Source organism: Durio zibethinus, chromosome 7, assembly GCF_047325235.1.
Source record: "Durio zibethinus cultivar Kanyao isolate XHJ-2024 chromosome 7, ASM4732523v1, whole genome shotgun sequence".
NCBI lineage: Eukaryota > Viridiplantae > Streptophyta > Magnoliopsida > Malvales > Malvaceae > Durio > Durio zibethinus.
Window position 1 is genome coordinate 16694072 of NC_143168.1, and position 72089 is coordinate 16766160.

Below are 72089 nucleotides of genomic sequence, written 5' to 3' on the forward strand. Positions count from 1 at the left end.
ATTTAATTAGAAATAACAACAACAACAACAATAATAATACATAAAAAAAATTAACAAAATTAAAATTAAAATCAAAATAAAAGCTGACAATGAAAAGAAAATGGAAAAAGGAAAACATGCAAATCGGGCAGGTTTCAATCAGATTACACGTGGATCTCCATGTGGGTCATTGGGTGCATACAGATCTTGCCTCCACGAAATGGCATCGTTTTATCGTGGGTATAAAAGGTTCAATCTTAGCTTCTTTTTTTTTTTTTTTCAGTTTTTCAGTTTCTTCTCTCTCTAGCCTTTATTCCTCTAACTTCTCTCTTTAAGGCATTAACTGAAATCTTCAAACCCTTTTCGGATCATGGCAAAAAACCTAGAATCTGACACTGAAAAATTCAACCGACTGTAAAAAAATTTAAGTTTTTTTAGAAAGCCCAAGAACCCAGAAAACGGCCATCATAGTTCTTCCATGGCCACTGTGTACTTGGCTAGAAATTTTAAATATTGAACCAAAAAATTTAAAGAAACCTAGAAATTGCCCAGAAAACCCAAAAAATCTCATAAAAACTCAGATTTCAAATTGGATTCCCTGAAAACAACCTAAACCCAAATATTCAATTCCAACCCATAAAAAAAAACAAAACTTCCTAGTAGATTTCCAAACATAAATTCCAAGAACCTAAAAAGTTTTGAAACCCAAAAATTAAAACCAAATCTAAATCTATATTCCCAAATCAAAACAATCCACAAATAAAAAAAATAAAACCTCAAAGGAGCCTTAATTTCAAAATTCCAAGAAAATTTCAAGAAATCTAAAAAACTTATGACCTAGAAAAATTCCCACGTTCTAATTGCTTAATCTTCCTCCTCCTTCGTATGGTGTCTCCTTCTATCTATGTGGTTGATTGTTGGTTTATAAAGGACTTAATTCTAGAAAAAAAAACTCAATTGAGTCCCTAAATTGGGGATGATTTGATATTCTGTAATTTGGGTTTGATTTCTGACCTTTCAAAACTGTTTAATGATTTGATTCATTTCACTCGATTAGGATAAATTCTTAAGAAAATTTGATTTTGTTTCAAAAATTACGCACATGATTTTTGAACTGATTTTCAAGCAAATTCCTAATTTCATTTCCTTTTTTTTTCACGAAACTTTGGACTTTGTTTTCTTTTTTTTTTTTTTACTTTTAAAATAAGTAAAATTAAATGAAAAATCAATTTAAAGTTAAAAGTAAAATTAAAATTTTTCTTATTAGGCTTGAAACTTTCCAATAGGGCCTAATTTTCAACCGAAATCCATTTTCGTCTCAAAAAACTTTTTGACAAAATAAGATGCCTACAATATAATATATATATATATATATATATTACAAATGAATATCCTCAAAAAAATTCAAAATTCATCACTGATTATGATTCTTTAATTTTTTTAAAATATCCATATTTGAGACATATTCGATGAATATGAATATGAATATATATATATATATAAAGAGTAAACAACATCAATAGTACTTAAATTTTGGTTTAAAATTTATTTTGCTTCTTAAATTTCAAAAAATTCTAATTGAATTTTAAATTTCTTAAAAGTGTACTAATGTGGTCTTTTTGTCAGTAAAATCATCTAATTTGATTAATAATACTTAAGTAGAATTTCAAAAATTTTAAATATATGGAATTAAAAAAATAAAATATGTGAAATTAAAAAAATACTATTTTTCTTTTTCTCTTCTTTTACTATTTCTTTCTCTCTTTTTTTTCCTTTTTTTCCTTCTTCTTTCTTCCTCCATTATCTCTATATCTCTCTAACTAAGACCTCATTTTTTACTACAAAAAAAAAAAACCCTCTATTCTCTAAAAGGCAACCAATCAAAACTTTAAAAATAAGTGATCGATTATTATCTTTCACCGTCGACCACCATCGGTTTGCTTCCAAAATTCATCCAAAGATTTTTCTTTTTCTCTTCTTACTATTTATCCGAATGATTTTCTCAAAATAGCCCTTAATTGCCTAGTTTTAAAAGCAAAAATCATGGCTTCAACCTAAAAAAATTCATCTTCCACTATTATACATGACCTAAAATTTTGGTATATTATTATCCTATCTTTGCTCTTTCTTTTCTCCAAATTTTAAACAAAAAAATCTCCTCTAAATTATGAAAACCTAAAATCCTTTTTCTTAAGCTTTTTTGTGGCTTTTTGTGGCTTTTGTAATTGTTTTATTACTTAGAAAATTGTGGCTAGGTTTTTTTTATGCTACTAATTATGTTGTTTTCTTTTTTTTTACTAAGAGGGGTTAGTCTCGATTAGGTAGGTGAAAAGCCTATTTGGTGGGGTTTTGATGGTGTCTATGTTTCAAGTAGGCTGTAGTAAGGCCAATAGGTGGTGGTGATCAGTGGTGGCTTAAAGAGGTCAAGGTTGGTGTGATAGACAGTGGTGGCAATAAAGATAAAGTTATTAGTGGGCTATTTCTATAAAGGGTAGCAGAGCATAGGTTTCTTAATGGTTTTGCTAGTTTCTTTCTTGCTATGTTTGTGTTTTCAATGGTGTTTGAATTGGTGGTTGGCTAGGTTAAGTTGGTAGAGGTATTAGGTTTGGCGATGGTTTGAATTTTGTAATGGTGGTGGGCAGTGATATCGGCAGTGGAGTGTGTGCTGGGAATAGGTGCCTCAAGTTAGGTTTAAAAGTTCTGGTGATGGCTTTTGAAGGGCTCCAGTTTATAGATTACTCATTTTTTTTTTTAACTTGACTTATTTAAATTTCTTTTTTTTAAAAAAAAATCTGCTTATGATGTTACCTGTCATTTTTCGTTAAATTAAACGGTTTACTAATAGATGGACTAAAGATTTTTTTGCTCAACTAATAATGAAATTTCATTAATAGAGAAAATTTGTTACAATAAGTTCATCCCTATCATAATAGGGTCCAAAGTATCTAAATTTCAGGTTATAACACATCTTAATACACCATAATAAACATCAAAGTTTTTCATGTCAGACATAAGTCTACACAATCCATTCTTATTTTTACAATGCATAGCATCTTCTTCCATTCTTTGTATCCTTTTAATCACCTTTTCTTCATCACCCGTTAGAGTAATCTTAAGTTACTTACCCACTTCCCATATGGCTACTGCTTCCTTTAATAGGTTTTTTTCTTCATCTCTCCTTTATAGCACTTAAAAGCAATTTCGAAAATCCACATCAGAAATTGATTCATTAGCAATTCATTCTTCACCTTTTGATCTTTTGTTTATAACAACCCTTTTTTCTACCTTTTTGTGAAATCATTTTACCTTTCTTGTTTATTCTGCTCATCAATTTCTCCTCTATCTCATCATAGAAATGCCATTTGGTAACCCTATTTCAAGCTTCACCTGGAATAGTTTTTTGTTTATTAATGAAAGAGGAGTATTGATTTTTATCTTGTGTGGGCCCATAAATATCTTCTTTATTAGGGCCCAAGTTTACTTCTGCAATATGGGTCGAATCTTCTTCAATATTCTTGTTGTTTACACCTTTTAGGTTTCTATTATCTTCTAAAAAAGGCCTAATGTCATTACTACTCACTAGCCCCTTTTTTTCATTTTTCTTAAAAGCTATTCCCAATGTCATTCACTTCTTCAATACGAGCAATTGAGGATTTGATTGAAAATTTCAAAGTTTAGGAATTACAATAAAATTTAGTTTGAAGCTTAAGGACCATTGGTACTATTTACTCATATATAAAATTCAACTTTTCAAATACATGAAAAAAATAAAAAAAAAAACACAATTGTGGTAAAAATATACCAGAATCTAATTAATGTAGCAAAAAAATCAATTTACAAATATCCATATTCAAAGACAACTTTAATCCCCTTAAAAAAATTTTATTAAGTTCAAAATATTAAAAATCACGTACAGCAAATAAATACCTTAAAAAAGAAAAAGAAAAACAATTCAATATGTAATAATAAATACATATATCAAAATGAACTTAAAAACATTGAATAATTAAATTGCTGAATTAAGGTCAAGTTGTACGAATGATCCTTATATTTAAGTGAAATGATGGAATTAGTCCATCAACTATAATTTGTTTAAATTGAATCTCTTTGTATAAATTAGTTGTAGGATTTAGTAAAATTTTCAATGACGTATACTATTTCTATTATTATGGTCGATGTGGCAGCTAACTTTTTCAGTGTTACAATTGACTTTGCATGTGTGGTAATTTTTTGTTTATTTAATCATTAAATTTTGACATGGTTTTTTTGTCCAAATTGTAAAAATGCTAACGTGACACCTTTTGTTTGCATTATAAAAAATGATGATAGAAATTTTTTGTTTAGATTATAAAACTTTTTTGCCACGTTGGATTTTTTTTCTTTTTCTTTTTTCCATGGTGGCTTTTTCCTTGTTTTTTATTCATTTTCTTTCCTTTTAATTGTGGAGACCTTATTTAGTTCAGGGTCCAAACCTGTTAAGCTCAGACTCGATTTAAGCTCAATTTTTTAATTTTAGTTTTTTTTATATATATATTTTATTTTTATTTTATCTTTTTATTTTCACTATATTTATCCGTATATATATATATTTTAAATTTTATTTTATTTTTATTTATTTTATTTTATTTCTACTTGTTGGTTATCCTTAGTTATATCTATTCGTTCAATCTCATTCTGCTTATCTCATTTTTTTGGCATTCGAATTATCTTATTATTTCGAAAAGAAAAAGGAGAAGCTGAAAGATTTAAGGTTTGAAAGTTTGTTCGGTGATGATTCCATTAGAAACAGTTTGAGATTAGGTTATAATCTTTAGCCTTTTAAAAGAATTTCTAATCCCAATTAAACTAAAACTCTCTTAGTTTTTTTCTTATAAATAGTGTTGCAATTGACTCGTAAGGACATACGGAGACAAAGAGGAAGAACAATACTAAAAAATTAAAAAAGAAAAAAAGGTTGGTAGTAAAAATGAAGTTTCAATTTTGATCCAAGTTTTGCTTTAAAGGTTATTTTGGAATATTTAAAGTTTTTTTTCTAATTTAATTTAAAGGAAATAGAGTGAGAAATCATTCAAGGAGATCGAATTTTGGCGAAAAAGATTTTTTTCCTAATTTTTCTAAAATATTTTTGGAAAAATTTCTAGATTCTGTTGGGGTTTTTGGCCAGATTCAAATTTTCCAATAAGATTTTCACTAGTTGTCTAGTTTTTGACAATATTCTAGTGACTTCTCTAGTTTCTGATGACCATTCCTTGAATCTAACAACCAAACCTAGATTTCGGCAAGATTTTAATGATATTTTGACGATCAATGAATTTTTTGATAGACGTTTGTAGAATTCAACGGTTGGATTTCATTTATAAAGAGAGAGCAAAAAAGAGAGAAAGAACAAAAGAATTTCTTATAAAAAAAAAAGTTGGCTTTATATACTAAAAGCTAAATGGTGACGTTTTGATAATTAAAATCCATTCAAGATCCTTGTGTTTTGACACTTACTCTACCAAATCTATGAGCCTAGTTCCCTTTAACCATTGGCGAACTGAGCTGAATGCCAATCCAAGTTGTTTAGCAAGCCAAAAGCCGAGTTGAGTCATTGCCAAGCCAAGCCGAGCCGTTATCATTTTTGAGGTTTTTCTTTCATTTTATTTATTTGATTTAAATTTTATTTATCTTAATTGATTTTTTTAGAAAAAAAAGAATATTTTTAAAACAAATTCATGAGTCCTACCAAATTGTTGGAGGATTTTCATGAATTTAAAGATATATTTTATATTATGAATCTTACCAAACTAAGAAAAATTTCATAATAAAAAAATAAAATAAAATTTTCAGCCCTACCAAATTATTGGAGGATTTCAATCTCTTAATTAAATATTACCAGACTATTGGAAGATTTAATGAGTTTTTATGAAAAATAAAATTTTCAATCCTACCAAACTATTAGAAGATTTAAATATCGAATTAAATCTTATCAAATTATTAGAAGATTTAATTATTCTTTTTAAAAATTTTCATAAATAAAATTTTTAATAAAAATCTCACTAAACTATTGAGAGATATATATCAAAATAAAATATTGCCAAACTATTGGAGGATTCTATTGATTGTTTTTAAAAAATATTTAACTTATAAAAAATACATTAATGAATTCGATGAATGTACTTTTTCAAAATAGGATACTAGTATTTATGAATATTCCTAAGGTGAAAATTTTCTTTTAAATTACTACCAAACTATTGGAGTAATTTTAAAATTAATTTTTATTATTAAATTTACTCGATAAAATTACAAATATGTTCAAAGGCTTGGATAACACGAAATTAACTAATACCATTATTTAGATGGGCATTATAAAGGTATTATAACTTCTTCATGGATAACTGTGCTCTTGGATCTAATTATGATTTTGTGGACTAAAATCTACCTAAAAGATATCTTAGTCAAACTTGAAACATCTCTTTAAAATGGGATAAGTGACCAAAGTTAGGTTACCAATCGCATCTAAACAAAAAGGGACTCCTAAAGTTATGTCTAATGATAGGTTCACCTATATGTTATGATAGTTTGGCAACTCCACTGAAAAGAGTCGAGAGTCAGGCCAGTAAATTAATTCGTGTTATCCAAGCCTAACTTAATAAGTTTAAGAGTTCTTTCTTTAAATGTTATCTTTTACGTTTTATTGATTTTTAATCATATCATGTTTTATCATCCACTTACATAAGTATAACATGAGCTCTACATTCAAGCTTCATACCTTAAGAAGAAGTAAAGTACTTACGCTTTCGTGAGATTTTATGTCTTCAATGGGTTAGCGAAATACTCCCATTCATTTATAGCCTATGACGAGTAAGAATTGAGGTCTTTTACTAGTTTATAATAGATAATGATATAAGTAATAATTTGGAAACATTTAGATTTAACGCAAACTACATATATTCAACCTTTCCTACATCAACCCAGAGCAGAAGAGATTCAGCAGAAAAACCTATCATAAGCATAGGCAATGCAGAACCCATTGGCAACAAAAATAATCCATACTCACAAGCCAACAACAACCCAAAAAAATAAAACTCTATAATCGACCCATCAACAGTAAAGCATTAAAACAGAGACAGTAATCAACAATACAATGATTCATTAGCAAAAATTGCATGGAAATTTGAAAGTCCCCTTTTGGTTTGGGGTTTCTGCTCGGACTTGTCTCTATGATTTTTTGGGTTTCTGAATTAGAGGTTGGCTAGAGGAAAGCAAGAAGGCTGCCAGCAGCGAGTGGTGATCTTCCACCGAGTTTTGGGTATAAACGTTGATGCACAGGTGACAATCACGACGAGATTCCATCGATATCTAGGTTGCTTGGTGATCGGCCAATCATGGGAGATTTGTTCTAAAAATCCTGGGTTGGCCACACTGAAGAAGAGAGTGAAGAATAAGAAATAGAAAAATTTTTGGTTACAAGTGACGAAAAGAGGAAGCAACCATTGGGTTTTTGGCATCAGTGCTTAGGTAAAGAATAGAAGAGGGAAGGAATTGGTGGCTGGTTTCTAGGTTAAGATAGTGGCTATTCTTGGTTGAGATTCGAACAGAAAATAGGAAAGGAAGGGAAGAGACGCTGCTGGCAGAGTAAGGTTTCAGGCACAGGCACGGTAATCGGCAGTGGAGGTGATAAACGAGACCAACGATGAGCTCGGTGATTGATTAGAATCTGGAATTTTAGAGGCCTGTTCTTGGGGGAGACGCTTTAGGGAGAAGAAGTAGAGCTTGATAGCTAAAGGGGGAAAGCTGAAAAAGAAAAAGAACAAAAGAAAATTTTCCAGAAGTCAAAGTCCTGCCATTTTGGGTAAAGAAAGATGCTGATCCTTCTTGGCTCTCACCCATGCAACCCTCGTGATGCCCATAGCGACCCGACCTGGTTTGTATTTTTAAATTTATGTTCTATTTTTTTTTATCTAATTTCTGTTATTTTTTATTTTTATGCTATTTTTTTTTGCATGTATTATAATATTACGTAATTATTAATATATTTATTTGCATGATTATTAATATATTTATTTGTGTGATTAAATGATTATTAATATATTTATTATTACATGATATGATTTGATATTTATTTTATGATATTATTGCACGATTATTTGTGCATAATAATTTTTGCATGATGTGATTTAATATTTATTACATGATTGCATAATTATTTGATATTTTGATAGAATTTTTGTATCATCATGGTATGTAAATAAATAAAAAAATTAGAATTTATTGGTTTACATGATTAAAATCATCTTTGATTAAAATTTAGGTAAGATAACACATAATTAAATTGGTACCAATTTTGGGCATAATTAGGTGCTAATACCTTCCCTGCATATAACCAACTCTCGAATTTAGTTCTGTTAATGTAGACCAAAACTTATTCTTTTTAGGAATCTTTAACTTAGGTTTAGGATAACCTTAGAAAAGATAAATTCATATTGGTTGCCAATCACACCTAGATAAAAAAATTGATGGCGATTCCATGATTTTTTATGTCTAATAGATAGGTTTTCCCAACTTAAACATTATGATAGTTTAGCGACCACATTGGGGACATCAAAAAGTCAAGCCATTAGTTAGTTATATATTTTTTAAAACTTTGCTTTGATGGTTTTTATTATGTAATTATTTATGATTTTCATGTAAACTAACCTATTTGTTTTATGATTTTTATTTTGCAGATTTTAATTTTATGTGCTCCAATTTAATTGATTATTTGGCATGTTTATTTACACACGCAATTCCTGCATTCATGCATAAACTCTAAACTCGAGCTTTGTCTTTTATTAGGAATAAGCAAGTACCTACACTTTCATAAGGTGATAACTTTCGTACGAATTAATGAAAACTTTCACTCAAATTGAACCATTTTCCTGCATTCATGCATAAACTCTAAACTCGAGCTTTGTCTTTTATTAGGAATAAGCATAAGGTGATAACTTTCGTACGAGTTAATGAAAACTCCCACTCAAATGGAACTATTTTCGTTTGAGCCTATAATAGTAGGCGATGATTAAGTTGCCTTAATAATTTATAATAGATGATAAGGTAAGGAATAATTTGGAAACCTTTAGAGTGTTAAACTTTTGAACTTAGCATGTAAATAAACCCTAAGGATTTGAACCTTAGTTAGAGCCCTACCCTACCCTTTGTTAAAAAATCCAAAATAGGACACATGATGGGACATTTATTAATTTATTTCTAAATTTTTATATTATTTATTGTATATAGTACATACATACTAACCCTTTTATATTATTCCTTATATATATATATTATGATTACTAACCATTTTCTTTTATTGTATATACATGTATTTACATCATTAAATTCATGCATGCATGCATTCATTCTTATGCAAGATAAGGATGGTTTCATAAACATCTTTCTAAATATACACCCTAATTATGGTAAATTAAGGTTCAAAGATAGCTCAAACTTCAAATAATATGAAGTGCTATAACACTAGATACCAAGTAAAGATCATGGAAAAAAAAACACTCTCCACTTTTAAAAGCTAGAAAAGGCACAAGAAGAGCTAAAAGGGCAGTTAGAGGTTATTACTAAGTTGCTAAAAAACATGAACCATGTAAAGAAAGTAGTGGTGATACAAAATGAGACTGATCCATTATATCCCCTTAGCTTTGGCCCATATTCAACACATGCATTTTAAATGGCCTAACATCAAATGTCATTTATTGTAAGCTACCCCTATATGCATACTGACATGCTGTTAATTGCTACTTCTACTCTCATTACCCATGTTTTTGACATTAAGACTTTTGATCCTACATAAGTTTCAAATATTGATGATCCCAAAAAGTAAAAAAAGCTAAAGATAGGTCTTATAAAAACCAAATAGACACTAGTTCTTAAAAGATAGATCTCTTAAAAGTGATGCTTAAAACCATTAAAGAGATAGATTTTGTGGGTTAATGGATGCTACTAGATTATGCTTGGTTCCTAATGTTGTGATTCCACCAAAATTCAAGGTGTCTAAGTTTAAAAGGTATGATGGGACCAAGTGCCTCGTTATACATGTGACTGTGTTATCGTAAAATAGTTGTATATGAACATAATGATAAATTGTCATCCATGTCTTCCAAGACAATCTCACTAGTTCAATCGCTAGATGGTATGTGCAATTCAATTAGACTCACGTCTGTGGTTAGAGAGAGCTATCAAGGGCCTTTATTGCACAATACAAACACATTATAGATTTGGTACCAGATCGTATGTCTCTACAGAGTATGAAAAAGAACGATACTAAAAGTTTCAAAAAATATGCCTAGAAATGAAATGATATTGATGCCTAAATCCAACCATCACTCACTAAAAAGGAAACCACAATATTGTTTGTCAGTATTCTTATGACTGCTTGCTATGAAAGGATATGGGAAATGTTGCTAAAACTTTCACTAATATGGTTATTTCTAAAGAGTTAATGAAAATGTCATTAAGAATGGAAAATTGAAAGGGGATAAATCATCTAATGCAAAGAATGGGGTTGTAACAGTAAAAAAAGAATGAAATTCTCAAGTAGTAATTCATAAGGGGCAAAAAATGGAAGGCTTCAACCTATATTATCCTTATCTGATGTGCCAGCCCTATTACTCAACCTAAACAATATCTCTCCAAATCTTTATGCTTATTAACCAATCATGCAACCACCCAAATTTGCACCTACAAACAAGCTAACTACTCAACCTAAGAATCGAGTGAAAAGAAAAAAGTTCATATAGATTCAATTCCTATAACATACATTGAGCTATTCCTTATGCTCATTGAGAACAATTAAGTCACACCAATTTACTCAAAACCTGTAAAACCTCTCTACCCTGAGTGATATGATACTAATGTTACTTGTGACTATCATTTTAGGATTATTGGCTATTCTATAAAAAATTACACAACATTGAAACATAAAGTAAAAGGTTTGGTCAAAACTAAATTAGCAAAATTTTGTTCAAGAAGCAGGGACATATGAAGTTAAGAACCTTTTGCTTAACTCCACTGGGGCATAATCTTAAGAAGTTTTTAAAAATACCTATCACCTTAGGAATTTTAAGAAATAATGCAAGTCTTGAACATTTGAGAGTATTTTATATTAGTTTTTGGTTTATCTTTCATCATTTCAATAAAGTGATATAAACATTTTCATTATTCTTCTTTCTTTATTGCATTGTCTTTATATACATGCCTCACATATTTCACCCACTTTCATGTTCTAAATAATGAATGTTTAGATAATCATGATAATAATTTAGGATTTGATTTTGAAAGCATCATTCATATTGGTGAAATTAATAAATTAAGACTTTTAAGCTGTTAGGATTACTACAGTAAAAGAGGACAGATTTCATAAAATAAAACAAGCATAGGATTTCATTCATTCATAAACGTAAGTGATGCAATGTGTGGTTTGTTGTGATGGTTCTTTCATAAATTTTCTCTTAGTTAATAAATGCTCTTCATTGAGAGTATTCATGTTTGAAATGAGAAATGGCCATCTTGTTTCTACCTTTCACACAAAGAGTAAAATTATCTATTTGCTACCCCATTAAGCCTATTGAATTTTCTTTAGAATAAACTCTAAGCAATGATCACCTTCCATGCTAGGGAGCAAAGTTTGAAAAAGACTTGATCATAAAAAAAAAAAAAAGAGAAAGTGAAGGTCTCTAATGACTTTAGGGGTAAAAAAACTCTTTTGAACTCAAATCTTTCCTAAAAAAAGATGAAAAGTGCAAATCAAAAAAATGTGAAGAAAAAAAAGAAAAAAAAATTGATGAAAATGAGGCAAAAAATCAAGGTGCTCCATATGATGATAAATGATCCTTTGGTTTGTAACACTTCGAATGAATTTTATTCATTTCTTTCATAAGCCTTCACTTTAGCCTATATTATGTCCCTTAAAAGTTCATTTTGATTGAATGCAAATGCTCGAAATAGATAATTATAAATTAAACTAAAACAAACTTGTAATAAGATTGCTAAGAATTTTGATCTAAATGTTACCGATGGATCAAGTGAAAAAAAAAGAAATGAAAAGAAAAAGATATGGAAGAGATGTGCAAAAGAAAAAACTAAAAATCAAATAAGAAAAAAGAAAACTTAAACTGAAAACTCAAAATGACAATGTAAGTAACAAAAAGGAAATTTGGAAAAAATAGCCTTGATAAAAATTTCCAAGAAATAAGGATAATGCCTAGATTAATGAAAGATCAAGAATATCAATGGAATGAGCGTTTAAAAAAAATTCAAAATTAATTTGTCTAGAATTGCCTGAATATTCATTAACTTGGACGTTACGAATCCTTCATAGCATTTATCTCAATGATTCATCCTAAAATAGTTTCTTTGTCTATTTATTCTTTACTAAACTTGATCTTACAATGAATATCCTTTTTTTGTTTTTTCTTATTCTTCATCATTTATTCTTTCTCATGATGAATTAAAAAAGTGTGATGAATTACATTTGGCATTGAAATGAAATGATGATGAATGAATAAATGACTATTATGAAAGATTTTTGCATTACTTCAAAAAATTTGAAAGTATCTGGGGCAGATTGAAAATGAAATGTGAAAGATGAAAAAAGTTTAAAATGATGTTAATCCTTATGGTTTACAAATGAAAAGAAACATTCCAAATGTTAAGATCAGATGATGAAGCTAATTAAGAGAAATTTTGGGTCATAAATTAGTCGATATATTTGTTGGCCAGTTCTAAAGAAGCTAAAGAAAAACATGATGAGAAGTTGGAAAAAAGACATGAAAAAAAGTCTTGAGATCTCATTGAAAGAAGGAAACTTTGGATTTGTATGATATAATGGATGACACTACTTGATAGTGCATGATAACTCATTTTGAAGACCACAAGTGTTGATAAGTTAAAAAAAGTGAGAAGATAAATCAAGAGTTTTGAGAATTCTCTTATTTACCACAATTGAAAAGATAAATGAATTGCATAGTATACATTGAATCACATGCATTACATATATGCATTATACTGAGAATATTACATTAATTCATGACATTCATTATGTATATTTGAAAAAGAAAAGAAAGTTTAAAGTTTGAAATTAGGTTGAAATTTTGCATTCCCTACATTCATGCGTTGTATTCATTGTGTTCATTATATGTTACATATATCATCGTATCTATTGTACTCATACACTGCATGTTTGGAAAAGAAATATCAAATTTTGAATTGTAAAATTAGGATGAAATTTTGAAAAATCTTTTGCTTATGTATTCATATACATACATTGTCTTCATCATATTCATTCCATGCATCATGCATGTTTAAAAGGAAGAAAAATTAAAGATTAAATCTTGTAATTGAATTTGAGAATTCTAGAGAATCTTTTCTTTCATTGTATGCATTCATTGCATATACATAGAAATGAGGAAAGAAAAACTAGATGATGAAATAATTTTATGAAGAGACATTGGAAGACATCAATGGTGATCCAAATGAGATACAAAGAATCACTTAAGGTAAGATTTTTTTAAAGTTTTAATGCCTCTATCAATGAGGAGCTTTTTCAAAGGTAAGAATGATCTATAAGTTCTTAGGGCATGATCTTGAAATTTTTATATGTTTATTTATTTTAAAGTTTCAAGCTTTTGTTGATAATGAACTTTCTTGGATGAGAATTTTAAAGTTTCAAGCCTTTCTTAAGAAAAAGCTTTCTTGGTCATTACTTTTATTTAAAGTTTCAACCCTCAATTGTGGGGGAACATTTATTTGAAATTAAAGCCTTGGTAAAGGAGTTCTTTGTTTTTCAAAATTTGAAGTCTCAGTAAAGTGGTACTTTATTTTTTCAAAGTTAAAGCCTAGATAAAAGAGTACTTTATTTTTCAAAGTTAAAGCCTCAGTAGAGGATTACTTTATTTTTCAAAAGTTAAAGCATCGATGGCTGAGTCATTTATATCTTAAAAGTTGAAGCCTTGACGTAAAAGTTATTTATTTTTCAAAAGTGAAAGCCTTGGTAGAGGAATTCTTCATTTTTCAAAAGTTAAAGTCTCGGCAGAGTAAGTATTTTATTTTATTTAAAGTTTCAAGTATCAACTGTATGAGAGCAATTTATTCAAAATTTCAAGCCATTATGGAGGAACATTTTTATTTTTCAAAAATTTCAAAGCCTCTGTTGAAATAGAGCTTTTGCGATTTTATTTTTTTGGTTTTTTTTAAACCTAAACAAAATAAATGTATTTTATCTTTGTACAACTTCTATTTTATAGAAAATGCATAAAGTGGGATTATTATAAACAACCCATTTTATCCAAAGATTTTTTTGAAATTCATTGGGTTTCAAATTTTGATTTGATTGTACAATTGAACTTTAATTGAAAAAGTTAATTTTAAGCCCAAAGATTAAGCTCTAAATTTTATTTGTATTTTAATTTTTTTTAGTTTAATTTTTTGTTTAATTTTTGTTCTTTTAGTCAAAAGAGTCCAAGTCAATTAGTAAAAAAATTTTTTTTTAAATCAACAAAAAAAAATGTGGGATTTGGAAATTAGTAGAAAATCTTGGATTTGGTTTTAGATTTAGTCTTGAATTCAATTTTGGATTCTGAAATTTATTGATTAATCAAACATGAAAATTCTTGAACTTCAATCCATGGAAAATCACAAAAAAAATGTCTTGGAGATTGGGTGAAGTTAAATTTTGTCCAAATTCAATTAAGAATTCATCCCTATAAGAAAGAGCTCTCGATCTGTGAATAGAGAGGCCTTATAGCAAAATTCATAATCACAGGCCATTGAAAACAAGAACAATTAGCAATCAAAGCAATTCAAAGTCAACAAGCAATTCAACAGGGCAAGAAACAATCAACAGTAATTTCGAGCAAAGTCCTAGAATCAATAAAAACAGACCAGATAGAGCAGAGGGTCATCAGTAACTAGTAGCAGAGATAGAAATAATCAAGCAGTTATCCAAGCAGAATCAAGAAGCAATTCTCAACATTGAAGTACAAGCACACAGAGAACAATGATCTCCTAAATTTTGCATAGAAACACAGTCCTACATCAACCCAAAATAAAAGAGATTCAACAAAAAAACCCACCACAAGCACAAGCAACAAAAATCTTCCATACATACAAGCCAACAATAACCCAAAAAAATAAATTCTATAATCGACCCATCAACAGTAAAGCATCAAAATAGAAACAGCGATCAGCAATATAATGATTCATTAGCAAAAATTGTAAGGAAATTTGAAAGTTCCTTTTTGGTTTGGGGTTTCTGCTTGGACTTGTTTTTGGGATTTTTTGGGCCTTTGAATTAGAGTTTGGCTAGAGGAAAGGAAGAAGGCTGTAAGTAGCAAATGACTGTCTTCCACCAAATTTTGGGTATTAGTGGTGGTGGTGCATAGGCAACGGTCACGGCGAGATTCCATCGTTTTTTAGGTTGCTTGGTGATCGGCCAATCTTGGGAGATTTGTTCTAAAAAATCTAGGCTAGCCACACTAAAGAAGAGGGTAGAGGATAAGAAATAGAAACATTTTTGGTTACAGGTGACAAAAAGAAGAAGCAGACAGTGGGCTTTAGGCTTAAGTGTTTCGGTACAGAATAAAAAAGGGAAGTAATTAGAGGCTGGTTTTAGGGTTAAGATAGTGGCTGTTATTGGCTGAGATTCAAGCAGAAAATAGGAAAGAGAGGAAGGAGGCGCTGCTAGCAGAGTAAGGTTTGTGGCCTTGGCATGGCGACCAAGGATGACGTGATAGATGAGACCAACGACAAGCTCGGTGATTGGTTAAAGTCTGGAATTTTGGAGGTCTGCTTTTAGGGGAGAAACTCTAGGGAGAAGAAGGAGAGCTTGAAAGATAAAGGGAGAAAGCTGAAGAAGAAAAAGAACAAAAAACTATTTTTTGAATGTCAAAGTGCTACCATTTGGGGTGAAGAAAGAAGCTAATCCTTCTTGGCTCTCACCTATGCGACCCGCGTGATGCCCATAGTGACCCGGCTCTATTTGAATTTTTAAATTTATGTTCTATTTTTTTTTTATCTAATTGCTGTTATTTTTTGTTTGTATGTTTTTTTTGCATACTTTTTTGGTTTTTTTTTTGCATTATTTATTTTTGCATTTATTATAGTATTGCATGACTATTAATATATTTATTTGTGTGATTGCATAATTATTAATATATTTATTATTGTATGATATGATTTTATATTTATTGTAGTGTATGATTTTATATTATTGCATGATTTATTGTATGATATGATTTTTTATTTATTGTATGATTATTTTTGCATGGTATGATTTAATATTTATTACGTGATTGTATGATTGCTTGATAGTTTGACAAAATTTTTATATCACTATGGTGTGTAAATAAATAAAAGATTGGAATTGATTGATTTACATGATTGAAACCATCTTTGATTAAGGCTTAGGTAAGATAACACATAATTAATTTGGTATCAATTTTGGACGTAATAGGGTGCAAATAACTTTATTGCATGTAACCAACTCCCGAATTTAATTAACTTATTCTTTTTAAGGACCTTTAGCTTAGGCTTATGATAACTTTAAAAGGGATAAATTCATATAAGTGGTTAATCACACATAGATAAAAAAGATTGGTAGTGACTCCATGATTTTTAGTGTCTAATAAATAGGTTTTCCTAACTAAACGTCATGACATTGTCTTCTAGCCTTTTATTTTTCTTCTTTTGTCCATTTCAAGGTCTTGATGTTTCAACGCTACTTGCTTATTTATTTAAAATGACATGTTTTAATCAGTTCAAACCACATTTAAACTGAACAATTATATGACATCTTAAAATGTCTAAGAAAAAAATCATGAGTATAAATCTTACAAATTTAGATCTCATTGGATAACTTTGCTTGTTATGGCCTTTTTCATGGCAAAAACCACATGTCATAAGTTTTCCAACCCTTGAAAGTTTGGTTTTATTCTTTCTTTCATGTGCTTCCCTCTTTCTTTTGTTAGCAGGTCTATCTAGCTTTCTTTTATCCGATGATCGCATGATTGGGCCCTTTGTACCTTTTAGCCAAAATAATCGACCTTTAACAAGATTCAACATAAAATGGAAGGTAGCCAAATTGTTTTCCTTGTTGAACTATGAAGATAAATAATGCATAGGATCTAGCCCTTGATACATAATGGCAAACATTGCATGTTGACAAGGAACCCCAAAAATGTCTCATTTCCTACTACTATAAGAATGTTGTTGCAACATCATAGTGTAACTCTCTCTTACCAAGTTTTGTAAATCATCCTGGAAAACTTCTTGTCTAGTACCTTCATTTCGTTTTACCTCCAACTTACCACAGTCTTTTCAAGTTTTTCAAGTATCCTAGGTCTATAATTAGTCTTCCATTTATTTACATATTCCCTTTTTTGAACCATTCTCTTCATTAGATACATCCTAATGTCCTCAAGCATATTAATTATAGGCTTATACCTAGCTTCTAAGATGGCCCCATTAAATGTTTCACAAATATTATTATTAATCATATCACTTTAATTATTTCAAAAAAAAAAAAAAAGAAAAAAACTTGACTCCAATCTTAGACAGGCCATTTTTCTAATAAATCATTATTTGCTTTTATCCCTCCCTTAATGCTTGCCATGATATCCAATTGTTTTCAACTCTGTCTAATTTGGGGACCTAGCACAAATCCAAAACTATATTTGTAAGTCTTTAACTTTATTCTACTTTCTCCATCTAACATAGATATGCCTAGCGCACATTTTTTTTCAACTAATGGAAGCTACTTTCTAATAGATCTTACAAAACCTAGCACATGAACAAATAAACATATATTAATTTGAATCCTAAACAAAAATTTTATAAAACCATTAAAATATTTAAATAAAAAAAATATAACTTTTGCATATCACTTATGATTAACCAGCAAGCCCATCACCAATATTCAAATATTGACATAATTGGTCTACAACCCAAGACCAAGTTTCAATATTATCTTTTTCCACCACAGCCTATGCAATTAGAAACATTTGATCATTCACATCTTTCCTAATAGCCACAAACAACTGTCTTTTGACCAACCCTTTCAAAAAACATCCATCTAGTCCAATAATGCATCTATGTCCATATAGAAAACCTTATTTCAAGGCTCTAAAATAGACATACATCTTTTCAAAGATAAGGTTTGATTCAAATGTTACCCTATAGGTTGTTACACATACAATGCTTCTAAGATTTGTTGCTTTTGGTTCCTCAACATAATCATTCAAGGCTTTAAATTCCTTTTTATATTTTTCTTCCATTTGTCTAATAACCTCGCCTTTAGTTGCCCTACACATAGTTGATGACACAATGACACCTAAATCATTTCTCACTAATGCTCTTAAATGTTTAGGCTTAATGAAAAACATAGTAGTAATATCATTACCATACCTTATTGCAATCACAACTACTGTCACCTTTTTATTTTTTAAGGTAGGTAGGCATGAGTGCTCCTTCTCATATGTTTTGACCACAAATGTCTTGTAAGTGCTACACAAAGATCAAAGGATAGTCCACTTGTAACCATTAGCAATATATACAACTCTAACCCTGATTTTATCATTTTTCATGTACTTAAACTCAAACATTTCTCTTTGTTGAAAAGTCTGCCAGCATATTTTTGAAAATCTTTAGATTTTCGAACCTAAGTGCAAGCACAAAATCAATGAATGGCATTTTTGGATTATAGTGCTTATTGCTAGACTGTACTCTCTGTGCATTATCATCTGAAGATCCATTAGTGTTTTTAAAACTATCAAGTTTGATGAATTGAAATACTCACTTCATACCTTTTAACCTTGTTAGAATATAGGTTATGCATAGAACATTGACCACCACATCTTGTATTTTGAATAGGGATATTAATAAGATTATTATCATTATCCCTTTCACCATTTGAAGTTTTAGGGCATATCTTTTTTTTTTTCTTTCAACATACTCTTTTGACTTTTGCCTTGCAACTTTAAACTCATCATCTAAATCTGAATCAACAGTCACATCGACCAACTTCTCTTCTTCAAATTCACTTGAATCATATTTTTTCTCATGTACATGCCCCTTAGTGTCATCCCCTATATCTTGCCCTTCATCCTTTGCTTGATCCCTTAGAGCTTCAATAGCATTAACCCTTTATCCCCTTTATATACCATTTCATCCATTACTTATCCCTCTATATCTTTATTACCAATTTGTCCTTTATCCCCCTGCTTGTCCCTCTGTATATTTACTATCAATTTGTCACTCATCTCTTGCATGTTCCCTCTCAACCTCTGCATCTTCCCTTGTATCTCCACTAAGAATTGGTCTTTCATCCCTTATATGTTCCTTTTTAACCCCTGTATGACCATCTGCTTCTCCATTAACAATCATCCCCTGATCCACTGCATGTTCCTTTACATCTCTAGTAAAAGTCAGCCTATGATCCATTGCATGTTCCTTTGCATCTGAAGTCAAAATTAACCCATGATCAATTACATGTTTCTTTGCATCTCTAATCAAAATCAACTCTTTATCCATTACATTTACCTTTTGATGTTTAGTCACATTACATTTTTGATCATTTGCATTATCTACTTTTATGTCACAGTAAAAATCATTTAACCTAGATGAGGAGGTCTATGAGGTATATGGCATGTGCCATCATTAATTTCACCACCAGTCAAAACCACAACTTCATTACTTGATTCACCAACCCCAACAACTTCAATTGGTTCAATTAGTACATCTAGCATTTCTTTATCCTTAATGTTTTCATTTAATTGTCTACATATATATCCATAATCTAATTTTTTCTTAATTAGTCAACCAGCTGTCTAGTACACTCCTATCACCATATAGCAACTTCAACCTATTATCTAATGTCTTGCCATCCTTAACATAACAAACTCTCATCGAATTTGACAAGTCATAACCTGGGAACTTGATTGTACCTAATATATTCCAATAACACATAAGGTCATAATTTTCATCATATTCTGTTACTAACCTATTTACAAATTGGACTCTTCTTCGGGTTCTTGTAAATTTCCCCCCGTGATGGTATCTTGTTTTATACCCATCAAATGTCATGCTATCAAATAAAATTTGACAACAAATCAAACCAATTAAACACATTAACTTGACCTTGTGACCACATATTGTATTGTGTCTAACCATAAATAAAAATAGACACCATTAGGTGATAATGTGTTTTCTAACCACATATTGAAAATAATTTGACCTTGCTTTTATGGTACAGGGATTAATAACATAATTTGACTGTAACATTATAAAAATAATCATGCACATGTTTAAACTTTTCTGACCAAAATAAATCATCTAAACAGTGTAAGCAATAGATAGACGCATGTATACTGTGTCTTATTCTTTACACAAGTTTTTTGGTCAAATTATCATCAGTAATGGCAGACAAAATAAAATAGCACATTGGATCCTAAAGAGGATAACACATGCTTTCTAAACACAAAACCAATATAATAATCTAAGAAAACCATAAATCTAGATAATACTCACATTTCGATGCCTTCGAATAGTCACTTTTCTCATTTTTTTTTGTACTTTTTGTCACTTTATTCGACTTTTTCTTTTCTACACAACTTCTTCTGTTATCTTTTCTCCTTCGACTCTTTAGGGTAAAAAATCTTTCATAGATTTTTCAATTAAAGTTTAAACAAATTATTAGGTTTTTCCAAATCATTCGAAGCTTTAGGAAATTTTGTTGCCTTAAGATATTTTAGTCAAATGGATTTTGATTTTCAAAAAAAAAATTTAAGGTTCGATGAAAGAAGGTGTTTTTTTTTGGATAAAAAGGATTCGAGAATTTTAAGTAAATAGCAAAAAGGAAAAAGGTTAGAAAAATTTAAGGATTTCTAAAAGTGTTTGATGCTATTGGGGACTAGATTGGCACATGGAAAATCTATGTCATAAAAAAAGCCCTAATCACCTAGCATTTTTATCCATGTCATTAGGTTAATGACACGACACGTAGTCAAGGTGCCACATCATTGATTTAATGGACTAAATAACTAACCATCATAGATTGGACGATAATTTCAAATAACGATAAATATAGATACTTTCAATATTACAATTATTGTGCAGGGATTAAAATCAAAATTTATATATAGTACAAGAATTAATAGCATAATTTGATCAATTATTTATTGTGATTGGATAATTGTAAGATAGTATTAAAAACAATTATTGTTAACATACTCTCAAGTATAGATTGTGAAACACAAAGATTTGCTAAAATCTACCAAATTTAATGTGGATAAGTACAAAATTTGTGCCATAAAATTCGAAATTTAGGTTAGGATTGATTGTACTTGTGGGAAAGAAATTTCATTTGTCTTTTGGCCACAAACTCCCCCACCCTTCTCGAGAATTTATGGCAGTTCCTTTGGATAAGATTTTTATCCAATTATTTGAAATTTGTAAAATTTTTTATTAAAAATAAGTATTGATAAAGTTTAATGAAAAATCAATAACATATAAAAATAGTATTAAAAATATCATTTATAATTTAAATTTGATTAATAATTATTTAAAAATAAAATATTGTCAAAAGTTTTATTAAAATTATCCATCTAAAAATTTATCAAATTTTTTAAAAAAATTTTCAAAATTTACGTACTTGATCTAATAATAATACCTTTCAATTTATAAATTTAAATTTAAATTTTTTTAAAATTTTATTTAAATATATTTAATAAAAAATTTCACTTATTTTATCTAAAAATTTTATCTAAGTCTTATCTTTTCTCTTGGGGTTTGCCAAACACAATCATAGGTGGAAACGAGGGTGTGACACACCAAATGTCACCTTCCCAACTTTTTTTTTTTTATATGAAAATAACCCATCACATATTTATTTTTAGGTAAATTCTAAAACATAAGGTAATCTCCCACTAATGCATTTTGATAATCATGTTGTTGGTATCCGTCATCCCGTAACATGAAATTTGACGATGAATCGTACATGTGAAGGATTGACGGATGAATCAGATTGTTTACTTTAAAATTTTAAATGGAAGCGAACTTTTTTTTTTTTTTTTTTTTTATTATTATTATTATAAGAGTTAAAGAGTTCACTTTTATTAGTTTTGAATTGAATCAAAATTTAAAGGTGTGTTTGGATGAGTAAATTTTAAAATTTTAAAAAATTTTAAATTTTAAATATTTTGAAATACATCACTTCAAATTATTATTATTTGACATTATATTATTTGGGTAAATATTTTTAGAAACAAATTTTGAATATTGAAACTTATGAGATAAAAATAATTATAATAGAGGAATAATAACATTAGAGATAGAATAAGAAAATTATCAAAAAAATATATAATATGAGTATCATTAGATTTGTAAAAATATTTAGATATTACCAATAGCATGAAAAAATTTAAAAAAATTTGAAATGAGTTTTTTTATAATTATAGTTGAAGAAAGTAAAAATCATGCAAAAAACTGTTGATATCTTATTAAAAAAAATTAAGAACTTACACAAATTTCACTTCTTGAAAATTGAGATGGAATTTGAAAAAAAAAAAATTAAGCCTTCTAAAATCTTTTTTCAAATTTTAAAATTTTCACAATTTTAGATTTTATTTTATTAAAAAAAGCTAATTTATTTTCTAATTTTAACAATATCTGTACAAATGAATTTTTTCTTAAAATCTTTGTCCAAACATATCCTATTAGAATTAACAAAGAGCAACGAACAAAATAGGTTTAACATGCAACAGAAGGGATTCGACAGCATATATTTATGTATGAACTACGCTGTCCTTTTCATTGTGCTTTTGTTTGGTTCAAAGAAATTGAAATAAAAAAAAGTAATATATATATATATATATAAAGTGGAAAAACTATAGATAAAAAATGATAAGTAATAAAAAATTCATCAAAATTTAAAATTTAAAATACAAAAATATTCTTTAGTTCTTTAATTCTTTAATATCATGTTAGATAAATTTGCTGTCAATATGAAATAAAAAAGGAAAAAAATTTCATGGAAATTTATTTTTGGTTTTCAATTTTAATATGGTAATAATAATATTTTTTTGATAAATTACTTTCATAATCTCTAAAATTTGCAATGCACATTGTTTTGATCTTCAAACTTTAGAAAAAAAAAAACATATTGATTTTTATATTTTTATAATCATAACAACACAATCATGCCATTAATCAAACCATTAATGCAAACTTTAAAAGGGATGACATTTAATGATATGAAATCATAAGTCAAAAGATGAAATTACAAAAAGGAGTGATGATAAAAACTTTTTACTAATTACAATTATGATAATGAGTATTTATTAAAAAGAAAATACCAGTAATTTTAGTAATTATAAGAAAAAAATTACTTTTTATCCTCAATTTTTTTAGTAAATATTTTTGTGGATTTACTTTTAGGATAAAAGAAAAGAAGTCTATATCTTCAAAATAAAAATGACCATTTTTTTCCAAATTTATTTGTTATTTACATAAAACATTGTAAAAGAATGAATAAAAGTTAATAAAAAGAGACACAATTTTTGCAACTTGTGTAAGGGTTATTATAATTTTCAACTTGAAACTAAATTTAGAATGATGATTAAATTTTTAAGTTTAAAGGATAAGTCGATAGAGAGGATAATGGAAATCCAAACATTTCAAAATATTATAATCCACTTTTAAAATTAGTATAATTTTTTTTTTTGTTTTTTAAAACTTAATTTGATTACAATTAATAATCATAACATAAAATATTAGGCTTTGAATAACTTAAAAAGGTAATAAAAGTATAGAATATTATTTCTGTACTTTTAATTTTTGCATTTTATATAATTTGTACAAATAATTTTTTATTATGTAATTAAATTATTTTTACAATTAAACAATACATCATAAAATATTTCATTATATATTTGCCATTTTATTTTAAAATATTTAAGTGAATTATCTTAAAAGTCAAGTTTTTTAGTTATCCATTATTTGTAGAAAATTTTCAATGAAATATTATAATTTTCAAACTATCACTTTATTAACAAAAAAAATGATAAATTTAATTATTTAGATTGCAATTAAAGGTGTCTATAAACCAAGCCAAACTTGAATGACACTTTTAAAATTTTGTTTCAGGTTTAGTTTGACCCATTTATTACAAACCCAAATAAGCACATTTTATCATTCAAAATTTTTAAAAATTAAAAAATATTTTTGTATTAATATTTTTATATGTTAAATATATTTTAAAATATTAATTAAATAAAATATTTATTTATAAAATAACAATTAGAATCGAATTGAGCTTAACCTTTAAAAATCATATTCAAGATTCAATTTAAGGTGAGCCTGACCTATGACTTTTATTAATAGCCCAATTTAAAGGTAAATTTAATTGCAACTCAATAAATATTCTCTTGAAAAATACAAAAATATTAAGCTTCATTTGTTTTGTAAAAAATGATTACCAAAAATTATTTCTTCATTTTTAGTGTTTGTTTGATAAAAAATTGATTAGTCAACAGAAAATAACTTATTGGTTGATGAAAAATAAGATAAATTTTTTAAAAATTATAATTTTCTTTTCAAAAGGGAAAGATAATTTTTAGAAAAGAGATGTATATGAATAGAACTATTTATCAATGCATTTGAGTATAATTTTACTCAGGTCGAACTTTGTACATGATTTTTTTAAGCTTAAAATTAATTTGATCAGATCAAAAATATTATTATATTAATAAATAATATTGTTTATTTAATTTTACTTTAAAATTAAAATATTAATATTAATATTTTAGCATTTTAATTTAAAATATTTTTATAGTTCTACACAAGTAAGACTTTGAATATAGTATTTTAAACTTAAACTTGATTTGATTCAATTTAAAATATTATTATATTAATAAAAAAATTTATTTAATTTTAATTTAAAATTAAAATATCAATATTAAAAGTCTTTTGAGATTTCAATTTTAAATATTTTTATTTTGCATATTATTAAACATAAATAATTTTAATATTTCAATAATAAATAGTATTAAATTATTATTTTAATAATAAATAGTAACATATATAATAATATTTTTATTATTTAAATAATTAATGTTAAATAATATAATATTATTATTTTCTTTATATGAATATTTTTAATAATTTCTTATTATTTTTTTAGTTTAAAATATGTAATTTTATATTTTTATTTATTAAGGTATTTAGTTTAATAATTTAATAGTAAATATAAATAAAAAAGATTTTTGTTATGATTTAATAATAGATACTTTCAATATAAAATATAAATATTTTGATAGTATAAATATTTTAATAATAAATATTACTATTTTAATATTAATAAAAATAATATTTTAAGAATAGTAATACTATTTTAAATATTTTAAAATATTAAAATAAAGAATAAGAAATAGTTTTATTTTAAGTATTTTTATATTAATATAATATTTTAATATTATATATTATTATTAAAATATAATTATTTTTGAATATTAATAAATTTAATAATAAATAATTTTAATATATTTTAATAATAAATAATTTTTAATATTTTAATAGTTATATTAATATTGTTTTAAAAAAGAAACAGATTTTTCAAAAAAATAATTAAATAACAAAAAATATTTTCATTAACTTATCTAAATAATAAAAATTTTCTATTTTTTCAAAAAAAAAAAAACATTTTTCCAAAAATGTAATCAATTTTTTTTCAAAAAATATTTTTTAAAATTTAATTTTTATGAAATAAATAGAGTTATAATTCATTTAAAAGTTAGGATTACAAAAGTAATAACTAAGATACAAAAAAATTAATATCCCTAAAAATAAATTAAAAACTTTAAATTTGATCAACCTTTTATATTCTTTATAATCATTATTTTTTTCTCTTAATCATAAACTTATAAAATTATCAATTCATTATCCTAATTTATAATTTTTTTTATTTTTTATCTTTTGGAATCACATAAAAAAAGGCACCTAGTGCTATCTCCAAATGTTATCTGCACTCGAGGCATTAAACGTTGTATTAACAGTTTTGCTGAGGAAAGGATAGTTTCTTTACAATAAAAATATAAAAATTAATATATTATTTTTTAAAATTCAAAGATTAATACCATATAGTCCTCAAAATTTAAGGAGCATGAAAGTCATTTAGTCTTTTTTTTTTTTTTTTTAATAAAAGCAATATAATAATTAAATTTTTTAATATGGTAAAAATATATATATGGTAAGACAAACAACAATCGAACAAACGAACTGTACCTTCGCCAACCGGACCAAAAAACTTTAAAAACGCTTTCTCCTTCCTTTCTTCTAAAATGTTCTGTTTCAAAACTTGAAAAGCTTCTGAAAATCATTCTCTCAAAATTTCAGCTCCAACCAATCACTGGAGCTAAACCCACTCCGAATCAAAAAACAAACCTAATTCCTAAATCACAGCTGCGTGACTTTAACACTCTCTTTCCCTTTTCCTTTTCCATGGACCACAATGTAACCGTTTTCACCAACCGCCAAGAATCCGTTACCGCTAATGACGATGATGATGCATCCAAAACCATTGGTCACGGTGGCGGAGGTGGCGGTTGTGGTAGGATAGGCGGCAGCATTGCGGAGAGGAGGGCGGCAAAGTGCGGGTTCAAAGCGGAGAGGATAAGTACGGCGAGGTTTCGGGCTTCCACTAGCCCATTGGGCTCCCCATCGGTCCCGTCGCCTTGCCTTACTATTCCTCCTGGGATTAGCCCCACTGCTTTGTTGGATTCTCCTATTATGTTGCCCAACGCTCAGGTACCAGTTTTTTTTTTACTAATTATGTATATTTTTCTCAATTAATAATTTTTTCCATGATTAAAGTTTTGAATGTTATGAAAACAGTTTTACAGAAAAAAATGAAGTATTTTATTATAATTGTCACAAAACCATCTTTAATGCTTCTTTTTTAGTGACAAAGCTCATCTTTTAGGCTTTGTTTGGTTGTTTATTTTTTGCTTTTTTTTTTTTTTTACCTTCACTATAGCAAAAAAGTCGATTAGATTATGAATTAAATTGTAATCTTTTTCAAGTATTAAAAGCTAAAGTTGTACTAATTAATTTGGGAATAATATATACTACTTAACAGCAATATAGAGTGTAATCATACTAAAAGTGGTATTCTAATGGAATGTGATTTTACAATTTTACTACTGTTTGGTTTAACTTTCTAGCACATCTGTAAGAAGCAGAAAGTAAATTAAAAGAAAAACAAACCTCAAAATATACTTATAACGCAAGGTCATGGTGTATGGATGTATAGATATCAGGCGTGTTTTGAGGTTTGCATCAGCATATAATTATTTCAATTACTTCTGTCATTGGCAGCCTCGAAAGGAAATATTTTAGTTGTCTCAATTGAATGCTAATAAAGGGTTCTTAATGTCTGGTGTTGTTGACTATAGTCTTACTTGATTCGTAATATTAGATCTGAACTCTGAACAACTTATACAAGTATATCTAAGGAGAGTTTTTTTTTTTGGCAATAATGAAGCTCAGTTAAATTAAGTGAAGCATTTTAGAAATTTTTATAAGTATTGATTTCTGAATGAATTGGATCATATTCTGTTCTATCAATCATATTTAAAAGGGAAAAAAAAACTCCACTAGTAAACAATGTTATTTAAATTTCTTATCTAAACTGTTTAAAGAAAATCATCATATACAAACCAAAGAAAGTTTTATCATTTTTAACTGATAGGAGAATTAATATCTCAAAGTTCTCGTTTCATGTTTAGCTCCAGATTTTTTCACTTGCATGTTCTCTAATGACTTCTGTTTCCGACATAGGCATCTCCCACTACTGGAACATTTCTGGTACCCCTTCTCAATCAGGATGGTCAAGTGCTGAATATTAGCAATGGGGATGGAGGCAGCAACATAGGTCCTTCCTTTACATTTAAGCCACAGAATATGGATTCTCAGCCAAGCTTTTCTAGTGTAGACGATCAGGTGATTTCCTTCTATTCTAGTTGTACTTTGTCATAAAGTTTAAATCCCTGCAGATGGCTTCCAGATTTACAAACTGTGTAGGCAAAACTTTGGCTTTTATGATTATGACTTCTATGTCTTGTTTTTCAACCTTCATTTGTTACTTAAATTCATTTCAACTTTATTTTACCTATTTGTCTATATAGAATTCTTCATTGTGCATTACTTTTCTTCTCCATTCCCTTTTGTGGTTCTCGTTGACATATTTTTTATTTTTGTTTTATGAAAGACCAATTAAGCAGACCAGTTTTATGGATCGAGATCATGTTCATTCTGCCATAAAACTGGCGATATTTGCTTTTGGGTAGATTTCTACTGCTCTCTATAAGATTAATCCCTTCTCTTTTATGGTTGATGAATTTTCCCTATTATTGTCAGTTTTTGTTCATTTGGGTTTGGGGAGTTAGTCAGTCCTGAACTTCTTCAGATGCAATACTATAAGGGTGTTAAAATAGGTATATGAAGAGCTAATTGTGCGGGTAAAAATATCCTTCTTTGAGAAGTTTGGTTGAAGTGGAATCCAAGTTATTCCTAATTCTATTAACCTTGTTCTACAGTAGGTAGATAGTCAGAATGTCATCTTTGTTTGTAGTGCTTGCAAGTTGATTGGTTTAGTTAATCACGTCAAAATTCTGTTTGCTTGTGGATATGCATGTCTTCAGATTTTCTGTTGTGATTAATCTGACTTTCAGTTTTTAGCATTAGTAGGAAAACTATTTTTGTTAGATAATATTGGGAACCTTCTGTTCATCTGTAGATTAATTTATGTCTAACATCACATATGTTCTTTATTATGGTTGATATGCATGATCATATCATTATGGGCAATTCTAAAGGGGAGTGACATCATCCTGGCAGGCAGTAGATTTTTGACAAGTTTATGGAATAGATTATCGAATGCAGTCCTTATCACCTGTCACATGCATATTTAGGTGTTTCATATAAAACACTATTTCAGTTAGTGATCAATTTTATTTTTGTAGGTTTCTTCCTCTTTCAATCTCGTTCAGAGTACTGAGGGTGATTATCAACCTCTTGTCCATTTGTATACAACTTTGGATTTTGAATTTGCTGCAGAGTTTTCCAAACAAGATGCTTTAACGAGTTTTGCTACAGATTCAGTCACCAACGTCAAAGTTTTAAATAACATTGTGAATGATAATGCTAATTTGGGATTCCATCCTTCTGAGTTAGCTGGTGATCAAACATCCATGCAGAAAGAGCCTCTTCATGGACAAGATGTCAGCACAAATCTTTCAGAAGCTGATCAGAAGGGGACAAACACTGCAATGGGAACAGCAAGAACATCAGAAGATGGATATAAATGGAGGAAGTATGGACAGAAACAGGTAAAGGGTAGTGAATATCCAAGAAGCTACTATAAATGTACCCATCCAAATTGCCAGGTGAAGAAGAAGGTAGAGCGTTCACTTGATGGCCAAATTACTGAAATCATCTACAAGGGTGCACACAATCACCCAAAGCCTCAGCCTTGTCTTCGCCAATCACTTGGGTCCACTTTATCATCTGATGAAATGTCAGAGACTGCAGAAGGCAGTGGAACTTGTGTCAAAGTTGAAGGTTGTTTAATTTGGAAAAATGCCCAAGCAGGTTCAAAGGATATTAAGCTTGGATCTGATTGGAGAGCCGATGGTCTAGAAAGAACATCCTCAACATCTGTTGTAACTGATCTTTCTGATCCACTATCAACTGCCCAAGGGAAATCTATTGGTGCATTTGAATCAGCTGATACCCCAGAGTTTTCATCAACGCTTGCCAGTCACGATGATGGGGCTACCCAGGGAAGTATATCACTCTGTGATGATGCAGCTAATGATGATGATGAGTCTGAGTCAAAAAGAAGGTAAGTTTCTGTATTAGTATACTTGTGGTTAATGAATGTGTATCCAATGGCCAATGCTATTAGCTTTTACTAGCATATATTTTACTTTGTTATATACTTTTAATTGCAGGAAGACAGAGACATGCTTGACTGAGATGAATGTGGCATCTGGGGCTCTCCGTGAACCAAGAGTTGTTGTGCAAATAGAAAGTGATGTGGACATACTCGATGATGGCTATCGTTGGAGGAAGTATGGACAGAAGGTTGTCAAAGGAAACCCTAATCCTAGGTACCAAAATTGTCAGTTGTCTCTCTTTTGCTCCATCTCATTTCTCTTGCATGTGAACTTAAATGAACCATCCAATGATGCAGGGGTAAATTTTATGTTTATGCTTCAAGCATTGCATGTTTCTGTTAGTTTTATGAGGGCTAAATTCATCTTATTTATTCTCAAAGCTTACCAAACCAAAAAAAAAAGAAAAAAAAAAGATCAAGCTTCATGCTTTCATATATAAGACCTATTGGAAATTTTTTGTTTGTCTTTTAGGAGCTACTACAAATGCACAAGTCCTGGATGTCCAGTGAGAAAGCATGTGGAAAGAGCTTCCCATAATATAAAATGTGTACTCACGACATACGATGGAAAACACAATCATGAAGTTCCAGCAGCCAGAAGCAGCAGTCATGTTAACTCAAGTGGTTTTAATTTACCCCCAATCGTGCCTAACACTCAAGCTGCTCTGGCATTATCCAGAAATACCCATGCTCTAAAGCCTGAAACTCCAATCCAAGATATTGCACCTCCTTTTGATCAAAAGCCTGAATTTAAAAATGAATATATGAGATTTGGTTTTCTTGGGGATTTCAGCAATGAGATGAAGCTTGGGGCAGCTTCTCTAGCTTCTGTTTACCAAATGAAGTTTCCTTCCTTCCAGAAAGCTATTCCTTTTAGCTCTTTTGGACTGAACCCAAATGACATTGCAACTCATTCATCTGGCTTAATTGCCTCAACAGTTCCAAATTTTCCAATTTCAGTGCCGTTGAATCTCCCAACACTTGCAAATCTACCATTGGCTGGTTTTGGTATTAATAATAGTGGAAAGTCAACTGGTCCAATTCACTCTTTCCTTCCAGGGCAACAGTTAAAAGAGAATGGTACAAGGTTTCATGGCATTAAACAGGAGCTAAAGAATGATAACCACTATGTTGCTTGCCTTCCCATTGTTGAACATACAAGTGCATCATCATCATCATCATCATCAGTCTATCAGCAGGCCAGTGGAAATTTTCCATCCTAGATTGCATTTTGCTTCTTACCAGAGTCTGTAAGATGTTGGCTTCTACTTGAGTTTCTCCAGAATTAAAAGGTTCTTTCTCTTGCCATGTTGCTGGATAGTTTTTCTCCTTCATAGTTGTGCTGTTTCTTATACAAATCTAACAAATATATGTACGTGATCCTTTATGATTTTCAATTTTATACATAGAAATTTAATATTACAAGTTAAAATGGGTTGTATCTTGTGCTTTGTGCATGAGTGTGAAAACTGTTTCTTAATGTTTTACTATTTAATTATTATACATATATGAAAGGAAAACATTGAGGCTCAAACGTAAGATCTCAGCTAATGTCCCCACCCACCCAATTATAGATTTAGGCTGTTCTCAGTTTCAATAACCAATGTACTGAAACTCATTTGATTTATTCGAAGCAACTGATGTCCTAACTATCCTTAATGTGAATGCTTTCATATCATATACTTTGAATTGAATATGACTTTCTCACATGCTATGTGGTGTGTGTATGTGTGTGTGTTTATTTTTAGGTATATTGAAGAATTAGGCATGGATATGAATCTATCAGTTGTGTCTGTTATGTCTGCTGCTAGAGAAGATTACTGATAAGTAGGTGCATGGATAGTTAAATATGTTACTATACCATGTTATATTCTTGAATGTCTTCTTTTTCCATTTGCAGTTTTAAATATCTTACTGTAGCTTACTTTAGACCAGGATCAAGCAGCGTGCGAAGTCTCCGGGTATATTAGGGCTAATTACACCTTGCTTAAAGGACTGCTTGCCGGATTTGCAATTTGCATATTTATCTATGCATTTTCTGTCCATTTTTTAGCGGGTATGGGATTGGCTATCTATTTTGCATACTTTCATTTTTTGGCCGAAGAAAACAATGGCAGGGCCAAGCAAGAAGCTGGTAAATGAGAGCTAGCTACAGGGACTCTTGTGGCAAGCAAAGAAGGTGATGGCAGTGTAGCTTGACCGGTTTTTTTTTTTTTCTCCCTTCATTTTGGCAATTGGACTTGATTACATTACAATAAAAGATGGAATGGCTTAGTTGAATGAAATAAAAGTATTTAGATGAAGTGCACGTTTGGGAAGAGTTTAATAGGTTTTTCATACTTAGGGAAATTATCAAATAAATTAATAGTGAAATTTTTAAACTTCAAGATGTGTTGGTAAAGTAACAAATACTCTTTAAGCTATAAATAAAAAATTTAAAAATTAATGAAAAGTGTGATATTGTGTAAGTTTTTTAGGTTTTGTTTGATTGGATGGATAAAAAAATGGAAAGATAAAAAATTGAAAGGGAAAAAAAGTACAAAGACATAATATATATATATATATATATATATATATGCACATTATGGTGTTTGGTTGAAAAGATGAAAAAGTTAAAACAAAAATGTAATTTTTTTATCAATTGCTTAATAGAGTTGAAAACTAAAAAAGAAAGAAAATAAAAATTATATGATTTTAATACTATAATTTTTTTTAAATTAAGAAGAAAAGATAAAGATTTAAATATGATAGATAATCTTGTAAATATATAACAAATATTCACATTTTTTTCTTTTTTTCCTTTTTTTTTCTAATTTTAAATTATTTATATTGGTAAATAAGTTTGGGAATGTTTATCTTTTTTATTATTATCTCACCTTTTTTTTTTATCAAGCACACGCAAAATTTATATTTTTGTACATTTTCATCGTTTCTTATTAATCCTTTCACTTTTTCACTCTACTAAACACACTTTTAATTTTGCTTATGAAGTTAAAAGTTTTCATTAATAATTTTAGTAGTAGAATTAAAAATTTTAACTGACAGTGAATGCATATTGAATTGAAAAAGTGGAAACTTATTATGTTACGGTTAGTATTTTATTTTATAAGTTTTTGTTGAATTTGGTAAATCAAATTTTGTATTAGATAATTTTATTTCATTTAAAATTAGGATAATCATAGATTACTATCTAGATTGATCGACCTGTAGGATTCTTTACATAATTTATTTTATTAACAATTTAATTGAAAATAACTTTGAAAAAACTTGAAACTTCAAATTAATCATTTTTACAAAAAATGAAAAAAGCCGTTAATCATGAGTTCACTTTCCTTCCTTCCATTATTTTTAATATAATTTTGATCATCATTTTGAAGTATGGCTTTTAGAATTCAAGTGAATCTTATAAATAAATAAATATATATATATATATATATATGGAAGAATCAATTTCTAAGTGCAACATTAAAAAATTTTATATTTTAATTAAAAAGTTTTTTTTTATTTTAATTATTGATAATACTATAATTTGAGTACTCAGTATGTGAAATGTGTTTTTTAAAATGAAGTTATGTTAGAAAAAGTAGGTAATTTTTTTAAGAGGTGAGTGGTTTTTAAAAAATGTATTTATAATTTTATATAAAAAAAAAAGACATTGATACCCTAATTTTATTTTATTGCTTTAATTTAATTTGATTTTAAATAAAATACTTAATTGAATTCAATTAAGGTCATTATTATTAATTTTGTAGGATGATCTTTCTATATTATATATTAGTAAAAATTATTATCCATTGAAACATTACTTCTGAACATATGATATAGTTTATTACATTTAAAAGAAAATTAATAAATAAATTAAATAAATTATAAAAATAAATATAAAATTAGACAAAATTTATTGAAAGTCAAAAAAAGAATTGTATGAAATTATTATTTTACATCAACAAATATCTTTTGTATTCAAATTATATTATATAATCACATTTATTAAAAAATCAATCATTTATTGCATATCATAAATATTAATCTATTGAAGTGAATATTAACTATTTAATTATTATATATAATATGTAATAACAATTAATTTTTTTATAATAATATAATTATGTAATATAATTTAAAAAATATATATTTACGAAAAAATAATACTTTCGTATAATTTTTTAAGAGTTGAACATGAAATTTATGTTTTTTTTTTTTATTTTTTTTAAATCATTGAAGCTAAAGACCACACGCTTACGCCACTACATAGATAAGCCTATAAATTCCCACTTTTCGCCCTTTACCCCGATAATTCTAACATAACACCTCCACCCCGAAAGCCAATACCACCGAAGAAAGAAAAAAAAAAAACCTAAAACAAAAAGCTCCTTGATCATCACCACCTAGGGTCTATTTTTTTTTTTTTTTTCCTATTTCATCTTTATCATCAATCAACCATGACAGGCAAAGCCAAACCCAAGAAACACACGGCCAAGGAAATCGCCTCCAAGATCGACGCCGCCACAACCAACCGAGGGGGCGGCAAGGCTGGATTAGCTGACCGTTCGGGGGTGGATAAGGGTGGACATGCCAAGTTCGAGTGTCCTCATTGCAAAACAACCGCTCCAGATTTGAAATCGATGCAGATTCATCATGATGCCAAGCATCCCAAGATTCCCTTTGAGGAGTCAAAGCTTGTGAATCTTCATGCTAATCAAGTTGTTGAGTCTTCCAAGCCTCGTCCTGGTGTTAGGGGTAGCCTTAAAAAGTGAAAAAAATTTGCTGTTTTGTTTAAGATTTCGTGTTTTGGGGATGTTAGGGAATCTGGGTTTGGTTCCTTTTTCTTTTTTCCGTTTTAATTGTTTGTCATGGTACTAGTAGAGATGGGAAAGAGCAAGGGGGTTTGGGGGAAAGAAGGTTGGATTTTTTTTGTAAGGCCTCCCTTGATTATGATGTATATTAATCCATCTTGATTATGATGATGATAATGTTATAACTTATTCACCTAATGCTAATGAAAAGTCTGTGGAATATGTGGTTCTTGTCTTGTATTTGTTTTTAATTTTTTGTGTTACTATTGATAGTTGAAGAACTTTGTTTCTTAGTAACATTTAAATGTGATTGCTTTCTTAATTTTGCTGGATTGCAACTTCTTTTGATGGCGCCTGGTACCTGAGCTTGTAATAACAAATTCTTATGATTGTGGTTTGACAGATGCTATGTGTTGCCTAATAGGCAGTGGGTTTAGTTTCTTTAGCTGGTTTATTGAGTATAACAGCTTGAATGACAACAACCGTGCATGTTGAAATGTTTGTATCTTTTAGTTTAAGATTTTAATATGATATACGGAGCATAAGAGCTTGAATTTGATAGTTACTTGGGATTAGGAGGGCTAAAAGAGGGTGTTTCCATGATGCCTCTGCTCCAGTAAATATTTTTTGTGCTGGCCCTATAGTGCTTCCATTTTTTCTAAGATTTATATACTTTGGTTACATGTTGTGGGATGCAGATACTGAACAAATGCATTTAATTACTGCTTTCAGGGTTTCATTTTAATACAATTGGAATTGGAGTTGAGAATGTTGTGTGATTGCCTAAGTTATGTTAGAATTAGTAATTGAGTGTTAAAATGTTATGTATTAGATCGTGATCTTTGTGGTTGGTAATGTCATTCCAAGAGTTCAAAATGTTGCTGCTGGGTAGATGAAAGCTTCATTTCGGTAAAGCTTACTGTGTTCTACATTGCTTATGTATGAGGTTATAATCTTGTGTAATGTTAAAATATGATCGATCTTGTCCTGTAACTTTGATGCTGTGATGTGATCTGATGGTGGTCAGGAAGGGTTATTTCTTGGTAATTGGTTCTGATTGTTCATGCTTTCCCTTTTACTTGGGGTTTTTATGCCTTTGAAAATTTTCTGAAGATTTGCTTTCAAATTTCTGCTTTTTGTTTTTTAACAAAGGAGGTCACGGCTTGGAATAAGAGAAGAGAGTGCAGTATTAGGTTTTGAACCTCAGACCTATCGGATGTCATCTCTTAAAAGTGGCTGGATGAGGTAAATTTGTGCTCTGTTTTCACCTTCATCTTACTACAAACATTTGTTCTTGTGAAAGATGGGATCTGGGCCCTTAAAATCCACAATCATATCATATTTCTTCCAGCAAATTTCTTCTCTTAGCCAATTAGATATAAGTAGTTATGCATATTGTTTTATGAAGAATTTAACCAGGGACTTGGGGTCAGGACTTTTAATGGTGTTCATTAACGAAGGAGTGCGGTTCGTTCGATAAATTCCTACCTCTCTATCTCTGAGATGTTTGCATTTTTCAAAACTCCATGGACATGCAGAAGAGAAATGCTATCCCCACTCAGACCAAGACATAACTTTGACTTGTTCAAATAACAATTAAGGTAAAGCAGGGTCAGGAACAACCATTCTTTTTATGATAAACAGATCCATTTTGCGAGTTTGTTATTACGGGTAGTTCCTACAAAGGATCAGACTAATGACGTATACAATACTTGAATTCTCGATGTAGATGCTACATAGTTGGTTCTCATCCTTAAGAGACTACGAGTGTAACAAAATACTTTTTAAGGTATTTTCCAGATACTGATCTCAGTATACAGAGTTATTGGATTATTACATTTCCTTCCTTTAGAGGACATAGAAATCAGAAAGTTGTCCCCAGCAACTACTCTGCAAATTGATGAGAAGTTGGTGGCAGTACCCAAAATTTTGAAGGATTCAAGAGAGTTTTACTGATTTATGAATACCATCACATGGCTTAATGAATAAACGTTTTTCTTGATTTGTACCTAAATAACTTGTAGCACGAAGATTGTTAAGTCTTGAAGTAAATCATGTTTTACATTAATGATGCCAACCCAGCACTAATTGCAATTTTATCACATTTAATCTTTGGGGAATTAATGAATTTCATAGATCTTATTATCGACATTTTCACAAAATTTTGAAGTTTGATTCATTTATTATTTCCATGCTCTTTCAGGCCAGCCAGGGAAAGCTTATGTTCCATCTTGGTCCATGCAATCCCTAAGAAAAAACAATTCCCATATCAATTAACATTAATTATTAATTGCAAAAAAGAAAAAAAAATCCATGCTACTTGCTTTCTATTTTGGAGAGAAAAAACATTAATTAAAATGGTAGAAGTTAACAAGTTAGTTTATCAATTATTTTTTAAAAAATGACATTTAAAAAATTTAAAATTTAAACTCAGAAGGCATAGTCAAAATAATGTATCACGTTTCTAAATTTTGAAACTGTATCAAATATAATTATAAAATTTTTAAAATACAATTGGATATAAAAGTTTTAGTTTTTTTTTATTACTATTATTATCACTATTGTTGTTATTGTTATTTTTTATAATTTAATAAAAATTTGATGATTCGTATATTCGTATTATATAAAATATTAAAATTCATGTGTTAATATTATATTTTATATAAAAATTATATTTTACAATTCATATCAACACAAAAATATGAAAAGTATTTTATTTTATTTTATTAAACTCATATATAGTTATTGTTAAAATTTTAAATTATATGACTTTCGTATCATTTTTTTGTATCATGTTCATATCGTATTATCATATCATATTTTAAATTGTCAAATCTATTTTAATACATTTAAATTAAGCCTTCATTGGATAGAATTTTTAGCTCCGCCTCTTGCCACGACCACCACTGCAACACTTTCTGGCAGTGTTTTTCACTGTGTCATTGATCAATTATGATAAGTGATATGTATATTGATTAGTTCAAAATTAACCCTAGTCGTCGATGCAACTGCAAGCTATAAATAAGACTTTATCACCTTCATTATCAAGGCATTTCCAACGTAATAATTCAATAAATTTTGTAAATTGAGAATTTAATTAGTTCAATTAATTTATATAATCATTTTAAAAAAATAATATCTAACAGTTAAAATTTTAAATCTTAATATTTACAATCTTTTTCTTTATTCTCTGGCCTTCTGTGTAAAAAAAAAAAAAATCCAACAATATCAAACATGGAAAGATTGAATAAAGAAATTAATGACATCCATAAACTTTTTTTTTTTTTTTTCTGGTGAATAACATCCATTATCTCCTCATACTTTGAAATCTGCATGTTTTTGGATAGAGAAGCTAAGTCCAATAACAAAAATTAGCTAATTGGGTTACGTCTAGCTATAAATTTTGGTGTTCACTATAATTCCAAATCACTTGCACCATACAGAACAAAATCTGAAGATTTTTTTTGAAAGTAGGAACTTCATTACTTGTATATAACTTCTGTCATTTGCAGCAATTTCATTAATAATATCCCGCACCTTTATTATCCCATGAGAAAATTCACCATCCGCTAACGCCATTTTCGTCAAAGAGTGGGAAACCATGTTTGCTTCGTGCCTTATAAACCAGCACTTCCACCTAGAAACATGAACCACAACTGCACCTCGTCGATTTTATGGCCTACAGAGGACAAGTTCTTCCCTTTAAGAGTAAGCTGCTTAATAACCCATTGTGCATCACCTTCTATCTAAACCTTATGGAAGCCCATTTCTATTCCCCATCTCACTGCTTCATATAAAGCCATTGCTTCAATTGCCGTAGGGTCTCTGCAACCATCTACTCTTTTGCGCATAGCACCCAGTATTTCTCCTAAGAGTTTGTGGCCACCACCCCTATGCCTCAATTTCCTTCCATTGTATCCAGTGCTCCATCAAAATTTATTTTGATGGTGTCCTCTATGGGGACTTTCCATCTCATTTGTTCCTTCACTACCGCCTCACCTCTCCTAATCTTAGTTCTTTGATATTCCTTCAGGTAGTTGGATGCAAAGCTGGCCGTGGCCTGGTAACTTCTCTGTATCTGGTTTTTAACTGCATTGTTTCTGGTTGACCAAATTGCCCAGGCTAGAGTGAATAGCCTTTCCATTGTATTTCCTTCGTTACTTTTTGTAGCCATGCCTAGCCACTGTATTATATTGTGCCAATGCTGCCCCATCCAATCATTACCCATGCCCGCCTCCTTCCAAACCTCCACTGCATGTTAACATTCCACAATTGCGTGTAATACTGTTTCAGCAGTTAAACCACATCTCGAGCAATGACCATCCTCACATATGTTCCTTCTTTTCAGGTTCTCATAACACATCCTCCAGGCAAAAACTCTGATCTTGTTTGGGATGTCAGCTCTTCATATCTCCTCCAAATTGGCAGTTCTCTTACACTATCTCGTGTTTGTTCGTTACTCTGGTTTTCAGCCCCATTACTTTGCTGGTCAGCTGACAATAATACTCTGAACCCGCTCCTCAAGCTATAGTGACCATTCTTATTAAAATGCCACACCAGCCCTCTTAATCTCCAAGGTTACTCAAAGATATTAACCTGATCTCCTTAATTATATTGCATGGAAATAAAGTAGTAGTAATATCCCACTGACTAGGTGATTCGGCTATTAAGTCCTTCACTTTAATATCTGAGACTTCCACATCATCCCTTGGGGTTGGAATAAAGCCGTCCTCCTTAAGTATCCAAGGATCACTCCAAACATTTATATCCTCCCCATTACCCACTCTCCACCGAGCTCCCAGACGCAACACTTCTCTTCCGGCACAAATGCTTTTCCATAAATACGATGAAGTCCGTCCCTCTTTGGCCTCCAGAAAAGAGCATGTGGGGAAATGTTTCTCTTTTAGAACCCTGTACACCAAGAAGGATGAATTATGCAGCAGGCGCCAGCCTTGCTTTGCCAGTAAAGCTTCGTTAAAAGAGTTCATCTCTCTGAAACCCATGCCACCCTCCCATTCTCCTTTGCAAAGCTTCCTCCATGAGAGCCAATGGATCCCATTCCCATTCCCACCACTTCTCCCCCAGTATCTACTCATATTCAATTCTTTGTGAAGGCTTCGAGGTAGCATGAAACAGGACAAAGCATATGTAGCCATAGACTGTAATATCGCTTTGACAAAGACTTCCCTCTCTTCATCCGAAATCAGCGTCTGGCTCCAAGACTGTACTCTTTGCCGCATATTGTTTGCTATACCTCTGAGTGTCTTCCTCTTTTCTCTCCCAAACATCATTGGCAAACCTAAATACTTTTCTGGGCTGTTGGTGACTTGAATCCCAAACATATTCATCACTGTCTCTTGCTTATTTCTGTCAGTATTCCTGCTGAAAAACAATCATAAATCTGAAGATCTTTATTATGATAGAATTGGGGGAAAAAAAATCTCTAGAATCAAGTATTACGAGATAATTTTGATGAAATAACAAGTTATAATCATAATAATGTATTTCATCCATTTATAAAAAATCACTGAACAATAAAACAAAATAAATTAGAATATAATTAGATAAATCTAATATAAAGTTAAACTAAATCCACTTATAGTATGTATAATCATATCATATATATTGATTATATGATTTTGATTATGATAGACTAGGACAGAATTTAATAGCATAGACTTTTTTGTGTAATTTTCATTGTGAGATAGATTATTTAAGTAAACGAAATAATGATTGAAAAGAATATAATGAATAAATAAGAAAAGTGCATCAACAATAATATGAGTAATGTGAATAAAATAAAAAATTTTCAATTAATATTGATTATTAGTAAATAAATATTTTGAACATGATATTGAATCCTATATTTGTTCTATAATCATATATTATGAAATACTTTCATTAAACAATAACAACATCAGTATTACAAATAGAATTGGATGATGAATCTACCCAGACAAACTGATCACCCGACAATCAACTCCAGCAATGTTAACAGCTAATGAATTTCTGTTCCACTAATATGGCCAAAGTCGCATGTAAAAGGAGAAAAAAAAAAACCCATCCCTTGCTCCATCCCAATAGGACTTGAGCTTTTTTTTTTACTCTTCCACTGCTAGGCTAGCGTCCCTTTCTACAATGACTGATTCAAAACCCCTTTGCCTAACTAGAACAATCCTAAACAGGATCTTTGCCATCATTTCAGCATGCAACGTATTATGCACATGGGAAACTTTAGTGATAGAACTCAACAAAACTTGACCCCAGCCATTCCCCACAACTGCTCCTAGGCCCGCGCTTCTTGCTCGTAAATCAACTGCTGCTTCCACATTAACTTTCGCCTCGTGCTCCCTGGGTGGTGAGCATCTCTTTGCTAGGCATGTTCGATTACCGTCCATAGCAGAGCCCCTTTAACATCTCCATATTTTCTGCCAATCGTCTAGCTTTGTTAGCTGTTACTCTTATCGATTCACTAGATGAGCTTATGCAAACAACGGTTCCTGTTCGACTATAACAATGAAAGGACGTACAAACCTACCTCCAGAACCTTTGTTTGATGAGCTTTGATCAAAAAATTCAATCTAAATACTGCTGAAGCTGACCACGTCTCCGAGAAGCTAAGGTATCCAGTTGCATATACTTTCCCACCCACACAAAAAAGATATGGTAGAGGGTTTCACATGCATCATCACATACACAACAAATGTTGTCCTGTACATCACCGTTCCTTTGGCTAAGTCTCTTCAGCTGGTAGGATACTCCAGATTAATGTCCACACAAAGAATTTGATCTTTGGTAGCACCTTTGCATATTTTCCGTATGGGCGATCTTAACTCTCTTTCAGCACATTCTTTCCCCAAGCAATGCTCTGGCCACAAAGTAAGCTGACTTCACAGCGAATATTCCCAACGAGTCTATCCTTTTTTTTTTAGTGAATCGTTTATATTCTAATACATATATTTTTTATAACGGGAATATTAATATACGTACGTTAATGTTTAATAAAGATAAATATTTAAAAATAAATAAATAAAAAGTGGTTACATCTACAAAACATTCATCATATAAATTATGTACTTATGAATAATTAATTTTCATAAATTTAATTTTTAATTTTAATTTAATTATAGTTTATTCTTGAATTACCATTATCGAATATAAATCATTAACTCATGAATAATTACTTTTTATATATTTAATTTTAATTTAATTATACTTCATTATTAATATTATCGTAATTGATAGCATTTCGTTATTAATGAAACATACTTACATTGACATTAGCATATATTAAGCATATATCAATGTCATTATATCGGCATTATCAATGTTATTGCTGCCAATCAACCTTTGGAAGCCTTGGTTGATTCCCAATAAACAGAGAAACATGGTTAACTGATGCATTCGTACATTGTGAGAGAGAGAAAGAAACCAATTTCTTCATTTATCTTTCCCCGTAAAAATTTCAATAAATGCAAACTTCTTGTTCTGGTATAATAGAACTACAAAACCTAGAAATGCCAATTAGGACTTGCAGAAATGCTTCTCCACCTATCCTATCTATAACAACTAATTTCCAAAGGGAAAGTCCACCTACACTATTTGTTTTAAAAGCTGTATAAGAGCAATTGAAAAACTGATTTTAAGCAACCACTCTGGACAAAACCTATATGTAACAATGATGAGAAAAGTGAGTTCCTGAGTAAAACAACGGTGTGCGGATCATCTAAATCGAAGTTATTTGGGGATTCTGTACAGTCTCTTCTCTGTAAAGCAACCGCCTCTTTTTAGAACCGTATCCTTGGTACTGATAAATGATGCTGTGAAGACACTGCCTGATGCATATGATATCAAATGTTTCTATAAATCTCAAATCAGTTGTCCTGGATTTGATGCCAGCAAAATGTTGATACTCCTCAAATACAGATGACAGACACCAATTCTGCAATTTCCTCAAGCAACCAACAAGGCTACCTGTGCGATGCTGCATGAAATTGAAAAAAAAATGTCACAACTGCCATAATTTTTAAATAAATGAAATTAATCCTTACAATGTCACTGAAAAAAGAACAAAATTCCAGTATTAAACCCAATAAAATACTTATCCACTGAAAACTAAGTGCCCAAATGAGTTACAATATCCAAATAGAACTTATCTTTTCTCTATCAATAAAACCAACCAAAAACTGCACCAAAAAGACATAGTTGTTTCCGTATAGCTTCCATTAATTCAACTTAAAAGCCATATAATTCATGCAAATTGATCATTTATAGGAACATCTTATCAGCCAACCTAAACCTTTAAAGGAAACTCAAGCCCAACCACACAAATGGTACCATAAACATATAACATCAACAAGCAAAAACTCATTTATAAGTTCCACAAGCTAAGCTAACATTTATACAGGGAAGAAAGCACAAGTAATAGCTGAATTTAGACTTTACCTTTCCACGTTTGCAATGGATCAAAACAGGATGATTTCTCACATCTGTAAACAAACAATAAAAATATCTTAGAAATCCATAAAGCTAGGACATCTAGTAAGGAAAAAAATGAAACTAAATCAGTCAATTCCATGGTTTATGAATTCAATACCAATTAAGATCTTGAGGGCCCTGCTGATGGCATCCTTGAGACTAACAACAGAAGGCTCCTGCAAACACAAACGATGGTAAAAAAAATAATAATATAAACCAAAAAATAACCCGAATGAGCTATTGGGAATCAAATGTTCATTTAATGACAGATATATATCCAGACTTAGCGTTAAGTTGTCTTCAATTTTAAGATAAGTTATAATTGATTTTCTACAATCATTTATGATGTATCCATACCGCACACGCAACATTTTTCTTGACCAGCAGGTTGCTGAATTGCTATCATCTAATAAGTCCAAGAACTAAATAAGTACATTCTTGACCAAATTTCGATATGTTATATGGTCAAACTTTGAACGTAAATCCTTTTCACCAATAGTGATCCAAAAATCTCATGATATTTTAGTAATTCTAAAAATTCTTCTGACACAAAGCTGTATTAGACTGGCAAGGATTCAACTTCATATATTCAAATATGCAAACAAATCAAATTCAACAAGTATATGCTAAAATTGATCTGTATATGAAAACCTCTCTAAAAAATTTCCGTAAAAGCAGAGTAGAAAGCGTAGGAAAAAAAAAATACCGTTTTCCCTTCAATGCCAAATTGGAAAAGCCGGATATTATGAGATCGGAGAAACTCCAAATTTTCCTCAGGATAGGGCTCTGGACACAAATATCTGTTCAAATTAAAAAAAAAAGAAGTTATTTTCCAACAGAAAAAAGGCACCTTCAGTAGTCACTCGTCAAATTTTAATTTTATTCTATTTTAAAGAAAATAATAACTTGCATGTCAAAAATTAATTATTTAATCTTTTTAACATCCCTTTTTGTTTTTTATCGTCCATTTTTATTTTCTTAGCAACCAAGCAAGTAAAAAGGAAAAGGGAAAATAAAATATTTTACTTTAAAAAATCTTCTTAAATTTTCAGAAAATTAAACCTCCAAAAAGTGAAAAATGATATGAAAAAAATAATTACCAATGCGACGAAAAAATTCGCTTCATTAATGCAACCAAAAACGAAATTGAATTTTTTTATGAAAAAAAAAAGAAAGAAAGAAAAAACGTACATGATGGTTCGAAGATTTAGGGTTTCTAAGAAAGCGAAATTGCAGGGTTGAGGGAAACTAGATCTGTAAATGCCTTCTTCAACCATCGAAAAATTAGGCGGCGGCTCCATTACGACGTCGTTCCTTTCTTCTTCTTCTTCTTCTTCTTCTTCTTCTTCTTCTTCTACAATGACGCCCATCTCTCCTCCCCTCTCTCTCTTTTTTCTTTCGAGTATTGAAAACAAAAAAAAAATAAAAGAAAAAAAACAACAAAAAAGCAGCGATCGAAACCTACAACGAAAACGAAGAACAGCTAATGGTTGGTTATGAATAGAAGGTTTCGGTTTGGTTTCTTTTTATAAGGCTAAAAAGGACACCGTCCCACTTGTCAGTTAGGATTCTGATTCCACCTATAACAAAACTCCTCCGAGAGGGAATTGGCCTGAGACTGGGAGTTGTATTGAGAGATTTTATTACTTTGGCATTTTGTTTTGTTTTAAATTTAATTAATAATGTGGCCAAAGGGTAAAAGAGAAAACAATTACTATTATTATTATTTTTTTTTATTAAAAGGAAGGGGTAAAAGTGGAAAATGGAGGGCGGCATAAAGGTTAAGAAAGTGATTGGATTTGGAAGTGGTCTATTTGGACTTGAATTTGGATTTTGTGAATATTCTTTGAATGCTTTTAATTCTCACACATGGTAAGTCCTTTTCGTTTTGAAATTTCTTTTGGGTTGGAAAAAGTTAAAAGAAATTATATATTCGTAACTGGGATTCTTTAAAATAATATTTAAAGTGAGATCTTTTTTTCAATAGGAAATTTAAGCGTTAGAAACCCTTTCCCTCTAATTTCTCATTTATTTTCTCGAAAGTTAAATAAAAATTTGATTTTCGTGTATATAATATCAATTTTTTTTTTTTTGTAAATTTTATGTTCCGTTACTTTTAATAGCAAAAAAGTAAAAAAATATAAAAATTAATTTTGAAATATAAAAATAATAAACTTAAATGTTAAAAAAATATAATTTTGAAACATAAAAAAATGCAAGGTATGCAAAAAAAAATATAGAAAGATATTGTTTTTTACATATTAATAAAAATTTTAAACATCACAAATATGATTAAAAAATTATCAAATATCTAAATATATTATAATTAAGTAAATTAATAAATTAATATAATAATTAATTTTATATGTGACAACATTTTAAATCTTAATTGGTTTACAAATTTTATTGTTCATATATAAAATGTACACACATAGATTAGTCAAGTTGGTACAAAAAGGAATTTTAATTTTTTTTTTCAATCAAAGAGTTTGATTTTTATGAAAGTATTTTAAAAATAAAATCTTGAATAAATTAAATTAATACGAATAATGCACCTTTATGATCTCTTAAGAAAAGAATTAATTAAGACAAATGAATAGATTCATTTACTAACTAAATTTTTAAAAAAGGATGACACAAATATATGCAGAAGACCGAATTGCAAGTTTTTTTTTTTTTTGATATTTTTTATTTTTATAATAAGCTTTAGCTAAACTTATAAAGCTAAATCCGAAGAAAAAAAATATATTGCAAAACTAATGAAAAGTTTGGACCTACATGTGAAAATATTTTATACTAAATAAATTTTTTATTTAATTTTAATTTTAAATATGTTTTTTAAATATTAAAATATAATATAAAAATAATTTTAAAATAAAAAGGACTTAAATACAGTATTAAAAGAGCCGGTCCTTTGATGAACCTTTCGAAGTACCAACTGCTTTCTAACTCGACCCCGACTCGGTCTATAAAAATTTCTAGAGTTCTAGTCTTTTACACGTATTTGTGGGTCTGTATGGTTTTCAAAATTTTTGGCGTTTCTTTGCTTTTCATTAGCTTAACCTTCTTTTTTTTCTAATTATTAATGTTTTCTTTGACATTCGTTTGTTGCACAAGGATGAAATTTTAAAACTTTATAAACGATTTTAGAATATTATCATATATTTTTTTATATAATTTATTAATTTTTAAAAATATTATGTTTTAATGTTATGATCTTGTTGATGAAATTTTTAAATAAACGGTTAATAAGATAATTTTTGTTTTAATTATTAATGTTATGTATACGTTAAAAGATAAAAGAGATATTGCTAACATCATATCGGAATTTTTATTATCATAAACTTGACAGAATTAACATATTAAATGAATTAATATAAATTTTAATAATTTAATAAATTCATATAATAATTTTAAAATATTATATTTAGTAGGTGTCTGATTCTTACAATTACTTTTCTTATTATCAACTATAACCTCTTTCGTTGAAAGCAATTCACTTTTATTTAAATATAATTTTGAATAAATTAAGGTTTTTAAATTTAGATATTTCAAACTTCTTAAAAAAAAAAAAAGCATCCATATCTTCTCGAGGCAAGATTTTTTTTTTCTTTTATAATTATTTAAGGTTGACTTTATTGGTTACTAGTAAATGTGTAATCGAGTTGAGTCGAGTCGAGACAGTGAGAAGTTCGAATTCGAGTTCGACTTTCAATTCGTGGTTCGATATTTGATTCAAACTCGATCGAGTTTTATTTTTTTAACTCGAACTCGATTTATGATCGAAATCAAGTTATTCGAGCACACTCGATTAAGCTCGATTAATATGTAAAAATAAGTTCGATTCTTATACTCAACAAGAACTTAATTATTTGTACTTGAATTCGAATTCGAAATATTTTATTAATTAAAATAATAAAAAATATTTAAATATAAAAATTCATTTAGGTTCGTGAACTACTTGAATCAGGTATAAGAATACTCGAATTCGGTTCGATCGATGAATCGAGTTACTCGAGTTCGACTCAATAATAATCGAACCGAATTCGAGTTTTATTCAAATCAAATCCGAATAATTTGTAAGTACTAATATATCATTTATACTCTTAATTATTAGCTCTTTTACCCCACACTCAGCAGCGATTTTTTTTTTAAGTAATGTACAAAAGAAATAATAAAAAGTGAAAAATAAAGTAAATCCTGAATTAAATTTGCAATTAAAATAGGATGATGTAATACATATAAAAAAGTTTAATTTTATCCAATAAACGTAAATTCATATCCTAAATTAAAAAGATAAAATAACATTTTAGTTTTAATGTAAGTAAACATTAGTGTTTAGTGACGGTTGCTATTGACAGTAACATTCTTTGTGCTCATTCTCATATTTTTATTTTTAATATATTTATTATTATTTTAATATAAAATAATAAAAATTTTAATGCACATAAAATATTATAAAAATATTAAAAGTTAAAAAAACTTTAAATATAATATTTAATAAGTGTGATTATTATTTTGTTATTGACTTTTCATGTTATGTTAGGAGTAATGTGTTTTTTTTTTAAATTATTTTATCGATTGTATATTTTTTGATTTTATTGTATATTATATTTTTTTGTAAAAAAATAAAAATAAAAACAGTGCAAAAATAAAATTCTTAATGAAATAATTTTGATTTTTATTTATTTTATATTTATATTTATATTTATATTTATTATTATATATTTTTCATACTTTAATCTTTTGTTTATTATAAATAATAAATGAAAACTTTTAATATTTTGAAATTTTCTTTCCTTAGAATCTTTTTGCTTTTTGCCAATGACCGCCATTGAGAACTTAAATTGGATTTTCCTTACTTGAGGACAATTTTTTATTATTATTATTATTATTAATTCATTGGTGATTATTGATTATTGATATTTATTTTTAATACTTTTATATTTTTTCATGAAAATATTTATTTACAAAAATTATGGATAAAACTAAAAAAGAGAAACAAAAAAAATTCAATCATCTTATTTTTCTTTTATTTTTTTCTTTCCTTTCCTTTCTTTTTTCTTTTTACTTTTTTATGCAAAGTATTTTTTTAAAAGTTAAAAGAAAGGCCAAAATTAATCAAACTTACAAATGGGTCAGAATTTTGCGGGTCAAAACGTGGTTTACCACCAGTCAACATGTAAATCATGCTTCTTGATATCAAAACGATACTGTTTTGTTGTTGGTATTTATATCCGAATAATAAGATAAATTAATTATTAAATTATTTTTGTGAGTTTCACGTTTTACATTTAATTATCACTTCAAAATTTTTTCGATAATTATATAATTTATTAATAAAACATTACACTTTTAATTTTAATGATTAACAAAGTTAAGTTAAATCTTTTACCTTCTCAAGCGCTTTACTGAGTTGAAAATTTTATTGCTCAAGAAAAAGCAAAATTTGCCACAGCCGCAAACAAAGGAACAAAAGAGAAAATTCACATCATAAAAGTCCCTTAACTAAGTCCCCATTTTTAGCAGATATTTTAGTTGACTGAATCACAAGAGCTTGTTTTTATTTATTTTTAGAAAGTGCAAGGGTTTATTTCATTATTTGAATATTATTTCAAATATATATATGGGTATTTTACAAAAATATAAAATATCCATATGAAAATTTCATTTTTTCAATTGGTAAAATCAAATCATAGGACATATGTTTAATGCATGCCCAGTCACCACTTATTTTTATAATAATCCAACCGTGTAAATTATTTGAAATTAGTGCAAACCAACATTTGACGACGGTGGCTTCTTAGAATAATCGTAAAAGCATTTACGTGAAATGTTTTGATTCAAATATTTAACTATTTGAGAGTTATCACAAAATTTTAGCATGATTTAATCATAATCGTAAATTTTAATTCATAACAAAAAGCAAAATTTGCTCTAAATATTTTAATTGGGTAAATTAATCGTTGTACATTTGCTTTCAAAATGTCCTATATGAAACAAGATAAAAGAACCAAAAACAAATTAATTAAAAGAGAAAACAGTTCCCATTCTAATGCTTTTTCCTTAATTGAAATGCAGTGGTGTTGATGGCAAAGGTAATGGTGGTTGATGGCGACGACATTAGGGTCATAAAGTTTTGGAATCTTGAATTGTCTAATGCTAGACATGTGTTACATAAGTTAGCCTGAAAACAAATATATATATATATATATATATATATATATATATAATAGTTAAACTTGATAATATTTAATAAAACTGATGTAGAAATGAAATTTGTTGATTTGGCAATTGAAATAAACAGTGAAATTGATGAATTAGTATCAAATTGAAGAGAAATTGAAGAGGGGATAGTTTTTATATATTGTATAGATTATGTAAAAATTTAAAAGCAAGGAAAAAAGAAAAGCCTAATATTTTATACAAATAATAAAAATATTTATTTTTGAAAAATTTTAAATTTTAAAATTCATGGCCGAGACTTTATCACATTAGATTGATTCTGAAGTGATGGCACCTTTCTTTTTTTACAAAGAAAAAGAAAGTTTTGCCACTATTTGATTTTTAAAAACTTTTAAACATAAATGTTAAAAAATGAAAGCTACTATAAACTAAATTCCACATGAAGTTTCTCTTACAAAATAAGTTAGAGTTTTTAAATTTAGAAGTTTAATTAAAATATTTATAATTTAAATATTATATTAAAAATTTTTTAAATTTAAATATTACAATGATCATTTTATTATAACTTAGGGTTATTTATAATGCTAACCATGTATTAATTACAATACCAATAATTCAATCCTAGTAACAAAAATTAAAGACTAAAAACGCCAATGATTTCATATCATTATTATCAAAGAACAATTGGTCAAAAAGAGGCTTCGTATTTCTCAATCAGACTTTTCCACTCCAGAAAGATATTAAGATAAGGCCAAGTTGTTTTTTCATGTGAAAAGGCCACAGAAAATCTTATTAATAAATAAGATTAATTGTGTGATGTATATCTTTTATGATATGTTTTTAAAAAATTAATTAAAAAAATATTATCACTCAATTAATTTCGTTTATATAATTAAAATTTTATATTAACAATTAATAAAATATTAATTCCCAAAATTTTATGAATTATAATTTGTCACGAATTTAAACAAACATTAATACACATGTAAATAAATTTTCATAAGATGATAATAATTGAGAGATAAAAAATTGTTAAAAATATATAGTATTAAAAAGTGAATTTTAATAGAACACATAATCCATATTATATCTCATCTAATATTTAAAATTAATAAAAATAATAATTCAGTTGAATCATTTTTCTAATAAAACATATATTATTAATAAATTAATTTTCATAAAGTTAAACATTTTAACATAATATATTTTTTACGTTAATAAAAAACTAAATCTTTCAATTTAATATTGTTATTTGGATATATATATATATATATATATATATATATAAATTCAACTTTAGAAAAATCTCTCTTGACCTAAAATAAAAAAAAAATCGCTTAAATTAAGGCATAAAAAGATTTATTTATGGTTAAAATTTGTTTGTGATATTTTAAATTCATTTGCTCTTGTACAAAGTAAGGCCTAATGGATTTAATAATAATCAAAGTCCAACATAATTAACAGCCTACTGCAAACGAAGAAAGGAAACACCATTTAAAAAAAAACATTCCATAAAATCTCATACCAAACCTAAATAGAAGCCACATTTCATAAATGATTAATCTATGAACTTATCCGAAGTTGTCAAATGTCAAACCCACAAATATCAAGTGTCAACCCATTGCACCACTTGAGTGCACTTTAAATTATTGTATTGTTGATCGATTGATGTATTGATAATGGATAGTATGTTATTCCTGTATTCGAAACATAAAAAAAAGGAAAGTGAAACTAATTGTAACGAATTAGTCTACTTAGAAGTGAAATAATTTAAGAAACGTTTTGTTCGGAGAAAATTAAATTATATTTTGAAATTATATTTTTTATAATTTAATTCTCACATTTGGTTTTAAATATTTGATTCTTATAATTATTTTAAGATTTGTAATAATATCCAAATATCTCTCGCAATCAAAAACTTATTTCTTTCTATAATTTTTTAAGATTACGAGAGAAAAATTAATTTCATCTCATATTTGACCTAAATAATATTTTTTTTATCTATTTTATTTTTAAAAATTAACATAATTACATAATAAATGAATATCCATTTTAACATGAAAATAGACATTTATAGCCCCATGAATAGTTAAAGGTATAATCCTAACCACACAATTAGACATTTGACACATGATTAGACACATAGTATATTAAGTGTAATAAAAACAACCTTTTTAAAAGAATAAACATAGTAAATAATTGCAACTTTATATTTTTGAATTTTTTTATTTTAGAAAGCACTATATTTTTTTATATATGAAACATAATAAATCACTTAAAATAATAACAAAACAAAATAGATATTTTCATATCAATTACGTTTTTTATTTGGGAAACGTAATAATTGATACAATATTAAAAAAATATTTATAATATTTAAAAATGTAGTATTTGCCAACAAATGTCACATTGTTTAGTTTAAAAACGTTATTGATAATCTATTAAAGAGCACTTTTTTTTTTATTTCAAAAAGTGGGTGATAATGAATAAAAATAACAAAACAAAGTTACAATTGATTGAGTGTTTTAACTATGTTTTTTATGTAAAAAATGTAATCTTTGATATTATTAACTATGTTTCTGACATAAAAAATATAGTATTTGAATTTGTTTTCACTACATTAAGCTTTTGGAGTTCAGGTTTTCACTACGTTCAGCTTTTGAATTTGTTTCTAACATAAATATAGGCTTTGTTTTCACTACGTTTCTAACATAAACATAGGCTTTGTTTTCACTACGTTCAACTTTGAATTTTGATTTGATACGCATTGTCCCAAAGGTATAATTGCTTAACCCTACATGATGGAAATTGGATGGGGAAGACTAGGATAGTCTTTGATGTTTATTTATGGGTCTTATCCTAGTCATACTAGACTGGGATATTTTGACATTCTTAGTCTTTCTTATTTTGAATTTTTCAATCTTCCTTATATTACATGAAAGTAAAGTCTGTGTTTGTATGAAAAAAATATAGTGTTTGTAGAAATATTTTCTTTAATTCAAAGACTACATTTTTAACAAAGGAAACGTCTTCTTTGATAAAAATGACTACGTTTAGTAAACAAACACAGTGATTGTATGTTTTTAAAAAATTGCATTTATTGTAATAGGAATATATATATATATATATATATATATATATATATAAACCATAGTGTTTTAGTTATTGTATAACAAAAATATTGTCTTTGACTATATTTGACTTCATTTTTTTTTATCAAAGACTACTTTAGATTTTTTTTTTTTTTAAAAAGGAGTCTTTGACTTTATTATATATATTTTTTATTCCTAATGTACCACATTATTTTCATCATTATAAAAATGAAATCCTTGTTTTTTTTTTTCCTATTTAATGGTTGCCACAGATTTAATTTTAATAACATAATTACCAATTGAAATGTTAGTAACGTGTTTTACATATGTAATAAAAATTATTATAGTAAAAAATTATTATTACATAATTCAACTTTCTCCTCAATCAAACACAGAAATTTAATATTATCATAATATGAAAATCACCTATAGCCAAGAATGTTGCTGTTGGGTATTCAAATTTTCACGTTTGATTAAGGAGTATCAAATTCCTAGAAGTAATCTCAAATTCTTAACGGTACTCAAAATATAAAAATTAAAAACTCATCTCTCTTTGTGATTTTTTAAGATTCTGAAAAAAAAAATACTTTTATCTCACATTTAACCTGAATAAAAAATGTTTTACATCTTTTTTATCCATTTGAAAATCAAGATGTGATCAAAAAAATTTTTTTTTTTTGCAATTGTCAAATATTGCATTTGTTAGATACAAACGCTCCAACAAATGCAGTAATTATTTTGACTTTTTTTTTGGAATTTGTAAAATTAACGTAGAAAACAAACACTAGTAATTACTGCATGATAATAAAAAATAATGTAATATTTTATTGTAGTTGCTTTAAAAATACAATTATTTTTTTAACGCAGTTAATTACTGCATTATAATAAAAATTAGCGTAGTTTTTGACTGTAATATTTTAAAAAATACAATTGTTTTTTATAATGCATTCAATTATTATGTTTATATGTATAATAATACAGTATTTGATTGTACATTTTTTAAAAATATAATAGTTCTTTATAATGCACTAAATTACAGTGTTGTGAACAAATTAATGCAGAATTTGATTTTATTTGTTTTAAATTTTTATTTTTTTGTTATAAAGAACTCAATTACTGCGTTATAACAAAAAGTAATGTAATATTTGATTGTATTTTTTTTTAAATGTAAATTGTTTTGTATAACTCTCTCAATTACTACGTTATAATAAAAATTAACGTAGTATTTGATTAAAATTTATTTTTAAGTTTTAATTTTTTGTTATAAAAAACTTAATTATTACATTATAATAAAAAGTAATGTAGTATTTGATTGTATTTTTTAAAAAATGTCAATTATTTTGTATAACACTCATAATTATTACATTACAATAAAAATTAACACAGTATTTGATTAAAATTTGCTTAAAATTTTTAATTTTTTTGCTATAAAGAACTCAATTACTGCGTTGTAATGAAAAGTAAATGTAGTAATTGACAAGTCTTATATTGTATTAATTATTCCACTGGAATATTGCATATGGGTGATATAACGCAATAATTGATTTTATTTATTACATTTCCTTCATTACAAATGCAGTAATTGAGCTTTCTTTTTCAAAAATCGAGTTTCTAACATGACAAATGTTCATATATCTATTCAAATAAAAGTCTTTTTTTAGAGTCAATTATTGAGCTATTGACATAAAAAACGTAGTATTTGGTGTCATTAATTTTATTGAATAACAAAGACCACCAATTTTTATTAGACAATATCAAAAGATCTTTAGCATAGACTTCTCTGTTTCAACCAGTATTAGCTATAAACTTTGATTTTATCTTTGCCCTGTTTAGTTTATCTTCTATTTACCAACAAATGGTGTGCCTATTTATCTTGACTACATCATGATCTGTTCTTCATTATTAGTTTGATTGAAATGTGTACCTATTTTATTTGTCTACATCTCGTTTAGATTTTGGTTTTAGTCCTTGATTCAAATATGTTTTGTTGTTACATTTTTTTAATTTTTTTTATCATTTTTTTGGATGATTTTTAGTTTCCATGTACATAATGCACATATTTGCTTTCATTACATGTTTTCAACATTAACTAAAATGTTTGATCTACATAGTTATGGCTTCTTTATCATTAAGACAAAAGATTCAATTAGTAACAATGCTTATTTTGCACTTAAACCGACTGAGGACAGTGTTAGACCTATTAATTATTGTTGTGGTGAGAAGTTTTGCAATGAATTATAGCAAAAGAAGTTATGCTGATAGTTGTTATAATAGACTACATATTAGACAGTTGAACTTAAATGTAATGGTTTTTAATTGATACTTCCCTCTCACAAAATCAAGATATGATACCACCTTCTTCCCTTTAGAATAATTGAGTAATTGAATTTTTAATCATATCAGAGACAATCCCAACTATTTAGTCATTTTTTTGTTTGATCAAATCTGTTTCTATTTAATTGAGATAAGATTATGATCACTTTTTTAGTTTTTTTTTATTTATTTATGGAATTATCACTTTTTTTGTATTTAATTTTATCATATCTGAAAAGAGATTTATTTCTAAAAAATGATATTTTTGTTTTCTCAAGTAGATTTCTCAAAGATTTTTTTATAAAATTGGAGAAATATTCAAGGATACAAGTTAACTAAAATATTCTTTTAGATTTTATTTTATTTTTCAATATCTCTTTATCCAAATATTTAAAATAAAAACTATATCTTATCCAGAAAAACAAACACTGAAATTCAATTAAAATTAATTCTTTCAATTCCAATAAAATCCTTCCACACACCTATAAATACACTTTGACAGTGAAATTATTTTCACTCAAACAAAACAATAGCTTTGGTCACCATGAAGAGTTTAGTAATTTTATTGTTGTTGTTAGTTGCTGCCTTTGGTATTGTTTCACATGCAAATGCTAGTGCATGGCAGCCGCGATTTGACACTGGAGGCTTAAGCAGAGATATCTTTCCAAAAGGTTTTGTGTTTGGAACTGCTGCATCTGCATATCAAGTCGAAGGAATGGCTAATAAAGATGGTAGAGGACCTAGCATATGGGATGTTTTTGTTAAAGTTCCAGGTTAAATCAAATGATTTTAATTTCTATTTTTGATTTAATTTTTACTTTTTTTTAAATGCTAATTTTTTTAAAATGTAAAATTTTAAAAGGATATCATTTCATATATGTAACAGGAAATATTAAAAATAATGCTACTGGTGAAGTTTCCATTGATCAATATAATCATTACAAGGTATGATTTTATTTTATTTTTATTTCTTATTAATACAAAGGCTTGTAGATTTAAATTAGTCAGGCTTATTTTTGTACTCTTTTTCCGTTTGCAGGAAGATGTTAATTTGATGCAAATGATGAATTTTGATGCCTACCGATTTTCGATCTCATGGCCGAGAATTTTTCCAAGTACATATACCATCTTCCTTGACTATATAACTGGCATACACATTTCACTTTTTGATTAATTAATGCTTATATTCAAACCTTAATGTAGATGGCACAGGAGAGGTAAACTGGAAAGGAGTTGCCTACTATAATAGATTGATAAACTACATGCTTGAGAAAGGTATATATATTAATTTCAATGTATAAAATACTGAAATTTTGGACCGGATATATGATATATTGCAGTGTTCTAGTTATATTTTTGTAACTGGATGAAATATGTTAGTTTTGGTATCCATGTAGGAATCACTCCACACGCGAATTTGTACCACTACGATCTGCCACTTGCACTTCAGGAGAGATATGGAGGTTTCCTGAGTAAAAAAATTGTGTAAGTTGAGAGATAATTTCTTTTTTCAGAGGAAGAAACCATTAACTTAGAAAATTGTCTAAATTGTAAAATTAATTTACTATGATATGAATCTTGCAGCAAAGATTATGCTGATTATGCAGAATTCTGTTTCAAGACATTTGGTGATAGAGTAAAGAATTGGTGGACATTCAATGAACCGAAAGTGATTGCTTCTCTTGGATTTGACAATGGCATTAATCCTCCAAATAGATGTTCAAAGGAATTTGGAAATTGTACAGAAGGGAACTCTGCAACCGAGCCTTATATTGCAGCACATCATTTGATTTTAAGTCATGCTGAAGCTTCCAAAAGATACCGTGAAAAGTATAAAGTAATGATTATTTTGGAGATTCTCTCACTCAATTGATATCTAATCTATCTTCTTGATATATAATCTAATATCATATTTTGATGATTTTAATGTGCCTTTTCAGGCTGAACAGAAGGGAAGAGTTGGTGTCTTCACGGACTTTGTTTGGTATGAACCTCTGACAAAATCGAAGGCTGACAACTATGCAGCACAAAGAGCAAGAGACTTCCATATTGGATGGTATAAATCTCTGAATACATACTGACAATGTACAATGTAGTCATCTATGTTTTAATTGTTCAATTAAATAGAATAAATGAAACATTAGGCATCCACCGCCCCAAAATAGCAAGCTGTCCTATGTTGCTCGGATTTCATTATTTTGAACTATTTTTTCCTGGCACATATCTGGCCCTTATGAGTTATTGAAATATATAAAAAAAACTTTAAAAAAAAAATCGGTTCTTATCAGTACTCATTTAAGGAGGAATTATTGTCAAATTTATTTTGCAGGTTTTTGCACCCTTTTGTATATGGAGAATATCCAAGAACAATGCAAAAAATCGTAGGAGAAAGGCTTCCAAAGTTCAGCAAAAGTGAACTGGAGATTGTGAAAAACTCCTTTGATGTTCTTGGTCTCAACCACTACACTTCTTACTACATATATGACGCACACCAGCCAAAGAAAAATGTAACTGGTTACCAACATGATTGGAATGTTGGGTATGCTTGTAAGTCATCTATCTTTTCCTACTTCATTTACCCAAAAATTTTTCTAATTGTTTTGATGATATAAACATACCTGTTTGTGTTTGCTCGAACAGATGAACGTAATGGTGTGCCAATCGGTCGTCAGGTAATGTTTGTGCTTTCCACGTCTTAACTTCTTAAGCCAACTCTAGCACGTGTTAATACTAATGCACCAAAAAAATTGCAGGCTCACTCTCCATGGATTTATGAAGTTCCATCGGGCATTTACAAAGTTGTCACATATGTCAAAGAGCGTTATGGAAACCCCGAAATAATTCTCTCAGAAAATGGTAAAATTGAGGTTTTATTTTTCCTCCGTTTGATCTTTGTAAACCACGCAAGGTTGTTCATTTGTTTGGTTGATTAATTGCAGGAATGGATGACCCTGGCAATGTTCCATTTCCCGAAGCATTGTTTGATACAAATAGAGTGAACTACTATACAACCTACTTGAAGGAATTGAAGAGAGCTATGGATGATGGAGCCAATGTCACTGGCTACTTTTCTTGGTCAATGCTTGACAACTTTGAATGGTTGTTAGGTTATACCTCAAGATTTGGCTTGATTTATGTTGATTACAATGATCTCAAGAGATACCCAAAGATGTCAGCATATTGGTTCAGGCAAATGCTTCAAAGAAAGAAAGCTTAGGTTTATTTCTTAGGTTTTCAGGCTTTTTTATGTTTCTTAGCGCTTTTGTTTTTAGTTCTTCTGGTGTTCACAACTTCTTATTTTTATATTCTAGAGTTTCAATAATAAAATTATTGTGAGCCAAATTTTCATTTTGCTGAACTTTCATTTTGCCGAAGCGTATGGGTTCTTTTCTTCCCCTTTATCGAATATTCATCTTTGTTTCAAAAATGGTGGCTTGAACTCATTAAGACATAAAAGATATAAAATTGTTCTCATTAATATGTGTGAATGTCACAAATAAGACTTCAACCATGACAAGAGAAAGATTTCATGTATAATTTGAGTTATATTTTGAAAATTTTATGCTTTAGGTTTAAAAAAACGAAAAATAACTACTCGCTTGGTCGAGCTTGATTTTTGACGTGAGTTTTTTTGAGTTTTCACCCGATCCAACTGAAAATTTTATTTTTATTTAATTTTAATTCTAAATATATATTTAAAATTTCAAAATATTAATATTTTTATATATTTATTTAACCTACGTTTGTCTAATATGTTGCCAAACTGTCACTGTCTTTGTTAACTTAAAAAAAATCTGTTGTAAACCCGCGTTTTCGTGTATAAGTTCATTGCCCTTTTAGAATTTCCCTCTTTTATTGTATTCATTAAGCCCTATAATCCCAAAAAACCAAATTTCTCTTTTTAGCACCAAATGGAATGTTTCAACCATAATATTTTTTAACTGTAATAGTTTTCGTCTTCTTTATCATAAATTCAATTTTTGAATTTTTTTTTAATTTCTTCACTATTAAATCAAATTTATTCATGAATACAAAATAAATAATGTCATAACATATAGATTCTTGGACCTACTGTTAGATATGATTTTTAGAAGTTGCCATCAATAGTTTTTGTTTAGATGTGATTGGTCACCTGATCGAATCTGTTTCATTTAAAGAAGAGTCATAAGTTTGACTTAAGTATCTTTAAATAGTAAATTTTGATCCACGAAATCAGATTTTAGATTTAGGAATATGTTACATGTGAGGAAAGTTATAGCACCCCCATTGCCCCATCCAAGCCCCGTCCAAAAGATGATACCAGTTTGATTTCAAATTATCCAAGCCTTAAATATGTTTATAATTTACCAAAATATTTAATGTTAAAAATTAATCATAAAATTACTTCAATAGTTTGATAGCAATTTAAGATAATTCTCTCACCTTAAGAGTATTTATAAAGACTAGTGTCCCACCTTGAAGAGGCTCCATCGTCGGATTTATTGATATATTTTATTTAAGAAAATTAATAAAATCTTCTAATAGTTTGGTAGGATTTATTTTAATACAGATCTCCTAATAGTTTAGTGAGATTTTATTGTAAAATCATTTATAAAATTTTATCTTTAGAAAATTCATTAAATCTTCTAATAGTTTGATAAGATTTAACTTAAGATGTAATCCTTCAATAGTTTGCTAGGATGAAAAATTATTTTTTCTTTTGAAATCAATTTATGAAATTCTCCAATAGTTTGGTAGATTTCATAAAGTTTAAATTCGTAAAAAATCCTTCAATAGTTTGGTAGGGTTCATGAATTTATTTAAAAAGAGTTTTTTTTTTTTTATGTTGTTTTCGAAAATAAAATAACAGAAGAAATTTTTGCAAAATATTTAATAAATAATAAATTACTAAAAAAAATAAAATGAATAAATAATAAAAGCTGAAAATAAAATAAAAACTTAAAATATAAAATAATAAAAAAATAAAAACATCAAAATCAAAAAATAAAAATAAAATGGTAAAAGAAAAACTTGTGATTGGGTCGGGTCGAAGCGTGGATCGACACGTGGGTCAACGGGTTTATGTGTGGATCTGGGTCCTTCATAATGACATCATTTTTTAGCCCTATAAAAGCCAAGTTCCTCATTTTTTCTTCAGAAGCCCTGGTCTTCTCTCTCTGTCTAACCTATGCTTTGGCTTCTTTCTAAAAGAAACCTAAGAACATCCACCAGAAATTGGGTTTGCTCATTGATTTCTGAAAAATTAGTTGGAATCCTGCCGAAAGTTCAAAGTCTGCCAGAAAACTTATCGAAAAATTCAAACATTCAACCTTAAAACCCAAAATTTTCAAAAAATTTTAAAAAATTTCTAAATTTTTCAAAAATTTCTAGATTTTTCTTAGAAAATTCAATCCAATCCCAGAAACTTCAACCTTAATCCTAGCATTTCAAACCTAAACCCGGAACCCAAACCCTTCTTAATCACAAAACCTTGAATCCAAAACCTCCAAAACTAAAATCTCAGAAACACACAACCTAAAAATTTTTTTCAAAATTTTAAACATAAAGCCTTTTCTTCTGAAAATTCACTGTCAATTATTCTACCATATTTTATCCAATTTATAGGTTATTCTTATTAGAAATTTTAGGGATCGAACAAAACCAATCTAGGCTTGAAACTTGGGATTGAATTCTGACCGAGCATTATTTTAGGCTAGGTTTTTGCTGACTTGTCTAGATTGAATTAAAAAATCCTTTGATTTGATTCTGAATTAAAACCCTTTGACCAAGTCGATTGGATTCCTCTAATTTGGCCAATTCCATATTTCAATTTCTTTATTCAATTGCAAATTGAGAAGAAAAGGAAAGAAAATAAAAAAAATTAATAATATACCGTACTATACTATACTAGTAATAATAACAATAATAAAATAATAACAAATAATACTAATAACAAGAATAATAATAGTAATAGTAATAGTAATAATAAAAATCAACCTTGATTGGCCCTGAACACAGATGGTGTCTATAGCTACTCTTCTTTACATATCCCTGTTAGACAAGGATGATGTATAAAACAAGACATCCACTATGTTTTGGTCCAAAAGTAAGAGTCAAATCAATAAGCAAAAATGACTGGGACTAAGCTGCGAGTCAGAAAGGTGATCAGGACTAAGCAGAGATCAAATGACAATGAATTGAACCGCAAGCAAGAAAATAATCTAAATCGAATTGAGATCGAATGACCAAAATTGAACCACGAGTCTATAAAGCTGACTTGAATTGAGTCGAGATAGAAGCTAAGTGACTGTGGTTGAACCATGGTCAAAAGATGACCTAGACAGAGCCAAGATCAAACAAGAACCATAAGTCTAGACAAATGATCTGGATTGAGCCAAGATTAAGCCACAAGTCTGAAAAATGATTTGAACCAAGCCAAGATCGGATGATCAAAATTGAATCGCAAGTCTAGAAAGTTGACTTGGACTGAGTCGAGGTTGAAGCTTGGTGACCGTGGTCGAACCATGGTCAAAAGATGATTTGGACAGAGGTAAGATCAAATGACTTGGATTGAATTGCAAGTTTGAAAAGATGATCTGGACCAAACCGAGATCGAACAACCAAGACTGAATTGTAAGTCTGTGAAACTAACTTGGACTAAATTAAGATAGAATGACCATGATTGAACCGTAAGTATGGACAAACGATCTAGACCAAGTCGAGATCAGAAGATCGAGATTGAATTACAAGTCTATAAAGCTAACATGGATCAAGTTGAGATCGAAGCCAAGTGACTGTGGTCAAACCATGGTCAAAAAATGATTTGGATAGGCCAAGATCGAATAATCGGGATTAAATTGCAAGTCTAAAAAAATGATCTGGATTGAATCGAGATCGAACGATCAAGATTAAACTATAAATCTGGCAGATAATTTGGATTAGCCAAGATCAAAATGAGTGATCAATGATAATACAATGATACAAGTGCATGCCCTATCTAGGATACAAATAAAATGTCAATCGTGGCACTAAGGCTCCAACAACTTTCTTCTACATTTTTATTTCTGTATATTTCTTGTAAGGAAATTACAAACCATTTTTCATTACTCATGATAAGCATTTATCTTCATCCTAAATGAGCTTTTGAAATCAATGACTTTATCATACTTTGAGGATTTCATCATTGGCCTTCATCCCTTTTAATTCTCTCAAAGTAATACGCAATCTATTATGACAATATTCAATTATTAATCATTATCTCAATTTCAAAATATAAGATACAAGTTATGCACTTCTTCTATTCATGGCAAAGCATAAAAAAAAAAGACAAATATTGAAAATGGAACATAAACAGGGTGAAACAAATATCATTTATTTGGAGGAAAAATAAATTACAAATGATAGCAAAGGAACAGAATAAAGGTATATAAGGATGGCTATTCGGGGTAGCGATGTCCCAAGATAAACAATTAGATAATCATGATAACAAATCTTGAATTTCTTTCAAAAACTCAAACATATAATGCCCTAACACTTCAGAGTTATTTGAAATTTACTGATTTTGGTATGCCTCTCAAGTAATGCCATATCCTCTTTATTCAAGTCACTTTGATAGGTTTTCAACTCAGATAACCCTTATTTAGTTCAAGATATCCTTTTGGGTTTTCAACTTGAGCTTTTTTTTTTGCTCAAATTGTCCCTTTGAGTTTTCAACTTGAATTTTTTTTCTCTTTATTTTTTTGGGTTCAAGTTGCCCTATCAGGTTTTCAACTTAAACTTTTTTTTTTTTTGGCTCAAGCAAAGTATTTTTTCATAGTATCAGAATTTATAGGATTAGGAAGATCATTTCTATCCATCTCTGACAAAATTAAGGCTCCCCCTAAAAAAAGCCTTTTCACAACATGTGATCTTTCTTAATTTGGAGTTTAATTTCCCATATCATTATGTTGACTTGAAAAAAATTCTTTTCAATACCAGCTCACCTTCTTAAAATTAATAAGGTCGAACCTTTTTTTCATGAGCTCTCATCTTTCTTTTTTGATATAATTAATCATGGTAGAGTGCTGCTAATCTCTTTTCCTCAATGAAGTTTAATTGTTTATAGTGCTCTTGAATCCATTCCACTTCTTTTAACCCTACTTCTTTTAGAACCCTTAGAGATGAGATTTCTACTTCTATCGGTAATACGACTTCCATCTCGTAAACCAAGAAAAATAGAATTGGCCCAATAGAAGTACGTACGGATGTTCGGTAAGCATGTAAAGCAAAAAGTAATTTCTTATACCAATCCTTATATGTCTCAGTCATTTTTTTCAAATTTTTTTTATATTCTTATTAGCAGCCTCTACTATTTTATTTGATATGAAACTGAATTATGATGCTTAATTTTGAATTAAGCACGTATTTCTTACATAATCTTACTATTTAAATTCTTTGCATTATCTGAGATAATCTTTTTTAAAAGCCCATATCTATAGATTATTTCTCTCTTGATGAACTTGCAAACTATTGTTCTGAAAGAAGTTACTTCGACCTATTTAGTGAAGTAATCAATCATCACAAAAATGAATCTAATCTCATTTGATGCCTTTGAAGTGATAAGACCAATGACATCTATTCCTCACATAAAAAGTAGCCAAGGTGGTGCCATAACATGTAAAATAATAGGCAAAGCATCAATCTTATTGGTATAAATCTAGCATTTGTGACACTTTTGAACATAGTCAATGCAATCTCTCTCCATTGTTAACCAATAATATCCAGCTCTCATAATCTATCTTGCCATCATATGTCCATTGGCATGTGCTCTATATATGCTATCATGGACTTCCCAATAATCTTTTTGGCTTCAGCTCTCATAATCAATCTTGCCATCATATGTCCATTTACATGTGCTCCATATATGCTATCATGGACTTCTCAATGATCTTTTTGGCCTTAGAGGCACCTACACAATGCAATAATACTTGATTTCTATTTTTCTTATACAAAACCTCTCAATCTAAAAAGAATCCCCATAGCCAATCTTCTCATAACTTTCTTATCATTCTTCATGGCTTGGTTTGGGTATTGCTGATCCTTTAGATATCGCATAATGTTATAATACCAAGGATTTTCATCTTCTTCTTTCTTTAGACTGTACAATGCACCAGTATATCTTGACATCTAACTTGATGGGCTTACTTTCAGTAGTATTAACAATTCACACCATCATAGCCAAGATGGCCAAGGCATCTGCGATCTAATTTTTTTCACAAGGCAAATGTTCAAACTAGATGATCACGAATTGTTTGCACAACTTTAAGATGTATTTATGGTAAGGGATGAGTTTTGAGTCTCTTGTTTCTTATTTTTCCTTCAATTGATATATAACCAAGGTTGAATCCCCAAACACCTTTAATACTTCAATTTTTTTTATCCAAAGCAGCATGCAATCCCGTAAAACAAGCCTCATATTTAGCCACATTGTTAGTATAGTTGAAGTTTAACCTTGTTGTAATAGGGTAGTATTATCTTGTCGGAGATATTAAAATCACTCCAATGTCACGTCCCATGGCATTAGTAGCTCTATCAAAATACATTCTCCATGACTTGTCATCATTATTATCTTTTTCTAATTCTAAGATGACCATTAAATTTTCATCCAAAAAAAAAAGTTTCATTGGTTCATAATCTTTAACAACTAGTTTTATGAGAAATTTAACAATGACACTTCTTTTGATCTTTTTTTGCTTACATATACTATGTCATACTTTAAAAGCATCACTTGCTATCTTGTGATTCTTTCTGACGATAATGGTTTCTAAAAAATGTACTTGATTGTGTCCAGTTTAGCTATGAGTCAAGTTGTGTGATAGAGCATATACTATTTGAGTCTTTTAGCTATTCAAGCTAAAACATAACACATTTTTTCTAGTGATGAATACTTGGACTCGTACTCTGTAAACTTTTTACTCAAATAGTAGATAACTTTTTCCTTTTTGCCATATTCATCCTGTTGTCCTAGCACATATCCCATTGACTTTTCATGCACTATTATGTATAAAATCAATGGCTTTCCTGAAACAAGTGGTGCTAATATTGAAGAATTTGATAAATATTGCTTAACTTTATCAAAAGCCTTTTAACATTCCTCATTCCATTCACTGGGATTGTTCTTTCGGAAGAGTTTAAAGATGGGAACACATTTGAAAGTAAGTTAAAAAATGAATCGATAGATGTAGTTTAATCTATTTAAAAAACCTTGAACCTCTTTTGGTGTACTTGGCAGGGATAAGTTCTGAATGGCCCGAATGTTATTTGGGTCAACTTCTATTCCCCTTTCACTAACTACAAAACCCAATAATTTCATTGACTTGGCTTCGAATGTATATTTGGATAGATTTAACTTAAGTTGAAACTTTCTTAACCTCTCAAACAATTTCTTAAGGTTAGCTACATGATCATTTCTTTTTTGAGAGTTGGTGATCATATCATCTACGTATACCTCAATCTCTTTGTGTATCATATCATGAAAGAGTGTCACCATAACCATTTGATAGGTTGCCCTAACATTTTTCAATCCAATGGGCATAACTTTATAGCAAAAGGTTCTCGACATCGTTACAAACATAGTCTTTTCCAAATCATCTTGGGTGATTTTTATTTGATTGCAGCAAGATAATCCATCCATAAAAGAAAGCATCATATGTCGGGCTGTATTGTCCACCAATATATCAATATGAGATAAAGAAAAATTATCTTTCAAGCTAGTCATGTTCAAATCACGATAATCCACACATATTCATACTTTTTCATCTTTCTTAAGGATATGTACTATATTGGCTACCCATTCGAGGTATTTTGTCACTTGTAGAAAACTTATGTCAAATTGCTTTTTTACCTTTTCTTTAATCTTTAGCAGCATTTTTTATTTCATTTTTTTCAACTTTTGTTGAACTAGCTTACATTCGGCTTTAGGGGTAGCTATATTCCACTATTTTAGTGCTGAGCCCAGTTATATCTTGATAGGATCAAGCAAATAAATCCATAAATTCTCGAAACAAATCCTCTAAATATTATCTATCAACTACTGAGAGTGAGGTACCGATCTTGACTTTTTTTTTGTTATCGATATCACTTAAATTGACCATTTTAGTAACTTCTTGATGAGGCTCAATAGATTTATTTTCATGCTCAATTAACCTCATTAGATTTGGAGGCAAAGTGTATTCTTCATAGTCCTCTTCAATGTCAAGTTTATCATTATAAATTGAGTTTTCAAAATTAAGTCCCTAATCATTGTCATGATTATTTTCATATTCATTTAGGAACCTAAAATTAAATGAATCAGGAAATATTGGTCACATGCTTTGATGAGAAAATAGATTGATTAGAAAAAATGGATAAAATGCATGATCCTATCTTTTATTAAAATATTGAAAAATAAAAGGCCCAAACATAAAAGTTCATCCAAATGCTTTTGGGCAATTAAGAGTTATAATTACATTGAAAGAAAATAAAGAATAGTAGGCATATGGATGACACTCCAATTTTTTAGCTCATAGTTTGGTAGGCATGGGTAAACCAACATTTCTTCTTTTCGACTATCCTCGCCTACTACATGAATGGACAATTCAATAAAAGCTTCTTACCACCTTAGTTCTCTTTAATATTCTTTTTAGCTCCCAAGTACATATATTCTCTAAGAGTAAATGTTTCATTTAAATGGGGAATAACCATTGGCCTATTTTTTGCCCTTTTATTATCTCGTATTTCTTTCATTTCACAACCCAAACCTGGTCTTCTACTATTGTCTTTAATCCTTAGTGGTTTTTTATCCCCTATAAATTCTTGCCTAAACGGACTCCAATATTCCAACCCTTATTGATCATCTAACTGATTATAATTTTGCTAAACTTAAGTATTTCACCTACTGTGTTGATAGGTTTAAAAGATTGATAAGAGCATTTCAATGACTCTTTTGTAGCTTTTACATATAGGGCATTTATAGGTTGAGTTACCAGTAAATCTTCTTCCCTAGCCACAATCACCAATTAGCCTTCCACTTAAATATGATCTTTTAATGTAATGAAAAAAGAACAGCACCTATTGCATGAATCCATGGTCTCCCTAATAAACAACTATAGGATGGAGAAATGTTCATAACTTAGAACTTTATGTTGAAAACACATGGCCCAATTTGTATGGGTAACTCAATGTCTCATAATATTTCACGTTTGGTCCTGTCAAATGCTCAGACAATCATATGACTGCTCTGAATATAGGACATATCAAAGGGTAATCTAGTCAGAATAGACATATGCATAATATTAATAGTTGATCCATTATCAATAAAGACTTTGACTTTTATGTGGCTTTTGCATTTGACAATGATATGCAAAGCCTTGGTACTACCTCAACCCTTTAAATCTCATCATCACTGAAAGATATGTAATGTGGTACTACAAGTTCCTTTTTAAATGGTTCACATATTTTACAAATATATTGTGTGCCATATAAGCCTAATTCAACACCTTCAGCAAGGCATTATGATGTGGTTTTGAGTTTAGTATAAGTGATAGTAAAGAGATCCTGGTTGACATTCTGTTCAATTGCTCCACCACGGAGTATTCACTATGCTTCACCAATTTCAAAAACTCGAAAGCTTTTTTTTTTTTGGCATAAACTTTGGGATGTCTTTCTCCAATATCAATTTAGGTTCAGTTTGCTTTTTCATCCCCTTATCTTTCTTTACTTTCTCCAAGGTTTCTGGGATATAACATCTTCTACTTCTGGTTAGGCCACATACACATGTTATGTTGGCAGTCTTGAATTTGGCTTAACTTCTTCTTGCTTCTGAATTGTTACCTCGTAACTATATTTCCATGGTACAACCTTTTCATCATTGTAGGAGAATGGACTTGGGACTTTGAAGATCATCAGTTTAGGAATAAACTTTTTCTTGACTAATTTTGGCTTCTCATTACAATGAATGGTGATGGACTTTGGTCCCCATTTATCTGTCATGGCTACTTCAGTGTTTTTGAGGCTTTTAACTCATCATTCAACTTTATCTGGTTAAAATCCATTAATTTGTGTATCTCATCATGAAACTACCAGTATTTGCCCTGGAGCCCTGCTATGATACTTGCATCTTTGATTCGAGATACATTTCCCGTAATAAGTGCATAAGGCCACTAGTTGTATCAATCCAACCTCGTATAAAGCATCATATAGTTAATCAAATGACATTTTGATCTCTTTCACTCTTCTTTTTGTATGCTTTTTATCCTCATTTAAGGCATCAATTATATGATTAGGTGGTGGATTTTCATTGATGTTAAGTGCTGTGTTTCCACTGGTGTCAAAGCTTATCAATCATTTTTTAATTAGACTTTGCACCCTATGCTTCAAAGAAGTGCAATTCTCGGTAGAATGGCCAGCCACCCCATAATGGTAGTCATAATAGGCAGTGGAATCATACCACTTGAGATAGGGAGATTTAAGTTATTTTACAAGGATAGGAGCAATCAAATGGTACTTGTAGAGCTTTTGGTATAGTTTAGTGTAACTTATAAGAATAGGATCAAATGTAGGTCTTTCATGGGTCTATGATTCTCACACACCACTTGTTGGGTTGGTTGGGTGAGCAGAAGGACTTGTTATAGTTAGGTAAAAAGGTCATGTAGTTGGTTGGTAGGGTGAAACAAAAGCATGACTTACAGTAGGATGGTATGTGAAATAGATCGACCGAAGGTAGTTTCTAAATTATTAACCTTCGAAACTCACAACTTGAGCCTCATTTTCTTTGTTTTAGGCACCCTTTTAGTTGCAAAGAACTTTCCCCCCTTAGGTTTGCCATTTTTAATGGCATTTTTTATGATCTCTCCCGAAATCAGCAAGGATCCCATAAGGTATTAGGTTGAATTTTTTAGTTTTAGTTTTACATGGAACACATTTTTTTTATTAATGTTTTGACACTAAAATAAGTTATTACTATTTGTGTCATGTTGGATACACAAATGGGGATAGTTTTTTTTGTTCCTTATAAAGGTAAAAAATACCACTTAAATGATTGAAAGCCAAGACACCAACTGACAACACCCTAAGAATACTTCAATATAAAACACTTTCAAGCACCAAATTGTATTGAAAGATGTTTTAGTATATTGAAAGCTAGATGGACAATTTTAAGGGAAAAGTCATTTTACCCAATAAAAACATAGCATAAAATTATTTCTACTTGTAGCTTTTTTATAATTTTATTAGGTCTGAGATGGCAATCAACCAAATTGAAGTTGATGTTGTTAAAAAGAGTACTAGCCAACTAGATGGGTATAAACATTAAGATTTAATTAGGCATATTGAGCCAAGTGATACTTAAACTCAGTTTAGAAACAATCTAGCAAATAAGACATTCACCAATTGGTTGCAATCCCAAGGTTAAAGATATTACAATTTTTTTTCTTTATATCGTGTTAGTTTTATTTGTGTTTGTACAATATAGTATAGTGTACAATGTATTTTTTCATTTTCTTAATACAAATTTAGCTTAATATATCTTTAATGTGTGTGCGATGTTGTTGACTATTGTTTGCACTAATATTTTTTTAGTTGCTGCTGGCACCTGGTTTATTTCATGCACTTATTATATGTTCATATTCTTTGGTTTTATTAATTGATATGCACTTTTTTGCATGAATAGACCATATGATTAGGATAGCCAATATATTTTCATTTGGTGCCATTTTTACACAACCTTAAAGAAATAATTCAAGGAAAAGAACACAAAACTCATTAGAAAGAAACCATTCATAGACAAAGGAAAAGGATACATATCTCTCAAATGCCTACATTATTTAGTAGATGATCCTAGATGAAAAGTTGATTATGGAACATTCAGAATGGGGTATCTAGGACATATTAAAAAGATTTTAGATTCACTAATTCTCTAATCCAACTTTAAAGCCATCCCACACATCGAGTCAAGGGTGAAGCTATTAAAAAAGCAGTATCATGTTTTTTATGATATGCACCTAGTTAATGGATTTTGCTAGAATGATGTGGAAAAATGTATCACTGTTTAAAAGTCAGTTTTTGATAATTGAGTTCAGGTAAGCAGTTTACAATATCATATAAGTTACTTTACTGTTGATTTGTATGCAAAATATTTTATACGTATTTATTTTAACTTTTATGTAGAGTTATCCACATGCTAAAGGGTTAAGAAACAAACATTTTTTATATTTTGATGATATTGTGACTATATTTGGAACTAACAAAGCAATTGATGAGAAAGCTTAAATAGCAGCGATGTAGTTAAATCATTAAGGGCTAGTGTAGATGGTGGTTTACATGCTAACTTTGGCTCTCCAAATATTGAGCCCCATAATGCACAAAAGAGAGAGAAAGTAAAGAAAGATGAAAAAATCGGTTCAACTACTCCAACAAAACATTTTACGACTAAAACGTATTCAAGCAAAAAGCGTTCTAGGAACAACTATGGAATATCTAACTTGATTGAAGCTATAGGCAATATAGGCCATGCATATTATGAAACTATAAAAAAAATCAAGGGCATCGCATATTCCTTCAGGAAAAAAACTGAGAGTAATGATAAAAGAATATCATTTTTCAATAAAATAATGAAAATCAATGATTTGTCAACTGATGAAATGCTTTCTGTTGGTCAGTAATATATAGCAAAAAATACTCACAAAGTTGATTTCTTCTTTGCACTTTCAGATGCATTTAAAAATGATTACATACGAAAACAATTATATGAATGTAATTCTTATCGCCCATCCTTTGACTTTCCTCCACTTGGATATATGTAGGTTATTTGTAATTGTTACAACATTCATATGTTATGTATTATTGAGTTATATTTTTTAAATTTATGTATATGGTTTATAGCTTCAATTTGGATTTGCATATGATATGGAATATAAATTGAATTGTATAACGACATGGTTGATATGTTGGATATGACAATTTTGATGTTTGTATTTTATAACAAGTTTGGAACAATGTAATTGATAAAATTTATACTTGTATATAACAAATTGCTATTATGTGCAATGAATTTTTAGTACTATACATAAATGGCATCATGAATAATAAAAAAGTAACTTAATATTTGATTGTATTTTTTTTTAAAGATCAATTGTTTTGTATAACTGTCATAACATATAGATCAAAAAACTTATAGCTAGACTTAATAAATAGAGTCACCACCAATTTTTTTTATCTAGGTGTGATTGGCCACCTAAGGAATCTACCTTTTTAAGAAGCTCTCAAGCTTGACTAAGGGTCCTTAAAAGAATAGGTTCGGGTTTATAAACTAAAACAAGGTTCAGGAGTTCGATTACATATGTAGAAGATTATAGCACCCCCACATGCCCATCCGAAAAATGGTACCATATTTTTTAAAATTTATCTTAAGAACTTGATTCTAATGGTCTTAAAATTTAATGATGAATATTGAAAATAATTTATAAGATTTTTTCATCAATCTGATAGAATTCTTAAAAATATTTTCTCACCTCAAGAGTATTTAAAGATCTCATTTATTTCTTTGAAAAGGCTCCATTGTCAAAAAAAAATTTAAATTATTTTTTATTGAAAGTACATCTAATTATTCCACAATTTGGGCTAAATTAAAAATATTTTCTCTTTTAAATTTTTAAATTTTTCACCATCTGGGCCAATTTAAAAATATTTTCTTTTTGAAATTTCTAAATTTTTCACCATTTAGGCTTATTTAGAAATTCTCTTTATTTCTTTTTTTTTTTTGGAAGAAAAATAATATGATAATTATTTTTCTTGAAATTTCATTTAAATTCTTCCACCATTTGGGACAAATTTAAAGAAATTTCTCACTTAGAGATTTCTTAGGAATTTACCATTTAAAATTTCTAAGATTCTCACCCTTAGATAATTATCAAATATTTCCAACCAAATTTGGAAAAGAATATAATTATTTTTATTGAAACTTCATCTAAATGATTCCACCATTTGGAACAAATTTAGAAAATTTTCTCACATAGAGATTTCTTAGGAATTTGCCATTTGAAATTTATAAGAATCTTATCCTTGGGTAATTTCTATTTAATTTCAAAATTTTTATCAATATTTTTTGTTTTTTATTTTTATTTTTTTTTGTTTTGAAATAAATATTAATTATTGTTATTAAAACTTTATCTAAATTATTTCACAATTTGGGATAAATTTAGATAAAATTTCTCACCTAGAAATTTTATAAAAATTTACCATTTGAAATTTTTATAAATTCCATCATTGGATAATTAA

General features: G+C 28.8%; 3 protein-coding genes and 1 pseudogene across 6 annotated transcripts; 3 read left to right on the top strand and 1 right to left on the bottom strand.

Annotated features, from left to right (window-relative positions):
• Positions 1-26283: 26283 nt before the first annotated feature.
• LOC111276845 (WRKY transcription factor SUSIBA2-like) lies at positions 26284-32256 on the top strand. Of its 4 annotated transcripts, none has more exons than XR_002688581.2 (6): positions 26284-26802; positions 27835-27996; positions 29019-29899; positions 30009-30167; positions 30426-31245; positions 31854-32256. XR_002688581.2 is itself a non-coding variant. In XM_022862750.2 (5 exons), the coding sequence occupies exons 1-5, from the start codon at positions 26497-26499 to the stop codon at positions 31174-31176; spliced, it is 2259 nt and encodes a 752-aa protein (XP_022718485.2). In that variant the 5' UTR covers positions 26284-26496; the 3' UTR covers positions 31177-31385. The 4 variants fall into 4 exon arrangements, 1 of the variants encoding a protein (XP_022718485.2); XR_002688583.2 differs by having other exon boundaries at positions 31884-32256; XR_002688582.2 differs by having other exon boundaries at positions 31889-32256.
• Positions 32257-34240: 1984 nt separating this feature from the next.
• On the top strand, positions 34241-34971 carry LOC111276846 (protein METHYLENE BLUE SENSITIVITY 1-like). Its single transcript, XM_022862751.2, has one exon. It carries the CDS (start codon positions 34396-34398, stop codon positions 34708-34710), a length of 315 nt encoding a protein of 104 aa, XP_022718486.1. The 5' UTR covers positions 34241-34395; the 3' UTR covers positions 34711-34971.
• A 7197-nt stretch (positions 34972-42168) lies between these two features.
• LOC111277711 (inositol diphosphatase DSP3-like) lies at positions 42169-44876 on the bottom strand. Its single transcript, XM_022864125.2, has 5 exons — positions 44419-44876; positions 43934-44027; positions 43346-43403; positions 43195-43238; positions 42169-42733 (listed from the first exon to the last, which is right to left on the bottom strand). Exons 1-5 carry the CDS (start codon positions 44595-44597, stop codon positions 42476-42478), a joined length of 633 nt encoding a protein of 210 aa, XP_022719860.2. The 5' UTR covers positions 44598-44876; the 3' UTR covers positions 42169-42475.
• Positions 44877-55362: 10486 nt separating this feature from the next.
• LOC111278021 (beta-glucosidase 44-like) lies at positions 55363-58095 on the top strand (annotated as a pseudogene).
• Positions 58096-72089: the final 13994 nt, after the last annotated feature.

Bases quoted from the DNA above. Each gene is read 5' to 3' on its own strand.
- LOC111276845 (XM_022862750.2), top strand. From the start codon at position 26,497: ATGGACCACAATGTAACCGTTTTCACCAACCGCCAAGAATCCGTTACC. The intron at 27,997-29,018 runs GTGATTTCCTTC...TTATTTTTGTAG, and splicing joins TTTCTAGTGTAGACGATCAG to GTTTCTTCCTCTTTCAATCT. The intron at 30,168-30,425 runs GTACCAAAATTG...TTTGTCTTTTAG, and splicing joins AAAGGAAACCCTAATCCTAG to GAGCTACTACAAATGCACAA.
- LOC111276846 (XM_022862751.2), top strand. From the start codon at position 34,396: ATGACAGGCAAAGCCAAACCCAAGAAACACACGGCCAAGGAAATCGCC.
- LOC111277711 (XM_022864125.2), bottom strand. From the start codon at position 44,597: ATGGGCGTCATTGTAGAAGAAGAAGAAGAAGAAGAAGAAGAAGAAGAA. The intron at 43,239-43,345 runs GTATTGAATTCA...GTTTGTTTACAG, and splicing joins GGCCCTCAAGATCTTAATTG to ATGTGAGAAATCATCCTGTT. The intron at 42,734-43,194 runs GTAAAGTCTAAA...AATTTCATGCAG, and splicing joins TCCATTGCAAACGTGGAAAG to CATCGCACAGGTAGCCTTGT.